The sequence below is a fragment of the Pempheris klunzingeri genome, chromosome 1 (genome assembly GCF_042242105.1).
Source record: "Pempheris klunzingeri isolate RE-2024b chromosome 1, fPemKlu1.hap1, whole genome shotgun sequence".
NCBI lineage: Eukaryota > Metazoa > Chordata > Actinopteri > Acropomatiformes > Pempheridae > Pempheris > Pempheris klunzingeri.
The window spans coordinates 35,157,982-35,230,070 of record NC_092012.1 but is presented as its reverse complement, the minus strand read 5'-3'; the positions used below and the strand labels follow the sequence as shown (position 1 = coordinate 35,230,070).

At 45.9% G+C, this 72,089-nt stretch overlaps 1 protein-coding gene across 1 annotated transcript; it reads left to right on the top strand.

Annotated features, from left to right (window-relative positions):
* The first annotated feature begins 38,303 nt into the window (after positions 1-38,303).
* sall1a (spalt-like transcription factor 1a) lies at positions 38,304-49,888 on the top strand. Its single transcript, XM_070835066.1, has 3 exons — positions 38,304-38,404; positions 43,699-47,111; positions 48,218-49,888. Exons 1-3 carry the CDS (start codon positions 38,332-38,334, stop codon positions 48,656-48,658), a joined length of 3,927 nt encoding a protein of 1,308 aa, XP_070691167.1. The 5' UTR covers positions 38,304-38,331; the 3' UTR covers positions 48,659-49,888.
* The last annotated feature ends 22,201 nt before the right edge of the window (positions 49,889-72,089 follow it).

The following is a 72,089-nucleotide window of genomic DNA, read 5'->3' as shown; positions in this document are numbered from 1 at the left end:
AAGTGAACGCTCTAACCCACGTGTGAATTCAGCTGCACCAGTGCTTCAGAGGACGTCTGTGTTATGTGGACACGGTTCCATAATGAGAATTAGATTAGATTTTATGCAAGCTCACTGAGACAAAAGTGGGGTATCAAAATGCCTCTTGGCGATCCACTTACAAAGGCACACATTGTGCTTGTGAGAGGAGAACATACAGTAAGGCCATTTCCTCTTATTGACGCTCTTGGCAAGTCTAATATTTACAGAAATGTTATGGCTTGACAACCCTCAATTAAACTTGTCATAACAGAGCCCATCCAAGAGAGAGACAGGAAGGAGGGGATGCTGGGGATGATGTCAGCCTGGCTGGGAGGAAAGGCAGCGCGGAGGCATGTAAACAGCTGTTCTCGGACTGTCTGCGGTTCAGCGGGACGTCGAGCACGCCGCGTGTTTGTCGTGTTATCAGGATCACAACGTGACTGAGTACACAAGAAATGTGACCTGGTTAATTGGTGCCTCTCATGTCAAAAGACAATTACACAGCACAGGATTGACACAATTAAAAGTGCCCTCACTTACAGAAGAGACACCGTCTGAGAAAAAGCTCTCTGTGCTTGAAATGGACTTATTTGGTGCCACTGGAACGTCTCGCTGTTGCAAAAAGGCATCTGAGTGATCCTATCCGAAACTCAATCTCTTATGAAATACCATTTGTCTTCAACTATCAATCTGCCCGTTTCAATGCTTTGAAGTTGATCCGTGTTTGAAACAAAGCAGAGCTCACTGAAACAGAACGCGGGGGAGAGTGGGGAGAGAAAGAAATCTCTTTGCAATACATGTCTGAATTATTGCAGGGATGTAAGTATGTAACCCGAGCCAAAGATGTGGAGTGCTTTTGGAGTCTGTGTAAATGGATCCAGTCAGAGGTGAAGAGAAAACAAGTCTGACCCCGTGCACCGAGCACCGGGGAGGTCAGCCCGTCTGTTTGGCTTTCTGAGTCTGGACCATGTGCTCTATTTGAAAAGGGGACGGGCCATGCTGACGCTGTAAATTACAAGGCAGGCATGGCCCAAGGAGCCTGCCAGGATGTGTGCGTCTGTGTTTGCTCCTCAGTTTGTGCCTGCATGTGTAACTTTGTCTGTGCGAGTGTATCTGGTCCCCGTGTGGACCTGGTATCCGCAGGCTCGGTCTCGTCTCAGACTACTGGCTCAGCGGAGCTCCTCTGACCTCTCGGCCTTCGGCAAACAGAACGGAGTCCAACTCTAACGCTGTGTGATTCACAAATATGATTCAACATGGAGATGACGGGGCCCCTTAAATGCCATTTACCGGGCCCTGGCATGGTGATAATTGAAAATGTCAGTAAAAGTGCTTAGGAGAAATTCCAGCAGGATTATCGCCCCAGTAACATGGACAGACAGAGGGGTTGTCTCTGGAGAGCACAAAAGAACTTGTCTCCATATCATAAAACCTGCACTGTTCCCCTGCTTTTTAATGAAACTGCTGCTATGCCAGTCCTGGGAGGGGAGTTAGAGTAACATCTTGTTTTTTTGGTGGGAGTTGGTAAAGTGTGTGTGTGTGTGTGTGTGTGTTGGAGATGATGTGGTGGTGGGGGTGGGGGGCTGTGGCAGTTCCCCTCCTCTCTCTTTTTCGAAAGCCAGTGTTGTCGGTGCATCATATAAAAGAAGATATACAAGCAATTCACATGCAAATGTTGAGGGTGATTTAGAAAAGAGGGGGAGAAAGGGGAAATGTGCTATTGAAAGCCAGTGGAGGGATGGGGGAAGGGGGGCGAGGAGGGAGGGGGGGGTCGCATTAAGCGTTGGCGAGGGAGGTGTGAGGTGGCAGCACTGTGAAACAGAGAGACATTTGTGTAATCTGGCTTTATGTATCACCACTTCTGAATAATAACATGAAAAAAGAGACTTACCTCATCTGCCTGGTAGAGCCAAGGCATAAATAAAGGGGCAGAACAATGGAATTACTATTACCCGAGCCTCTGCGCCGAAGCTACATCACCAGTATTCTTTGGAGCCACTGGCAAGAAGATTAATGTTTTGTTAAATATCAGTGTGGGAGCATGTGAAGAGGGGCGAGAGGAGGAGGAGGAGGAGGAGGAGGGGGGGGTGTTGCTTACTGGGTCTTCTAAACTTAGTCAGCCCTGGCTCTCTTTGTAATTATGGTGTGTTGCTACGGATGCGTCCCACACTCTCCCTTCCTAAGTGTTAGTGGAGCGTTGTTATGGTACCAGATGCATGTATTTGTCGAGAGGATTATGGGTAATGTTCCGTGGCGTCTGATTGGACATGTGTGGCTTGCTGCGCTCTGTTTTCATGATGCATTCCTTGGCTTGAAGCCCTCGTGGCAAAATGTTGTGTGTTGCTGACTAAATGCAGTGAGACTGGCTCCTCTCTGTCAGGGCTTCCACAGAGCTTTGGACCACTTCTGGTTTTAGAACTGATGAGTTACTGCGGACTGAGAAAACCTGCGTGGAGAGAAGGATTAAATCCTGCATGTCAGCTTTTCAAACTGCACGGCCCTCCCCATCATTGTTAACATTTATCTGATCCCTGGTCTTAGATGTAATAAGTTGGTACAACTCGCTCAACCACTAATAATCAAACAAGAATTTCGGTCCAAACCTTGTTATATTTATGGAATAATCATTATTAGCCACCAATGTGTACGTTGGAGGTGGAATTACATTTATGGCAAACTTTACACGAGGCTGAACTTAATAAAGGCCGACTATGACAGATTAGTTTTTTCTAAAAACTTTTGTGTTGATTCAGAGGAAAGTGAAGACGTTTGGAGAGCAAACATTTAGTGGAACAGAGACGTCTCTGTGCACCATCGTTTGATTCCTTTGTCACTAATTATTATAAAGTTGGGGTGTTAAAAACAGAAAGCTCACACTACCCTCCTCTCACATAAATGAGCCTCCCCCTTTTCTGACCCTCCCCCCCATCCTGCCGAATCATTTGTGGACGGTACCTCGGTGCAGAATTATTATTATCACCTTTTTTCTGACCACTGTGTATATAAATAGCCGGTCCTGAAGCTCTCCCTGTCCGTGAGTCACTGTATGCTACATGCTTCACAGTCCAGCCACAGACCTGCTCTGTTGACCTTGGAGCTGCACCTCAGCGGTTTGGACCTCAGTTCTGTGTTCGGTGCCACTTCAACGGCATTGGAACAAACAGTTTTCCAACCATTTGCACTCCTCTCTAACCTCTGAGCTACTGTGGTCCCACATGCATTAACTATCGTAAGAACACAAACCACAGAACCCGGCCGTCACCGGGAGAGGCTGGAGGTCCCAGGTAGCAGGACGTATCCCAGCTGTCATAATCAGGAAGTGGTCTTTAACGCAGCGCTGTTTCCTGTCACTTAAGCTTCTCCATCCAAATCACCACCAGCACCAGCCACAAAACCTTTTTTTTCAGTTTTCTTAACGTTTCTGAGTCACATTTAGGCATGAAACTAAAACAGCCTACTCACACACACACAGAAAAAGGCCTCTGATTTCAATTTTAAAGCTGCGTTTGTGTGTGTGAGTGTGTGTGAGACCGGACCAGACATCCTAGCCCTGTGTTAGTAACAGGACTGGGGGGGAGAGTACCCACAATATTACACAGCCTCATAAATCTATGGCCCCTGCAGCATTTATGTCGGTGGCCTGTGATCTAGGGTGATAGGCATGTCCGGACACAACTGCCCTCCCTCCCGCGCCTCGGCTCTTTTCTCTGTAGCGTGTATGAAAGAAACAAAAGGTCAGGGGTGAACCTGGTCGCATGACAACGGGCTGACAGGCTCAGTTGCTAAGGGGATAGGTGACAGGGTGGCACGGACGCGGGGTGACAAGGTGATGGCATGAGGTGACAGAAAGTTACCAGGTGAGGATGGAGGTGAGTGATGGCCTCTGACCGACTCTCCCGAATCGCTCTTTCTCCCTCTTCTTCTTTGTCTGTCTTTCTTACTGTCATCCTTTCTCGATCCGTCCACCTCTCACGTCTCGGTCTCACCAGCAATCACACTCCGTCACACCTTTGAACTCCCTCTACCTGACTTTGACAGCTAATGTGTGTGTGCGGAGGTTTTTTGTTGGAGTGAGTGCGTGTGTGCACATGTGCATGAGCTTGTGTGCAAACATGGAAGTGCTTGTGTACTTACATGTGTCATGTGCTCAGTCCTATGTATCCGTGGCTGCTTTTGCTCCACTCAGACTTTTGTTATCAAACTGCTTTTCCTCCTCCGTGCACTCTTTTGGGCTCCTTTGAGCTACTTTCTCTGTGTGTGTGTGTGTGTGTGTGTTCCACAGCAGTTAACATCCTTCCTGTTTGCTCTCTTAGCTCTGAGTCACAGTCATGACGTGCTGAAACAGCCGAGGGGGAGGCATACACACTCCTGTTGGCAGTTGAGGAGAACCAGGGGGAGGAAATGAAAGGTACTCCCCTCATTTCATAGACCAGCAACCTCACACACTGACTCAGCAACCAACCATGGAGAGTGTGTGTGTGTGTGTGTGTGTGTGTGTGCTCATGGCAAGCGAGTGCTTACATGTGTGTGTCTATGCATTGATCTGCATATTATGCCTTCTAAGAATAACTTTACATGGTTGCACAAATTGTTTGAGATCAGCGGTCATATTTGCACAGCCTGCAGCGGGAGCAGAGTGTTCTCAGAGTATCAGGGAGACGTTATTCGGCCGAGTACGGGAAAGGATTTGACCTGTTTGGCCCTTCACACACCCAACGACTTGTTCAGTGCAGCTCCTCCTCGGTGGGGAGGTGAGGGGAGACACAATAGCAGCACTCATTGACCGGGTTAATAAGTATTCAGTCTTGGTCCCAGTCAGATGCTCTTTACCTTCTAATACACTGTCTGTGTGTTTCAGTCTTCAAAGCGCTACAGTGACCTCATGTCTGCCTCACACAGCTTTTGTAAACTAATGAATGACAGGGGCCAGGCATTCTGCAGCCTCGTCCAAGCAGTGTATGTGTGGGAGGGGGGGGTGGAGTGTGTGTCTGTCTGTGAATTTGCACATATATAACTTCTTCCCCCTCGAACACTCAAATCTCATCAACCCTGTTTTTGTGTGTGTGTGTGTGTGTAGAGGGAGCAGTTTGTATGAGTGGATAACTGCTGTGGAACAGTGTGTGTGTGTGTGTGTGTGTGTGTGTGTGTGTGTGGCAGGTGTGTGTTGGTGATGCTGCTCTCCTTCTTCTCCGGGCCGTGTGGGTCATGTCACTCCACACTGCATGAGCTGTTTTGGCAAAAACAGACTTTGGTAATGAGAGTAATGTCACTGAGGAGCTTCGCTGAATCAGAGCACAATGGAAAGAGTTTAATAGTTAAAACACAACATACATTTGTTTTGACTTGATCAAGTCGACTGAATATAAATGTGTTTATTTGAAAATTGTATTGAAATAATGCTCTGAGACTAATGAGAAATGATATCTACCAATATGTTCCAGTAATAACTATAATATGATATAATAGTTGACAGCTGATGAGTTTATTGCTTTGTAACATACCTGCCCTGCTCCATTGGCTCTCTCAGCCTTTGATCCGAGGAGGATCAAGAGGAATCCGACCTCGCCAGGGATGAACTCATCACCCAGATGTTCACATCCCACATCGTTGCTTTCCCTTCACTTGCGTTTATTTTGTATACAAACTCTCTTTCCAAAGTTTTCAAAGTGCAGTTGAGCCTAGTTTGTGTGAGGGGGTAAACACAGTCAGCTGGAGGAGGACGACACCAGCACCAGCACCACCGGTGTCATCACCGCCACATATTCACACTATACCGCTCCAGTCTGGCATCACAACATTGATATTTTGTTCATGTGTTGTACCCTGATCTCCTCAGCTGATCGTCTGTCATCTCTTTCATTAACCCGAGGTATCAGGAGTGAATGCCAGCCGTTAGCATGCGATTAAAAAGAGCTTCTGCTGTCTTTAAATATACATCATGCTTTCCAGTTATCCACCAAGCTGCCCCAAAGCTAATCCCGGGAGCTTATTTCTATGTTTACCTCCAGCCAATCAGTTGAAAAGATGTATGTAAAAGATCATTTCATAGGCTTTAATAGGCCGATGTGTATGTTTTAGCCGCTACTGATGTTTAATACGGAGGAGGCTGGTGCAAAGGCTGCATGACCTCTGGTCAGACTGGCCTCCGTTCTCAGAGTTAGACCCAGGTGCAAAAGTAGTGGAATTTCCCTTTATCTCTAACAGCTGGTAAACAGTGGCGCACACCGTATCTTTAGGCAAATCATCAGACTAATCTTTAATTATTCAATATTTGAGGTTTGAAAGTCCCGTTTCTTTACTACAGTAAACCCTGACTCATTACAACAATTATTACTTTAGGCTGTTTAATGATGTTTGACTGTTTTTCAAATGGTATATAAATAAAAAGACATTTTATTAAAGTTCAAAGTTCAAAGGCTACCTTATTCAGCTGATGTGTATAATATGATATTACCCTTGCTTACATCATCTGCTAAACATCAACCATTGCTCCAGTAATTGTGATGAAAAACAAAAGGGAAAGTAGCTGCGTGCTCTGCTTGCATAACAGAGGAGCCATATCAGAGAAGTTAGTAATCAAAAGGTCTGTTTATTCATTTTGCTGTGATTGAATTTGCCATAGTGAATAATAGAGCAGCCGGTCACATGTTTTCCATCGTTCAGATCAGATACTCACTTCATATAATTTGTGCCTTACACCAAAGCTCTTGTGTCAGACTGGGTCCTGTGTGTGGCTGTGTTACCGCCTACTGTAGTACCTGCTCTTAATAGCCTGCAGCGACGCTCATCTCTCCTGCCGCTGAAAGGTGTTCCTTCAGGTCCTGGCAGCCTCCAACCTGGCAGCCATCAGGTGACCTGGCTTGCCCCGCTGGTTTGCTCTCAGAGCCAGAGGAGAGTACTAATGCATGAGGGACATAAGCCATCAGTGTCAGGGGAGGCGGAGAGGAGCCGCTGCCATGTCCTGCTGCCGCGTGTTGTTTGTTTACAGGAAGGTGCCACTTGGCTGTGTGTGTGTGTGTGTGTGTGTGTGTGTGTGTGTGTGTGTGTGTGTGTGTGTGTGTTGCTAAGGGCCATGGGCCTGGATGGAGAGATAGGGCCTCCTTCATCCCTAATGACTATTGAGTGTGTCTCACAAGATGACAGCCTGCTGAGAGCACCTGGCTGGCTGCTCCTCACAGCAGCTCCTCACGTTGTAGGAAGCCAACAGGAACGGTCACGTCTGGTTATGTATGTATGTGCGGCTCCCACTGAATAGCCATGAATCAAGAGGTCATGTGATCCGCTCTCTAATTGTCATGTTTAAGTCTCTTCGAGAGACGAGATGGAAAATTCCAAACCTCGGAGGTCATGCGCTCAGGCCACCAGACCTTTTTGTTTGCTCATGCAAGACTGAAAAAGGTAACAGTCTATGTTTATATAATTTTATAGCTTTTTATGTCGGGCACGGAGAAGAAAAACAACATTTGCCTGCAAGTCAGTCAGAGATTTATGTCATGTTTGGACAAGTATGACCAATCCATCTTTTTACAGGGGCTTAATTTCCTTAAAAATATCAGAATTATTCCTCGGAGAGGAGCGTGTGTCTAAATCAGAAATGTAATGTGTTGATTTAGCGCATGGTGATGTAACATTCCCCCTTAAGAATGCAGTGTCTAATATATTTGTTTCAAATTTATGATGATAGCTGGGTTGTTTTTATCGAGCCGTACAGTGGCGACTGTTAAGAAAAACACGAGCGGGTAACCTGTGGTTTGCTTTTAATTTCATACAGCAGCCGACAGCGAGGATGGCTACGGGCTTATTCCAGTAATCATACATGTCAGAGCCAAAGTATGGCTGAGACACCTCGCAATTACTTATCTGCATTTTGTTGAGACGTTTATAATTCCCACAACCTAATACAGGAGCATCGACTCAAATTACAGGCTTTGAGTTACACGGTGAGAACTTATTTATTGTGGCACCTTCTCTTTCTTCGCTGGTGTCAGTCGACTACAAAACCTAATTAGTGCTTTCAGCCCGACACCCATTAGCTGAAACCCGATCCCCGGCCTGCTGGAGAAAAATAATTATGACATTCCTCTTATAAATCATTGGTTATGTCCTGAGCCCTTTCAATGGAAATATGATTTCCCACTACAAATTGTCTGACCTGTTTTATGTTCTCCAACACATAATTAAAGCCGTGGTGTGCGAGAGGAAGTAATTTTGTTCAAAGGCTTTTGGCAACAGCGGCGCTATGTCTTTTCTGCTTGTTTAGAGAACAGCTACTGGCAAACCTGGACATGTGAGCTGTGTAATGGATTAGGAACAACAGCAGCAACATGTGTGAATAACCTGTATTTGTCAGTCAGCCAGGAGACATGGGAAATGAAATACATCATCGAGTGGCAGGGGTGATCTGCGGGTCATCAGGTACAGCGAGGGCCGACGGCAAACCGCTTTCTGACTCGCAGAAAATGTGTCCACACATTAGGGCTGCCGGGGCCAAACAAGTCTGCTTTATTCTCCCGGGGGGGGCGGGGGGGGGGGGTTGGCTTCAAACCACAAGTAGCCATGCATGACCTAGTGAGCCCAGCCTCACTGAAGGAGCACCACAGAGGAAGAAATGTCCACGGGTACACGTACTGGACAAGCATTAGGACGGCCTGGAGCTTGTTATAGGTCAGGGGTGATACTGTGATTGTAACGGGGGACACGGGGGTCCGCCCCCTGCCAAAGCCCCCAGTATCCGGTGTTTTTTTTCACGTAAAATGCAGCTCCTGAGCGTCACAGCTCCTGATGTTTGCACTGAGAGGCAGCGTCTACGTTAAACCAGATTCAAGCAAACATAAAAGATGTTTAAAATTGAATTTGCTTCTGTCTATCAATCCCTAATGCGTCCATATGGCCAAAGATAAGTGCATAGAGTTGGCACTTGAGGATACTTAGGTTTAACCCTGCTTATTGTTGTAGTAGATAGGCTAATCTCCTTCATACTTGTAATCCTCTTGAAGGAACATTAAGTTATAGTGTCCTTTCTATCTATGCCATTCCAGGCATGGAAAGGTTAGACGGTTACCCCGCCTGTGTGTGTGTGTGTGTGTGTGTGTGTGTGTGTGTGTGTGTGTGTGTGTGTGTGTGTGTGTGTACTGTATATGTGTGGCAGGAAGTGACAGCCTGTACCAACGTCAGTCGGCCAAATACATGGCTGTCTGAGTGCCTTCTGGGGTCAAAGGGCAAATCTTGAGGTAATCTGCTAATCCAATTGGCTCGCCGTATTCACATGATCTGCCAGGGTGCAGGACAGCCATCTTCTGTTCAGACACACACACACACACACACACACACACACACACAGACACACACTGTATATGTTGGCAAACACACACACACACAGGCACGCATGCCTGCTGTCCGCTCCCTTCTCTCTCGGCAGTCTTTGACTCCCTGACACCGACCTGTTTGATTCCACTTAGGTTTGAAGCAGATTAGTGAAGGTGACTCCTGAGGGGGAATGCCGCTGCATAATTGGCAGAATTTATAAACCAATTAAAAGCACATTTTAAAGAGCGCTACTCTGCGACTATTATTAACTCTGTGTGATGGGATAAGCAGGGGCCCACTGGATACATGCATCCACACTTCCTATCATACATGCAACTGTACAAGTGTGGCTGTGTGCTACTGGACGTTAATATGATCCCGATCCTGTGGTCATCCACAAAGGCTTGCTGTGTAGGTAAACTCTGGCTGACCCGGGCTCTGCTTCACAGTCATACGTGTAGACAGAACCACAACATATTCTCTGTCCTGCTGATGACCAGCATGTTGGAACGTCAAAGAAAATCACCTGCTTTTTATTTTTCCCATGAAGACATAAACATAATTAACCACATCATAGCAAGCAACATTTTGCATTTCAGGAATTTACACAGAGTTCTGTACCTTGCTTAAGGATACTTTGACGTCACACTTAGCTGGACTTAATCATTGTGGGACAGTGTCTCCAATCCTCAGCCCACCCTGCCACCCCGCCTGTGCTAACTAACATGCCACATATGAAAGGGAAGTACTGGCTACATGTGGTTCCCATGCAAACATAAGATAATAACCACATCATGGCTGGCAGACTGCACCGTGAGCGTGTGACGTGCTCTGCAGCACCAAAGCCGAGGCTTAAGACGGGACTGGATCCCATTTCCCAGGCTGGAGCAGCACCCGAGGGCACAGTGTGGAAACTGAACTAATTGCAGGATATTGGTCCTCGGATGATTAGAGGAGGACATGGAATGCCTGGTCTGTGATGCAAGCAGACCAAGGTGAGACTAATGACGGATGTATTTTTTTACGTCTTCAGATAAGTTTGTATCCTGCAGTGGAGGCCTGCGGCGTTGTGACGAGGAGGGCGGGGCCAGCCAGGCCTCCCGTTTGTCCCATCAGGACAGTGGTGTCTAAGTGCTATTCATGACGTGCACATTCCTAATAGTGAAACTGAGCTATATTAGAGTGTGTATCTCACTATTTTTAAAGCTCGTACCAATATGTGAGAGCCTTATAAATTCATTGACAGTATATCTGCAGATGTTAATCTCTTACTTTAGTGAGGATCTGTTTAATGCTGTTTGAGTACTTGTGGTGAAGGTATGTATGGAGCAGGAGCTTTACAGCTTTAGAGAGGAAACATAAACATGTCAGTGTTCTCTGGTTTCCAGAGCTAATATCAGCCTGGACTCTGAAGAGGACCTGAGGTTGAAACATTTCAACCACACCGATAGGACGTTGGAGAGCGTCACAGTCGGTAGTGATCTAAATCTCTTTGAGTGGAGCGAGTGTCTGCTCTCATGTCTGTCATCTTCAGTATCCAGAGTCCGTCAGGGTTTGAACGTCCCAAACACGTCCAGTAAGTCCAGTTTCACTTCAGCTAGGAACAAGAAATACAGTGTGTCAGAATATCAGCTGAAAAGGAACTAATGACTATTAATAAAACAGTTTAACTGTTAGGGTGTCAGCATCATTAGTGGTGGAATACATAGTGTTGATATGTTCGGTCAGCTACTGACTTTCCTGTCAGTTAATTTTCAAATTCCCCGGCATGATCAGCATGCACACACCAAAGTGCTCCTCTGGACACAACAGCCAAACTTTTGTTTGTCGGATGTACGACAAACACTCCTTTCCAATGAACAGAACCTCTAAGTGCCGTCGTATCTTCTTCAATACTGACGCGACAGACAGAACAAAGCCCCACGGTAACGGTGGCAAATAAAACGTGAACTCGCAGGTTCATCTGGGTCCCACTTTTTTAAACTTCACCGTCAAGCTTCTCCAGAGGTTACGTGGAAAGTGGAAGGTTTGTTCAGTCTCCATTCAGTGTTCAGCTGACACCTGTTCAGTGAAATCATGTGTGAGTGTTGCACAGAATCTTGTCTGTGCTGAACTCTGAAGCGGCAGCAGCAATGACATGTTATTCAGTTAAGAAAACACATATTGTGCTAACCCGTGTCTTTTATTATAGATGTCTCAAAGCACATGCAACAAGTGGTGATTATTTTCCTTTTGTATGATACAGCTGGCCCAGCTATGCTTCACTCCGTTGTTTGTGTCCAGAAATGTTGGCCATAGTGAACAGGAGGCATTTTGGAACGAGTGAAGTGTTGCAGTCTCCCTGTGCAGACACCAACCCTTTGATTCTGTGTCTGCGTTTGGTAGCCCCCTTTGTCTGCAGTGTTTGTTTGATGTTACTTTAGCAGAAAGAGACAGACACCATTGAGTAGTGGGAGTGCTGTTCTGCTGCGTGCCATTCACGCCTGCTGTAGAGCGCACAGAGTCAAACACAACAAGGGTAGGCCATTGTTTACCAGTGGAACTAATCACCCTGATGGCACCTCCATAAATCCCCCTCCCTGTCGACAGTGATTGGAGTGTACCTATGTGTGACCATGGACAATACAAATGTGCCAAAGGCAAATAGAATGGGGGTGCACTGAGGCAATATTTAGCTTGGCCAGATGGCCGGTCGCATGCAGCAGGCTTCTTAGCCCTCCACATCTGCTCCTTAGGATGTGCCAGCAACTGGGTGAGTGTCTCAGCTTCACTTGTTAGGGCTTTCCTCTGCACTCACGTTCGGCCCTCTGCACAATGGTGCCTCCCCCACTTTAACCTGTCCGCTGGAGGATCCCTTTCCGTTCTCAAGCTGTCCTCTGTCCCCCCCCCACTGTGGCAGGTTCTTCGTATTTTGAGGGAGGCATCAGCGCGGGCCCCTGTCAAAACTCCTCTCCTCTTATTTCTTTATTTCCTCGTCCTGAAAGATGATCGGATTCAGACTTGTGGTGTGGTCCTGTTGCGTCACCGGTCCACACACAGAAGCTTGCTTATGCAGCTGTTTAATATAAATTCTCTTCAAATATCTTTGTCCAGATGGTTTATTTTTACAAACAATACACAGGGCCGCATTCCTACCGAGCCCCCGTCCCCTCCCCTTTACTTTCTGTCTAACCAGGCAGCTTCACTTCAGAGGGGCAGAGAGACGGGCGCTATCATGCAGAGTGTGCACAGATGGTCCAGTGACACTGCTGTCATACAAACAGGCTTCAATAAAAAAGATATATACACATGTATCGGTATGGATACATAAGCCATTCATTTCCAAAGGAGGAGACGTGCACGTGGACCCACACAGTGCGAGAGGAGACAGATGTGCAGAGAAGAGAAAAAAATGCATGGATATGGATTTTGGATTCCAGTGTGTTTATTTTTATGAGACACGCACCCATTTGTCATAGATCACTGGCTGTCTAGATGATTTCCAGATGACAAACCAGTGTTGTGTTAATGTCACTGATATTCACTTGTGTGTGTCTGCCCTCTCTTCAGCCAGGCACGCTCAAGATTTATCATCTTCATTTATGAGCACACGTACGTACTGTTTGGGATGTGACCTGCTCAAGTGTCCGTGAGAGAGACACCGAAGCCACATCTAGAAACACTGTTCAGTCACACAGCAAATATATACAGCACATAATGTCTGTTATTTACAACTTGTTAGTTATTTACAGTCAGTTTTACATCGACGTTTGCTTGTCTACATTTTAAATCTTGTGTCAGATGAATAAAAGTGTTTAATCCCTTTAATAATCTATCAAAACAAGTCAAGTATTAAGCAAAAGCACTGAAGATTATCTGGTCCGTTTCCACCGTTGGAAGGCGTTTCTGCTTTTTTATATCAGTTCGAACTGATAAATAATAATAATAATAATCTGAAGACCTTGTGATGGGAATTTTCGGACATTTTATCAAGTGAATGATTAATCGATTGATCAAAATACAGATCAACAGATTAACTGGTGATGAAATAGTGGTTAGTTGCAGTCGTGTGTGCGGCAGCAGCACCAGTCATCTGAAGTGAGTGAAACGATCTCATGACGGTTGAGAGCTTTTCTCTGCCTTTAAGAACCAATATTATGAATTCCACTGCTGGAATGAACAGCTTGTTAGGGTAGATTTTTTTTTTTTTTGCAGTGCAGGTTCTGCCCGGACCCCCACCCTCACCTCTCCCCAGGCCTTACTGCCACATCCACTGCACATCCTCTGCTCCCTTCCGGGCCCCAAGCTCTGGAGCCTCACAAAGGAGCCCTAACAAGAGAGAAGAAAGAGCCAGTGCCACTTGGACGGGATTACATCCCAGTAAGATTCTTCAGTCCTCTTGGCCAGCCGCCCCTTAACCCTCCCCTTCCCTGATTAGAAAGTGAGCAGGGAAAGGCTGGCTGGGTATAGAAAAAGGCTCCACACATGTCCAATGAAGTGTTGCACTGTTGTGTGGAGTAGACTTGCTGAGCGTCGTGTCAGTCTGCTCTTATCAGAAATCCTTCCGCTGAAGTCATTTTAGAGGATGTAGCTTATTTTTTTAGTGCATCTGCAACGTTGAGCGGAACTAGAAATAAATAAGCGTCTAAACTAATAAATCTTAGTGCCAACGATATCAAAGTTCTCCGTTCCAAGTACGTTCACTCAAGTGCTGCGCTGCAGTACAAATTAGAGGTACTTGTATGTATGCTTGAATGTTGAGGGGGAATAGTGTAGTTTTTACTCCACTACATTCATCTGAAAGCTTTAGTTACTTTTCAGATTAATAATACAGAATATAATCAATAATTAAGTTATGTGGTCATATCAATACGGCTTTATAAGTCTCTAGAGGTAATATATATAGAATAAGTTCAAATGAGCTCCATCTTTACCCTCTGCTGCATTACAGTGCATTCATGTTAATCCAATAAATATATAATTAGTATACAATAAGTCAAAGATCTGAGTGCCTCCTCTTACTGGTTAAATACTGGTAATCCCTCAGACAAACCAAAATGTTGGGTGTTTAAACTGTACCTCCCCCCTGTGTAAACTGTAGCTGTAGCTCGTGCTCTGACATGCCCAGACTTCAGTGAGTGAGGAGCAAGGACACCACAGCTCTCTAGTTTTACCTTAATCTCTGTGGATCTTAATACCTGACTCCACCCTTCCTGTCCTCAGATCCCCTCAAATGCTCTGAGCGCTGACCCATCGCACTTCCTACCTCCTTCACCAGCTGTGCTACGTTACATACCTTTTTCTTTTATGGTTGTCTTCATTAAATGATTTAACCTCGAAACTCAAGGTTGTTGTTGTTTTTGAAGTCATGCACCTCAACAAGACTTGATAGAAGCTCATTGATATTTGAAAAAACTACATTTGGACATCTGGAGATTCAACAAAAGATCAAAGTGCTTCTAAAGAGGCAGATTTTTTTTGCAGTGTAGATGTCTGTGATGTACAACCACCGAGGGTGAGTGATGGCCTCCATGTCCCCCTTTTTACGCCACCTGAGCCCCGTGCCCCCTCCAACAGTGGCGGAAGGGGTCAGGTGACAGGTGGACAAAAACCAGTAGCTTCAGAGTAAATGATGCATGCCCCCGGATCAGTAAATAAGAGGCAAGGTGCCATTAAAGACGGGCAGCCTGCATAGCTGCCATTCCTGCTGGGCCGGTGCTGATGTCGGGGGTCACCTGGCTGACTGGGCCCCCCGTGATGACTGCAGCGTAGTGTGTGTGTGTGTGTGTGTGTTTGTAGAGGTACTAAGAATCATGGAGTCATTTAATGTAGTCATATTTTTATTCAGTGTTTCATTTTCCTGATCGCAGTGAAATATAAACAGGAAGATAAACACACTTTTCTGTGTGTGTACATATATGAATGGGTGTGTGTGTGTTATTTGTGCTGAAGTGGGGGATGGGGGGGGGGTGGATTGTGTGGCAACTGCAGAAACACACTGATGTATGTTGTTGAAGTAATGGTCGAGGGCCACAACACATTCACAAAAGCCTGCACCCAAGATAAATGGAAATAGCTTTGGGGCTGATGGCATAGAGCAGATTATAGTTGTTTGTGGATGACGGCAGTAATAGCCGTTATTCTATTGTTGTGTTTCTTGCCTCACTTATCTTGCAGGGAGATGCCTGACATAGTCATTTCAGCTGTGAGGAAGGTTAAGTAATTCCACAAAATAAAACTGATGGGGTAACCACCACGTCCACCTTTGAGCTTCTGTCACCGCCATCTGTGAATCCATTTTTAGTTTTTGCAAAAGATGAGCTGTTGGGCTTCATGTGCAGGCGGTATTGTTTGGATAACCTGCGTCAGAGCAGCTAACCTCGGCTCTGAGAGAGGGAGAGAGAAGCGAAGTGGGGCTGTGGTGCTCTGGCCTCCCTCAGGAGCTCCAGCGCTCACTGGAGCCAGGGAGGCAGCTGCTTGCTCGCCCAGCCAGGGCTCCCCTCAGCCAGGCCCTGCAGCACTTCCCTGCTCTCCTCTGGAGCTGGGCTGGGGACTGATGAGGCCTGGAACTCCTCCGTCTTGCACATCGCAGCCAGGACAGCAGCCGCCAAGCCAGCCAGCGAGCCAGCCAGGCAGGCAAGCCCCCTCCCCAGCCTCAGCTCCCAGCCAGGCCCCTTTGTGGTGCTCCACTGCCCAGTAATTGATGCCTTGCACTGGGGATATATTTAATCACCATAACAAGGAGTTGGTAGGAATAAAATGATCTTGTAAAGGCGCTGCAAAGCTCTCCGAACAAGCTGGATCAGAGTTTGTGGGAAGCAGAGCATGAGATCTGAGAGCATGTGTGTATGGGCACGCATGCACTGCTGCGCTTTTCTTCTCTTGCGCTTCCACATGGCCATTTGGAGTCTCAGACACTCACCTACGTCCTCCGTCTCCCCCGTCTACCTCTCAGCCCCGGCTCCACCCCAAAAACACGACTGCAGGCCAACAAATTTCATTACAACAGCCCTAAACTGCACAGTTTTAGAGCCTTCTAATTATTCCTCTCTCAGATGTGGTCGTGTTCAGAAAGGCCGTAAATCAACAGAAGTAGGAGCGCCAGGCCTGGAGCTGTGAGAAAACTGGAAACAAATGATCTGCCCCTTCCCCTGCTCTTTCCTTCCCCTCACCATCCCTCTCTCCAACACCTTAGCTCTCTCTCCGCCTCCTCTGACTTCCAGGGACAATGAAAGATGAAGCTGAAGGACTGAAACAGGAGGATGTCTGCTGGCTTGACAGACTGTCCTGTAAGATACTAAAGCGGCCGTAACCGGTACACCGGTACCCCCCCCACCCCCCCAAACTGTGTCTGCATCAGCCCAGATGTGGACGTTCTTCCCACTGAGTCATTTGAAGGGTGGAGTGTTTCGCTGACGGCCACTCCTCTGGTAGCTGGGATGCGGTGCGTGGTGGTACGATGGCCGGCAGACAGCCGAGCGGTACCTGGACCAGGTCTGTCTGTGGGCTCCGCCGACCGTCTGTGCCTGCCTGTAATCAGCTTCTTTAAAGGTTCCAGCCAGTAATTGCTCACTATAGCCCCAAGATAGCAATCAAAGAGATGGTGAACTCCATGCTCTCCCTCTCTGTCTCTCTTTCCTTCTGTCTCTATCTTTCTCTCCTCTTTCCTCTCCCTCTCTGTATCTCTTTCTGCTACTTTACATTTGGAGACACTGGGGAGAAAAACATCTCAGCATCTGTTTTTTAGTGTGTGAGGGAGGAAAATCAATTCAAATTGAATTAATGGCAAAACTGATATTGCTTTGAAGAATGCCCTCCCCCGCCCACCCCCACCACCTCCCCCACTCTCCTGTCTCTGTCCTGGTTGCATTTTTCCCCATTCTCTGTTCTCTTATCTTTCAACAATTACAAGAGCAGTCTAATGGCCCTTTTAAGTTGCCTGCCAGCTGTATTTGCAAAAAATAATGTCTTCTTCTTCATCTGCGGGCAAATGTAGCCGTGCTGAGCTTCATTCTCATGTAAGGACTGCTGATGCCTTTCCTCTGAGGTCATGATGAGGGTATTAAAGCTGTTTGTCTGGGCACGAGATGTGAGTCGATTCATGAACAGATCTCATGATGTTATGTCAAATCTGTCAACCATCATAAGTTACCAAGCGCCGTTTGATGTGGTACGAATTCCTGACATCCAGAGCTGTTAATTCTGCGCCGAGCGGAGAGCCAGAACCGTTAGTTGATTAACCATTGAGATGATTGGTGCAAAACTATTTATCAAGTAGAAAAATAAACACTTTCTTGTCATAGTTTCATGGTTGTTGGTGTTGCTCATCATCTTCAAATGAGAACTTTTGGGAGCCTTGTTTTGGGGCTATTTATGGTTTCAAGACATCATTTTGGTTTTCTGGTCATTTATGACATGATTACTTTTGACATGTGTAGACCAAACAGTTTATCAAGTGAGACAATAACTGCAGGCGGATGTATATTTACATCTTCAGACTGATATGTACAGTAATGTTCTGTCATTGGGACTACTGTAACTACATAATGAGCTACAGCATGCCCCGCTGGCTTCATGTCAAAGTTTGATTAGTTACCAAAGATTGACGAGTCTCTCTTGGGATTAATTCTGTGTATTAATAAAATCTGACACACATCTTCCACACAGCACACTTGCTCTGTACTGTTGCTTTAAACAGCATTGTGTCACAGGGTGAAGTCATCCGTTAACTCTCATGAGAGGAGTGAAGTAACAGACACCTGCAGTTCAGCAGATGTCCCATCAATTATCACTGCCTGTTCTTCACCAGCCTCGCCCAGCACCTACTCCTGCTTCCCAGAAGGTGGCCCTGGGGTCTGATGCAGCACTCCCATCATTTCTGTCTGTCATCTTCACACTGATTTTCAGCATTCCTGCCTTTGTTGTTGGACCACTCCCACCTAATCGCATTGCTGTAGTCGCATACAAGCACAACACCAGTCCTTCAGCGTAGCATGCTGCCTGTCACTCACTGCTTGGTTTGATGGACACAGCTCAGCCGGTGTCGCACTGAATTCACGGAGGGGAAAACGAAGCAGTGTGTCCTTTGCGCTTAAGACGCAGAAGTTAGCCTGCTTAAGGATGTGCCTGACGAGGGATATGAGGTGAGGATCATCCAGCAAGGAGGATCAAATCTCATCATCGCTAAGCACGCATGGCCAAAGATGCTCAAGCATAGAGGGAGCACGGGACGGGCGGGGGAGTGACAGTGACCGAGAGAGTGAAACCACAGAGCAGAGACAGCTGAAACAGAAGCAGAGGAAGAGAGAAATAAAATAGCTCACAGATACTGGAGAGAGGAATGAAGGAGTCAAGGAGAAGAGGGTATCAGTCCGTGCAGCTCAGCTGAACTGACTGGGAAAGATACAAAGGAGAGAGAGAGAGCGAGAGAAAGAGGCAGAGCAGGAGAGAGAGAGCAGCACAAGCCAAGTGTTTGAAGTGGATCACTGTAGGCCAAACATCTGAAGAGGACAAGACTGCAAACATGTCACACTGCAGCCTGCTTGCATTTAACAACAGATGTTTGGTCTCTCTATCTGCAGTAATGGTTCCCCATTCAGGATGGTCTGACCTAGTGAATGAATAATATATAATTTTTTCCTTTTTGAACCTTAACCCATAAAGAGGAGGTTTGCTGGCTTGTTCTTAGCGTAGCCCTGCGTGTTCCCACCCTCCAGTCCTCTGCCGCTGTCTGTCTCCTAGCGGGGGTACTCCGCCTCGCCTCGGGGCATTTCAACACTACATGTTGTGGGAAAGCAGAGACACATTACTCATTCACTTATCCCCACCCAGTTTTTCCCAGACAGCCAAAGAAGTCAAAGTGGCAATCTTCAGTCACCAGCCCCCTCCCCATCGATACAGACAACGGAAACCAGAACAAGCCAACTGCAAATCTTTTGTCAGTTTTCCTGCATACGTTCTGTCCACTCCCTTCATGATGCTCAGCCACGCTTCCTCTGTAAGTGTGTAATTACTGCCCAGCTACAGCAGCCCATACATTCTCCCCATGCAGTGGCATCGAGCCTAATTTATGGGAGCAGGAAGTTCAGAGTTTTAATAATATTTGGGTAATATCGTGGCAGGCCTCGCCTCGTCCCCGTGATGGATGAGGACCAGACTGAGACATTGTGATTCTGAGCATGACGAGCTATTGGCACCAAACAGCTTTACACCTCTGCACTCCTTTCTAGGGGCTGGCAGGGGTGTGAGAGCAGAGGACCTTCATGAATTATAGAGATGAGGCTGAATGATTGGGACTGAGGTCTCGTGAGCGATGGACAGACGGGGCAGGATGCGGCTGGCCGATGAGCGGCGGTCCCTGTTGTCCTGCTGGACGCTGGCGTTCACATAGATTAATGATAGGATGCTGAATAAAGCGAGCTCTGTGTCACAGCAGTTCATTGGACGTGAAACGTGAGGCGCTGACTGCTGACGGAGGCTGATGTCGAGTCTGATGTGTTTTTAAGGTACTTTTGACAAACGGATCCATTACAGAGAGTTTTAAAGACGTCGACGGGGAAACCTGCATCAGTTATATTAAAAGTCTGACCGTGTGTGTGTGTGTGTGTGTGTGTGTGTGTGACAGAGGGCTGTTGAGGTCACTGTCATGACGAAATGCAGTTTTTCAGCCATTTGGACAGAAACCATATTGAAGCGTACTGATTAATGTTCCTCGTCATTGTCTTCAAGTAATTATTTTCATTACCAATGATGTGATTTCATGTTGTCTCTCCTCCAGAGCAACTAAAATACATTTCTTCACAGTTATGACCTCAGCTGTCACGCTGATTCAGATATTTCTATTAACACTCATGACAGTAATGGGAATCCATATCCCACTTTGTGCTCCAGTCAGTTTTTGTGCCAGCGCACATTTGTAATACATTGGAATTAAACATTGCCATTCTGTTTTAATGAACCACTTGTTGGAGGAGCATTGATTGTGCAGACATTAAGCCCGTGCTCAGATAAGATAACACTGAACATTCTCTAATCTAGCTCTGTCCTACTTCACACTTGACCAGATGGAGATTTTTTTTTCATCGTTGAAAGAAGAGAGAGAAAAAAATCTCTTTAAAAATTAATACATTATTTACACCCACCAACGGCTTACCGCCCACTGTAGATCAAGTCCACAGCAGGCTCTACTGAGTCCCTCTTAATGACTTCTAAAACATATGCTTTTTTAATCTTTCTCTTCTTTTTTTCATTGCCTCATTGCTGCTCTGGGCTCTTTTTGCCCTTTATCAGAGCACACACACACACACACACACACTCACACACACTCACACACACTCACAGTGAATTGCACAGTGTCATTTCCACTGTGATAAGACGAGAGCAGGTCCTCCGCCGTCCTGATAAAATCTGAGGAAGGAGATGCAGTGAACAACCCAACCCCCACCACCACCACCACCTCCTCCCCACCCCAGACCCAACTCAGCCTGCCCTCCTCCTTCTTCCCTCTCTCTTTCACTCCCTCCTGGAAGGAGCAGAGAAGCAGGAGGGAGGGGGGGGGCAGGTAGTATTAAGCTTGACCTTATGTCCAGCAGGGCAGCTGCCTTCTTTGTCAACACTCGTCAGATAAAGTAAGCCGAACGACGCCATTGTTGTAACAGGTAACTCTTTTCACCTAAAGGTTGTCTGGTGGGCGGCGCTGGGAGATTACCACCTGAGATTTATGAAAATAGTCGGTGATAAAAAGAACAATGGGGCTTAAGCGGGCTGGGTAAGTGGTCCTAATTCACGCCAGGAAGAGGGGCTACACAGCTCCACACCTACAAACACAGAGGGCTGAGGATGAACGCCCCCACCACTTTGCCATCAATTAGCAAACAATCCCAGTGGCCGGATTGTGTCGGAGACAAAAAAGTAGAAAAACAATACGCGTTTGATGTGGGCCAGAGAGGAGCAGGCGAGCTAAGAGATAAGTTTCCAGGCTATTGTCCAGGTGACAGCAGGGAGGAGAGGAGGTGGCTTCCTTTGGGATGAATTCAATCAACTGAATGTTCCAGACGATGCTGTAATTATCCCGTCCTTTGTGTCGTGCAAACTGCAGCAGAAATGAAGTGTAAAAGAGGCCACTTTTAGGAAAATTGCGTCTCACGTGTAGGTTTTCCTCAACACTGTGTGTTTGCAGTTACTGTAAACTGAATGTATCTCATGCATGAGGCTGTCTGCGCATGCTGAGCTCTTCCTTTGCTTAATAAATATTTTGAGATTAAAAGCAGTGATCCTACAGATGTTCGGGCAGACATGCACGGCAAGCGTATGTTTTTCGTGTTAAGAGGATGCGTTTAATTCAACTAGAGAATAATTATTGAAAATTCTAGGCTGCAATCCTAATCTGGGGTCCAATCAAAGCATGAGCCTTAGTCAGATTAAATTTATCCCCCCACATTTCCATCTGCTTCAAGACATCTCCAAAGAAATACACATTTTCTCTGGAGGACAAAACAACAGAATTAGATGTTGGCCTGCAGCGGACTTAACGTCAGTGTTTACCAAATCAGTATGGATTAAAGAGAAGGCCCTCGTCCTGGCGCAAGAGCAAGTCTGCACAAAGGGACGGAGCAGCACAGCATTCCTAAAGTTCCTTGACCCACACACACGCACGCACACACACATGCACATGCTCCAACATTACCAAGCCTATGACTTTACATGCAATCAGCTTGTATATTGCTTGGGTGAATTCTTAAATCCGCAGCACCAAACTGGGGCCTCGAATTGACAGAGGGATTAATCAATGGGATGTTAAAATGAGTGACATCATCTTACGGATTCAGGTTCAGATGGAAAGTTTAGTCAGAGACGGTAGAAGCAGCTACTATCACCTGCTGCTTTTCATCTTCATCACCCTGTTTTTGTTTTTTAGTGGGGCCTTCGTCTTTGTGAACACAGAGGACAGTCCTGTTTGTTTGACCCGTCCCCTCTGGTAAACACTGGGTTAGCTGTGTCAGGATAATCATCATTTATAACAGCAAAATCAAAATCAAGGAGACAAGGAGAGAGGAGGCTGAGTGAGGAAAGGACACGAGTGAGGGAAGCGAGGTGGCATGACGGCATTGTGAAAAGCACCTGTGGTTTGCACATGAGTGGATGTTACAAATAAACTCTGTGAGTGTGCTGTCCCGTTAGTAACCGAGCTAACTGGCTAACTAGCTAACAGTAAACATGCTCGCCGGCTGAACCTGTTCAGAAAGTCTCTATTGAATGAAATGGTGTAAAGTCCTGAAACGGCCCAGAAGAGACCAGCCAGCATGTTAGTGTCATATTTCATATTCATATTTCAGAAAGACGCACATATGAATTTAATTTAAACGAGCAGCAACACAAGAAAATGAGAACAAACTGAACTCTGCTGGTGAACGTCGTAAAGAAGATGTTCTTTACAGTGTAGAAAAGAGATATCTGAAACCACAGTTTGAGCCTCAGACGTTTAAAAAAGCAACAAAGGCCGTGAACAGATGGAACACGTCCCTCTGAGGTATAAGATTAGTGCCCTCCTCTTCAGCGGGTGTGGATGGTTACACTGTACACTGTAAATGATGGTCAGATCTAAAATGTTTGCTGTTTTTAAGTGTTCTCAGCCAAAAGACAGAGCGTGGTGTCCTCTCAGCAGAGCGCCTCTGCTCTGTCACTTCACTGTGTGAGAGTGACAGGAGATGACAGCAGGCTTCCTTTACCTCCTCCTCCCAGACGTGTCCTCGGCCGCCGACGTGTCGGCCTGGGGCATTTGGGGGATTTGATGATACAGTTACACATGTTCACATGTGTCTGAGGGAATTAAGACATACATGACACTCTTGTCTTTCTTGGGCCCGAGTCATATTTGGCCTCTTAGAAATGATGGCCCTGTCCGTCCTCAGCTTGCTGCATTTCACACTCTGGATTATATCATTACTCGCTCTGCGATTCACACTCATACGTCCTAATAAATCAGCCAGTGGCTCCTCCGCTGTCTCCCCCCTCAAATAACTTCGTTTCAGTGTAGCTTGTTTTAGTCTCTCTTTTTTTAATGGCCGTGACCAATTGGATATGTTCTGTTGGCAACTGTCTTGTTCCTCCCGTACACTGGCCCATTGTGAAGAAGAAGCACAAAAAAACTAAGCAGGCCCTCTGGATTTTTCTCTTGTGTGTGTGACAGTCTGTAAATATGTTTCTTGTGACTCTCCTACAACTGTGTGCTGCTACAGACTTCATGCTGTGTGTAATTACCAGCGTCTGTACTGTATGTTTGGCTGCCTACATGTATACTAACAAACTATGACTAAATATGTTTGTCTACAACCTTTTACCATGAATAAGACAAGTCAGTGATGAGAGGATACCGACGTCATGAAACACTAATACAAGACAAGACTAAAACAAAAAAAGGAGACAAAATATAAACCGTTTTTCTTCACAGCAGGACTGCATCAGCAGTCTGAGGCCAGTCCATTAATGGTGCTGGTTCAGGTACATTAACACCATCAGACCACTAGACCAGACATTTTCTGCAAAGCTGCATCAGGTAAAGTTAAGATTAAAGTGATGTAAAATAAGTTTGACTTAAATGAGCTGAATAAACCTGATATAAACATAGAATGAATGAAACGTAGCTGACAAAATGAACTTTAGTGTGCAGGCGTATAGAGATTACCAGGTGAGAGAAGAGTCGGCGATACACAAATATGAACCAAATTCTTCATGAAATAAAAAAAAACAGCTCAGTGTGAGCTCCTCTCTGCTCTCCAGTCACAAACCTGCTTCAGTAAATCCACAACATTTCCCACTGTGGCAGAAGTGTTAAAATATAAATTATGTAAGTGCTTCCTTCCTTCTTTCTTTCTATTTAAGCGGGAAACTGCATCTAGACATGTATGTATCATCTGAGAGCAACACACCCTGTGTGTGTGTGTGTGTGTGTGTGTGTGTGTGTGTGTGTGTGTGTGTGTGTGTGTGTGTGTGTGTGTGTGTGTGTGTGTGTATACATGTTTAAATGTGTGTGTGTGTGTGTAGGTTGAATCTCTAGGAGGGTTTGACAGTAAATACTGATTTAGCACTCACTGTTGTAAACTGGGCAAGGAGTAAAAATTAAAGCCAAAATTTAAACTCACTGCTAAATTCAATTTATATAAAATTCATTGCAGCCTTTTAAAATTCTGTGATCGACTCTGACGGCTCACAGGCAAAAGACTGGAAGGAATTAGTTTGCAAAAAACTCTGTGAATAATTACGCCACACATAAAATGTGCAAAGAAAATCTAATTTAATTGCACATTTTACAGAGTGTCTGTATGTATCAGCAGTCACGCTTAAACGTGCATCATATCAGATGGCCAACAGCCAGCAGAGCTGCGTAATAAATGTAAGGCCATCGGTGGTCTGATGTTGGTTTAACCTGGTACATGGGCACAAACACACACACACACACACACACACAAGTGTGCTGACATGAAGCAAGAGGTGCAGATCATAAACGAGGGAGGAAGTATCATAATCTCTCATTACATCATTCATGGAGGTTATTGCAAAGACATAAACCACTGCTGCAGGAAATGACTTAACAACTGTCATAAAAGTCAGTTAAATACTATCACACACACACACACACACACACAAAAGCACACACACAAGCACACACACACACCACAATCCGCCGCTTCCGATCAATATATGTTGAAATGACAAGAATGTTTTGTTCTCCTTGCAGCAGTGGGTATCCTCTGTTGTATCTGAGGACATTCAGACTTAGTTGGCTGCACTAACGTCCACAGCCGTCATCACTCCATCACTTCTTCTCCGATGCAGATCGGCTGATTTTAACATTAACATTGAAGCCCGGCTCCAGACGGGCTCTCTTTGAAGTTGAAACACCTGTAAATCTGTGGACAGTGGCACAATGTGCGGTCAAGAGTATCAGAGGCTGTTGTGTTTGAGCCTTTTAGCCACATCTTAAGGAGCTCCTGGAGTAACGGTCCATCAGCTACAAGTTTTTAAACCTGATTCTTCCCCCTTCCTGCGCTGACCCTCTCAGTGCTCTCCTGAGGTCATGTTTCTGGTGATGTGCCTTACTTGGAGAGTTACCTAAAGCCATTTTATCAACTAAAACAGACTTGGAGGACCTCCCGCTCAGTTGTGTCCCAATTATCCCAGTGAATCTTCCAGCAGGTATCCAAATGTCAAGCGTCTTCCATGTTATTTCTCCCACAACTCCTCCGTGGAGTAGATTCGGTAATTAGTACCTGTGGGATGTGTCAGTGTGATCAGAGGGTGAGGGCTAAGCATGGCTCCATGCTCAGACGGCCCTTCATAACGGCTCTGCAGTTGCATTGTTCAGACGGGGATTTTTGTTCGACAGAGCCCCTGAATCAGACGCTGCAGCGGTGCCAGCGGTGCGCAGGCCCAGAGGCCGGGGCAGGTGGTGTACCCAGGTGGGTCTTAGTGTTCTCACAGCCCTGAGAGCTGCATTCCCACAACTGAAAACTGAAAAAAGTCTGAGCTTTTACAAGTTAGGGAAGGCACTGTGGTGTGAATCAAAGGCCAATGAATGGGACACAAACATGATGCAGACACCTTCGCTGTTTCTGGAGCTGTTAAGAGCGACTATTGGCAGTTACACCAGCTGAGACACAGTGAGGACCAGGAAGCATCAGGGTCCTGGTCTCTCAGGCCACTGGTCTCTCAGGGTCCTGGTCTCTCCCAGATCAGTTTCTCCAGAGGAGCTTGTATTCATGTTTACACAGTGTTACTGTGAGTGTAAAACGAGCCGTGTAATCATTAAAGGTATTTATGTATCTCAGTATTTTGACCAAACGCTCCGATGTGCTTCCATTCCGCTCTGTTTGTCCCGTAAATAAGAGAGCAGGTAATAAAGCGACACGGGGAAGCTGTGGGGAATCGACTGATGGGGCCGCTCGGCTCACTGTCTCTCTTTGATATAAGAGCTATTCTATGCAAAAGCACTCCCCGCTCGTTTCTTCCCCTCTCCTCCCCCTTTGTCACTTAAAGAATGCTTGGCGCCTGTGGATTAATTAAAGTCTAAACATTAAATATTGATTGATGCATTATCAGCGGCTCACAGTCGCCTCCTCTCAGATTGATTTCCACTGTGATTTATTGTCATATTTGCGGAGTCATTTCACTTGATAACAAAGAGAAATTGCTTGCAACCTTGGTACCCCCACCATTAGCCCCCCACACTGACACGCTCCCTGGTACTTAGCCCTCCTCCCACCCTCCCCCTCTGTCCTCTCTTGTTTTCTGCTGTCTCTTTTTATTCTTTCCCCTCTTTTTTCCTGATTTTCCCTCCTTCATCTTCACTGTCATCCTCGTGCCGTCTCACAATAAGTCTGCGCTGCCGCTCCAGAGATGTTTCCAGCGTGATGCAGGTCCACGTTTGTTACGCTCTGACACCCGACCATCAGAAAGCATATTGTTAAGATTCGTTATAAAAGTGCCCTGTGATTGTTATCACTGTCATTAATGGGGGGTTTTATCCTCCTTATGTTGGAGGTGGGAAGGAGCCAAAATATGGAGGGACAGTTATCTCTGCTTCTGTGAAAAGAAAAAAAAAATCACTAAATGTGTTTTATGCAAAAGGAAAGTATGTAAATGTAGAGAGGGAGAGTTTTCTGTCACAGGTCTGCCCTCCAGTCGTCGTGCCATTTTCACGTGCCAAACATAATTTACGATTTTTCTCCTCAGCCGTCAACTGTGAACTCTATTAATTTGTAAGGGGGGGGGCTCCTGATTTATAGGCTTATGAGCCCATGTATCCACATCGTCATTTGTTAGCCAGATATTTGCTGCCAACTCGCTGGCTGATGGCATCACCCTTCTCCTCTGTAACACACACACACACACACACACACACACACATTCAGTGGTGGAACGTTACCAAGAGCGTTTACTTTTACTTTACCTGTGTATTTTCATTTTGTGCAGAACTTGTGTTTTTTACTTTATTACTTCTTCACAGATTCAGATTATTACTATAGAATATCAATCATTTTAGAAATCATGATGTATTATTATAGATGAATCTACCCAGTAGTGTATAAAGTCATTATGATTAATTCCTCCTTTACCTGCTGCAGCAATAATCCCACGGTATAACCCAATAATCATAATAATATTCTGGAATTGGACAATGTGTACAGTGAGTACTTTGTCTGCCGCTGCAGATGAGCATAAAGCCGACCACGATGTGTGAAATGATGCCTCTAGTGAAGGAGGAATTGTGCTGCTCAAACTTTCCCTCTGTGGCGTTCGGTCTGTGTTTGAGCAGCATCCAGTCATTCCCACCCACACAGTGCAGCTCTTCACCTAACTGCTAGCATCCAGTTAAACTCCCTCCAGCGTAGTCCGGATGCTCTTGTGGCAGCATTAGAGGCTCACACTACTGTGCCATCCCACTGATTAACAATGTCAAAACAGAAAAATGCTTTGTTTTAGCAACACTTCATATTTTTAGAACTTTTACTCAAATCAACTCATTATTTCAGGGGCTTTGCACAAATTGAGTTTTCCTGATTGCAATTGGATTTGTTGACATTGAATTGAATTGATGACAATTGAATTATGAGATATGTCCTAATTTGTGTGTGTGTGCGTGCGGGCACTCGTTTGTGCATCCTAACAACGAAGATCTTGTGGGTCCTAATGCTGAAGCCAGTGTTGATGCATGTCATCCAGGTCTCACACGGTATTGTAGTGCCTTCTAAATTGCATTATCACTCATGAGGAGATGATGTGGGAAACAGCGTGTTTCCAAATCAGGTGCTGAATGAAGAACTGAACACATGTGATGTGAGTATCTGGTTCAAATCAGGCAAAAGCTCAGTCTGAACAATCTGAATCCAAAACTACTCCTGTGTCGCCGAACACATGTCGCATTACGATAGAACAGCTGTAAAAACTCAGCTCCTTTTTTAAGGCGCAGTCGTCTTCATTTACGCTTTTTCGCCTTCTTAAAGGTTCACGTTTTGATTTGGATTTGGTCTGTGGTGGAATTTCAGCTGGCTGCTCATTGGCTCATCAGCTGTTCGTCCTCTATGCAGCATTGTGCTTAATCAAGATAGCCCCTCTGTGTTTGACATCCATAATCAGTGTGCAGTGAGGGAAATTATTCAATTAACCCTAATTAACACTGTAATATTCTACAAAGTGCATGAAGATTAGACTTGTGCTTTGACTGTTCTGAAGCATGTTCGCACACACTCTACAAGCTCATCTATTGTCTGGGAGCGGTTAATTAAGGCTAAATTTGCTAATTGTTCATTTGTATTTTTCCTATTGGCCTGTCATGATAAATCACTGAGCAGTAATTCATCTCGCCCGACGCACTTCATCTCTGTCGTATAGGAGCTTGTGGCGCGGCTGAAGATGAAATGTTCATTGTTAGCATCATCTGTCACACTGTGGGAGGAGAGCGATGACACAGCTGGGATGAGCTGGAGCCGTACAGTACCAAACACCCCCCATACCCGCCCCCCGCCCACACGGCCGGCTCCAACTAAACCGGCTTCACTGGATTCATAATCACAATGAATTCCCTCTTCTTTTCTTCTCCTTTGCACCAGCATCACAGATGGTGTGAGGAAATCTGCACTGGGGTCAACAGTCCTGATCAGCGGCTCCCAAACCAAATGTTTGGTCCAAAGAAAAAGCAGATAGCAGCAGCCTGTGAGCGGCTGTTATAGAAGCGATGTCAAATGTCAGGGAGACTTTTGGAGAAGCTCTTTACAAACAACAAAGATGAAAACAAATGCTGCAGGTGGAGAGCGTTTAGGGTGGAACAGTGGATGCTGCTGCGTTTCTGTAAATGCCATCATAATCTACGAGAGAGAGAGAGAGAGTCTCTAAGACAGAGGGAAACAGGGCGTGTTTCTCCATCCAAACTGTCTGAATGTGTCCGGCTGTGGCTGTATGATGACGTCCTGCCACCAGCAGCTGGAGACAGTCCAACCCTTCTCACCAGACCTCCTGTTAGATAAACAAATCCCAGCAGCACCTTCTCCTTTCTACGGTGGAGCAGCTCAATACGACTCTGCCTCCCTCCCTCTTCTCTGCAGTCCCTCCCTGCTGCATGTATTGGCTTCGGCCTCCACCAATCGTCTTATTGATCCCAAATGAAACACTGAACTCATCAATACGCTCTTAATGCGAGTTTGTTGTTCAATCACTTGCCATTTAAATCACCGGGCTCGAGTCCTGCGAGCCATCCGTTTTCTGTCATACGCTGCACGTCTCACCAATTTGCTTTGTCATTTTGGGAGGAGTATGCAATTATCATAAATATCTCCCAGCAATCACTCTGTCCCCCCCCCCCCCCCCCCCCCTCCAGAGCAGCGTGATCATGCCTGGAAGAATTCTTTTTTATCTCCTTTGTTACCTTTTATCTCCGAGCTGAAAACAGGCCCTTTTCTCCTCGCACCAATACTTACGACGGCCTATTCTTACATCCTAAATGAGGTTTCATGAATGTCACAAATGAAGTCAAAGTGCAAGCCCATTGATTAGCTTGGTAATTAAGATGTAAATGTGGTTGTGGGCTGGTGAGCGATCACACCTGCGATAATAGCAGAGCGCTGTTAACATCACCAGGGGTCTGACTGCCATGCAGCGCGCTGCCTTATCAATGTTTGGAGTGATCTTCTGTTTAAGTATAGGCTCCGCTCCTAATTCATGCCGTTTGCTAGTGCTGCGCTGCCACGGCCAGATAACTGGGCTACAAGGTAACTACAATTTTCTCCAGTGGGTGCGAGTCACTCAGTGAGGAGTGGCTCTTGTGTTCGCCACCTGGTTAAACAAAGGACCACTGCAAGATGTCCACATGAGAACTACCTTAACTGCCAAGTGCGATGAATGTAGAGGAATTTGTCACGGTGACATGTTCACAACTCACCTTGACAGAACATGCTGACACACAAGGCCGCCAGCACCTTGAGTGTGAGGGGACAATGGGAGCACAGGAAGATGATGTGAGGTCCCACGTTTTATTGTGTCAAAGTGATACTTCAGTAAAAAGTAACTCAATATTACCAACGAGCCATAAAGTGAAGCTCCACAGACGACTGTGCATTCACAGCTTTGTTGAGAAATGCAAACATTCAATGATCCGCTCGTATACCGACTCCCCCCTTGTGTGGACAGCATGTGTGTGTGTGTGTGTGTGTGTGTGTGTGTGTGTGTGGTGTGGGCTTAGGTGGTGCAGCCGCTGGCAGTCCTTTAGGGTTTGGGTGCTCACACGTCCCTGTTAACAGTTTAGCTTCAGTGCCAGGTAGAGAATGAATGACACGGGGCAGGGTGGCACATCCTTGGAGATGTTTGTCAGGAGATGTCCCTCCCTTCTGCATGTTTACACTCACTGGGGCCACACTTGGCTGTTAGCAGGGGAGAAAACTGGGAAAACAGACGCCTTGTGAGAGCCAAGACTCTTACTGTGAATATTAAAGAGAGACAGAGAAGGAGAGAGAGAGAGAGAGAGAGAGAGAGAGAGAGAGAGGGAGAGAAAACCAGCTATCTGGACAAAACAAAGCTGGGATTGGAGAGCCCGGAGCACATAATAAGCACGGCTCTTTCACTGCACACCCAGGGCACTCTGGAAAAGTGGGGAGGCCACTGAATGGGAAAGGAAGTAATAAAAAAAGCAAACTTCTTTGAAAAGAGTGCTGTGTGTGTGTGTGTGTGTGTGTGTGTGTGTGTGTGTGTGTGTGTGTGTGTGTGTGTGTGCAGCTGTCTGCCCCAGTGATGAGGACGTGCAGCCTACCTGTAGAGCACTTTATGGACTTTAGATAACCACTCAGACAGAAATATGAAACATGTAACACCATGAAAGATCACACGATCGGGTGGATCACATGGTCGGGTGGATCACATGGTCCCTGCGAAGACGTAAGGAGATCTGCGCCGCGTCCCCTCGCCAGACATTTTGATGGGAGTTTAAAAAGCAGCGACTCACCAGACAGGATGAGCTGAAAGGTGGGAGGCGGAGTAAAAGGGCAGTGGAGTTTGATGAGAGTGTCTGATTGCCATTCTGTCTGCCTAAATGAGCTAAGAGAGAGTCTCACACACACACACACACACACACACACACACACACTTAGGAGCAGGCACTGGAGTGTCTGGCTTTTAAGCACTTCACATACATGCATGGACCATTTTTTCTACTTTTCTTCTTACGCCTGCTTGTTGGACTCTGCAGTAAACCTTCTCTGTCGTTAGATTAAATTAGAGAAATACAAACGTCACTGCAGTTTTTTACAGAAATGATTTTCATACACTTTGCTTTGGCAAAGATGGTGATAACAGAGTTGAATTTGGCGAGGGGGAGATAAAAGGAGGGAGAGAGGGAGGCAGGAGACACACGAGGAAAGAAAGAAGCCAGCTGGGGAAGTGGTGGCAGTGCTGGAACTTCACTGAGTTTACCCCCCCAAGGTAGTCGTTTCGCTAGTCATCAGGGACCTGACTTCTCTGACGTCCCGTATCCAAGCAGACTTCTACAAGTGGGGCAAATAAAGAGTGACATCCCACCCACCCCCCGCCCCCGTCTCCCCCCTTCACCTCCAGGCAGGTTTCACCCCTTTCCTCCTCCCCAGTGCAGGAACAGTGTGCAACAACACAGCGTTTTATCTCCATGGTGTCTTGTTTCCCCTCTATTCTCTTTGCACTGCAGAATTTTGAGCCCTCCATGTTTTATCGTGTGGTCGCCGGGTAGCTAAATAACACAGTTTAGAAAAACAGACAGAGACTCCCTCTGACACACACGCACACAAACATACATTTAGAGCTCCCTCTCGTGTGGTCACGGGCAGCTAAAGAACACACATGCAAACACATGAGAGGACCTCACATTGAGCCTACAACACTGCTCTCTCTCCAACAGATCGCTGATTTTTAACCACGGAAACCTCAGTGCAGCCTAATGTGTGTTTGTGCTTGTTTTAAAGAGCAATTAAGTACAGAAAGGCGTCATATTTAGCGCTGTTGTCTTTATTGGGAATATTGAGCAGCAGAGAGGAAGCAGAGGGCAAAGTGAAGTAGCCATTTGTTGAATTGCATGCTATTGGCTGGGCACGAAAATGGCACTGTGGAAAACACGGCCTGCCGGAGTGAAGCGCTCTGCTCCGCATAATCCAGCAATAGGTCCACAAATAAGGACATTATTTTAGGTAGAAGAGGAAAGGGAGAATGAGAGGAGGAGTTCTGTAAGAAGTTAAAGCTTTACTTGGCTGAAAACAGAGAAATCTGCTCCTGCTGCTGCGGCTGATGGAAAAACTGACGTGAAACTCCTGCAGAGAGACGGCGTCCAAACGCTGACCAGGACTGAATGGACGTATACAAAGCGACGCGCTGGAGGAGAGATGACCTCCCCACCAGCAGCTCCACCAGGTGCCAGACTGGGAGTGTCCCGGAGGCTCCACCCGGCCTCCACTCCCCATCCCTCCCTTTAGCTCCAGGCAGGTCGGGGACAAGCTGGAGATCAATAGCTTGCGTTTGCCCAGAGCAGCCCCATTTCTCAGCCGGGACACTGATGCTAACTATCAATAGTAATAAGGGGCTGTCGGAGACACAGTTAACTGCAGGCCAACCAACACAGCTGTCTGGCGGCACTTGATAAACATCTTGTGCCCAGAGTCACTGCGAATAAACCACTTGATATGTTTCAGCTTTGTGGGTGTATTTACTGTAAGAGAGAGAGAGTGTGTGTGTGTGTGTGTGTGTGTGTGTGTCTGCTCGCTCGGTGGTTACCTGCACGCTGCTTTGTTGTGTGCTCACACTCGTCGCCCGGCTCGCTCAGTGGCTCAGACTCAGACATCACATGTGTATATTCTGTGCGTTCTGTGTTTACGAGCGCGGGAAGTAATGCAGGGATAATTCAATGTGTAATTTTTAGTTTTTCTTCCAGGTTCTTAAAAATACATAAACACTCAGCTTTCGGGGGGTGATGTCTGTAATTTCTTCAAGATGTTTGGAGTGTTTGGTTCCTCTGTAACCTCCAGTCTTAGTGATGTGTGTCAGTGTAATCCGGCTCCATTCTGTGAAACATCTAACGAGCTAAGCATCTCTCTTCGTCCAAATATCATTCGTCAATGTCATATGAAAGCAGAATGTGTTTTTCAAGAATACGAAGGAGCTAAAATGGGAGTCTTGGTGGTCGTCCAGTACCATGGTGTTTCTCGTTAATGCAACTCAAGCGAGCATGTTTAATCAGATACAATCAAGTGAATTTGTATCATAACAATTGGAGGATTTAATGATTGCATCTCTGTGAATGTGAGTATCTATTGAGAGAAGGGACGTAGGGTGCAGGCTAATGGGAAACAGACAGAGAGGCTTGTTAATATAACATACAGAACTAAAATTGTGGACATATTTACTCTGGACTTGTGCGAATAAGCACACACTGAGTTTGCTTGTTTTATATTTGACTATTTCAAATTACTTACATATATTTATGAAAACAATTTTTGCAAATGATGTCTTCTTTCAGATTTGAGTGATGTGGAGTCCGTTATGAATTTTTCTACAATCCGCTGATTGATGCCGTTATTTAAAGGAGCGCTTGTTAGAAGAGTCTGGTTGCCTCATCCAGTGATCTCATCTGTCTTTTACATTATCGTCTTCTCTACCACTGTTATTTGTTACGTGCACACGTTTTTGTGGATGTGGAGGTGTGTGTGCTCACCACCTGTGCTGTCTGCTTCCCAGCTCCACCAGTCAGGACGCCTCTCTCACTAATAACCGGGAGGACGACGCTCCTGGTCGGGGGTCCTTTGGTGCTCCTCTCTGAACACTTGTACACTTGTACCTGGACAGCTACAGCTGATACACAGAGCAGGCAGAGTGTGTGTGTGTGTGTGTGTGTGTGATGGGCCAGTGACCTCTAGCACCTCTGTGACGCTCTCGAATGTTTGCTTGTTTTCCCTCAAACAGGACTGGGATTGGGGGGTGAGGTGGGGGGTGGGATGGGGGGGGGGTCTGTAACTGCAGCCGAGATAATGTAAAAACAAACACGGCCCATTGATATCGGGTGATGCTGCAGGAAGTTGTCAGGGGGCACAATGGGGGAGACGATCTGTGGGACAAGTGGTGGCAGGGCTGCTGGAGGACAATAGAAAGGGTTTGATCTCTTAATTAATGGCGGCCGTTCTCTGCTGCTGCAGGTACTGAATTTTAATGCGGGCCATTTTTCAAAGGGCTGCTTTCTTTAGTCAGGAGTGTAAAGTCATTTCAGCTCATACCGCAAATATTGATTTGAGTTCCTGTTGCACCTGATATGTTTCACAAACTTCAGCTCACTTCATTTGAATGGAGTCTCTATAATATTTAATATTGTAGATCTGAAGACCAACGTTGGAACAAATTATATAGTTGAATTGTAGAATTTGGAAATATTTTTCTGAGATTGTTTTCTATTGAGGTTGTTGCAGCTGCCATTAAGAGCCCTCCAGTGACAGTGTGTGTGTGTGTGTGTGTGTGTGACTTGATAGGAGGAAAATGTGGGCCTATTTCTTTATTTCTTTGAGCATGAGGCCAGCTTACAACAATCCCTTTAATCAAGCTCCTAATCCTTCTGCAAGATGTCAGCATGCCACGAACAAGGCCGTGCACGTCTTCATATAAATACTTCAGCATTTACTGTTAATCCAAAATAAGCCAGAATTCACATTTAGTCTGGCAGAGAAATGATTTCATCTGCGTTTACTAAATGATATGAAATGAAATAAGTGCTGTCTGTGTCTGATGAAGTGAGAGGCCTCTCTTTACTCCACAGCATAACTTACTAAATAATTCACCTCCTTTTTTTATCAAAGGGCCTCAGAAGTTATCTTTACCTGCTGGCATTTAAATCACATCTGTCACATAATTACAGTGTAAAAACGACACACACACCGACAGTCTGAGGAGTTAGAGAATCAGTCACACTGCAGTCTGGAGACCATGTACCCGTAGAAAGCTCGTTTGCTCGTCTTGCCACTTGGGTTCCCATTATCACACACACACACACACACACACACACACACACACACACGTGCAGCTGACCTAGTTGAAGGCCTGATCCAGCTCGTTGTAATTCTTCAGGCATCGCGTGGAGCGCAGAGCAGGACCGTGAATAGGAGCCCACCACGTGTTGAATGCGGTGTCACCCAGAGGAGCAGCAGCAGCAGCAGCAGCTCGGGTTTGGGGAGCTTCACTGTCACCTCCTGCGGACCGGTGTTACTGCTGGGGGACCAGTGAGAGCACCGAATGAATGCTGGGAAATGTTGCGCATGACAGACAGATGCGCACTTTTTATGCGCCACTTCTGTCATTTTCCCCTGAAAAAAAATAAAAAAACGCACTATTTTTCCTCTGACAAATAGCAGCTGGCAGGTTAATGAGACTGTATGTGTCTGTTTAATTATTATTAGATTATATAAAAAAAACAGAATAATTTTATTTATTTAAAAAATATATTTTATAGTTAGATTTTTAAATCTCTATTAATAATATCATGAATACTTTTAATTCAATGGCTGAGAATAATAAGAGAAAAAGCTGCCCAAACGTTTTTAATGAATTCTGAGCTGATATTATTAATAATATTTCAGAAATGGCCAGCTGCACGTGAGGGCCGGAAACAGCCTGTGAAGTTGGGGAGTTGTGCAGCAGCGGACACCGAGTGTCTCCGGGTCCCCAAACTGTGTCAGTGTGCTGCTGCTCGGATCCTCCTCTGTCCCAATCCCATTTAAAACGTCTCGCGCTCGGCTGGGCTGCAAATCACCCTGTTTACAATCTCACACCAACACTCACATCAATTAACTGCACATTGATTTTCCCGCCCGGGACATTACAATATTGCAGACCCCTTTTTCCTCTCCCAGCAATTTCAAGTTTGCTGCACATAATTGCATGGGCTTTTTAACGGCACACACACACACACACACACACACACACACACACACACACACACACACACACACACTCACGCGCGCGCGCGCAGGTTACCCTCATTAATGATCATCTGCTGCTTCAGTTTGTTGGTCACATCCTACATTTCGATGTGGTTCCACCGTCGGGCTTTAAGTCTCTGAGTCAGTGCAACAAAAACACGCGTCAAATGTCAGAATGTGTATAATGTGGAAATATTAGTGTTTGGGCTCTGATGGAGCAGATCACCGGAGCCATCACAGGTATTTGATTTTCCTCCTGCTCTTTCTCCCCTTTTTTTTTCATGAATAAGTAAATAGAAAGGCTAGTCGAAACTAAAAGATAGCTGACACAAGAGAGGACCAGATCCATCTAGCCTGCAGCCGCTCTTTAAATATTCAGTGAAAAATAATGGCATCCGAGGCATCACCTATAGTAACATTATTATCTTCATTTCTCAAAATCAGCTCGACTGAGAGCTTCGTTTATCTTTTTCACCTAATAAATCTGCTCGACTCAGCGCTCACATGGAGCTCCTCAGGGACCTCTTGGCCTCTTAAAACATCCCCACTGAAGGCGCGCTCCTGTTAGCGCGTTATTTAGGGCGATCATCACAATAACAACGATACTAATACTCATAATAATGAGAATAATAACAAAGTGTGTGTGTGTGGAGGGGGGGGGGGGGGGGGGGGTCCACAGTACAGCACAGCTCATTTAATGGGCCGATTGAGACAATGTCCTCTTTGGCTTTTTATATTGCTCCATTATTAAAACTCACATTTAGAGAAATAAAAAGGCACCAAAAGGCCCTAAAAACAGCAGCTTGTGATGAGGACATCAGTCAGTCAGTCAGTCAGTCAGTCAGTCAGCTTTTACTTAACAAACAACTGGATGGCGACGACATGAAGACAAACAGGTTTGTTTTTTTTCTCCAATAATTGAATGTGTGAAATGTAGACGGGTCCATATGAGCTGAGTGTGAGGCAGGCCTTGGCTAAAAAAAAATAAATAATGTTTGGGGGAGAAATGAAAAGCTTTATTTGTCCCTGTTCAGATGAACAGACTTGTCCCCGCTGTCTTCACCACTGATCATCCTGGTGCGCACAAAGCGTTTGGATCTGCTGTGCGCAATCAGCGAGAGAGAGAGAGAGAGAGAGAGAGAGAGAGAGAGAGGGATAGAGGAGGAGGAGGGAGGAGGTGAATGGCACCGTGACTGAATAGCCCGCTGACCAATCAGCTCGTCGATGGGCCGGGCTCCACATTTGTCCCAGCGCTGCACGGGCCCTCAAAGTTTGTTTATTCGCGGAATGCAGCGTGTGATGAAAACGTGTCAGTAAGTGACCCCCTTTCGACTAATAATAATCAAATGAAACTGATTGGGACGCCGGAACACGCAGTGGACTTTTGGGGACGCGCACCGGTGCCATTTGCGCACGGAACATGCTGGCGCGACGCTGCGTCTCAGCGCACCGGGAGCCTCGATTGAAACTCTTGAGAGAGTAGGTGTCGGTGTGCAACACAACAACAGCTGAATCACTGAGATTCTGAATGCAGGAGCGGACGGCGGAGCTGCACTCAGAAGAAAGTTGGTCTGAGAGCGCGGAGCGTCCAGCCGGCCAGCCCGCACCTACAGGGGAGGAGAACCGAGCTCGCTGCCTCATCCATGTGGAAGATTGAAAGATACTGTGGCAGGCACTGACTCGAGACGCTGACATTCCCCTGTAGTAGTCGAGAGATAAGCTCTGACTTGGCTAACAGAAGGGGTTAAACCGTATCTAAAGGGAGTTTGGAAAAGCCAGCCTTTCTTCCCCGTACGGATCAACTCATTGGGTGGGAGCTGAGAGAGAGACAAGAGTCCCCAGCAAATCAGGAGCTAATTGATTAAAGAGACTTCATTTGAATAGGAGGGGGGCTGGCGAGGTGCCAATCGCCTTTCAAAGAAGCCCCCCGTATGATTAATCGCAGAGCATTATTGATAATCATAACGGGGCACATGCGCGGTGGATGGGCTCGATTTACGTAATTTTTGAGAAGGTTTTGTAGTCATTTTTTTATTCTTTGCCTGCTGATGTGCCAGCCAGCATGTCGCGGAGGAAACAAGCGAAGCCGCAACACTTCCAATCCGACCCTCTGCTGCCCTTATCGGAGCACAATGGTGAGTCCGAGCCTCTCTCCTCTGTCCCGCACCGTGGAGCTCCCTCCATCTCACGGTCACAGCGCACACACAGACTCGGGACTTTTCACGAGTGGCTTTTGTTTGTGTCTTTGCAAATTCCAGCGTTTGGTGATTAAAGTGCTGCAGCACTTTTCAGAAAACTCTCTGCTGGGGATTTCCTTAAAATTCACTCTGGTCAACTTCAAATAGGGATTTAGAGCCACTTTGGTGTGTTGTCCTCGGAAAAGGCTCCGTTATCGGAGTTCTGCAAACTTAGGCGGAAAAGATAAATTAGAGAAGAGAAGTGGGAACATTTCTCTTCAGCTTTTCGCTGCGTGCGTCTCTTACAAGTTTCTAAACTTCCCAGTGTTTTGAAGCCGTAGTCTGAAGCCTCCTGCGGGGAGCAGCCGGCTCACTTTTCGCTCTCGGTGTCGGTGCGTCGGGATGGACCAGCGCGTCGCTGCTGCTGCCGGGACTCAAACTTTTCCTCCGTCCCGGACACAGAAATCCCCCCCCCCCTCCTCTCCTCTCCTATCCGCGTGTTTCTGTCCCACGCCGTAAAACTGCTCCAATGTTTCCTGAAAATCAGTCCGAGTTTAGGCCACGAGCAGCGCGCCTCAGAGCTGGAAGTCTGATGAACACACATCCTGAAAATCTGCCTTCGCTTTACACTTTTAGTTCAAACAGCAGCTCAGAGGAGTTAGCCTCTCTGACACACACACACACACACACACACACACACTCGATTTCTTGTTTTATTACAAAATAATTCATAATCTCCTCCATCCAAACCGACACGGATAAAAAGCCTCTTCAGGTTTTGCTGTAACTCCTGTAGCGGAGCTCTGGACGTGATCTTTGGCCTGCAGAGAGAAAAAAAAAAAGCAGAACGATGAGAAATCTTTATTGGCAAAGTGAAATACAGTTTTATCGTTTCTACAAATCCAGAAATCAGTCGGAGCCCAGAGCCTCGGAGGAGGCTTCAAATCAACTGAAATTAACTTTGAAATTGTTGAAAATAAAATAAAGGTAAAAAAACAATCAAGCTGCGGCCTGATGAGTTTGGAGATAAAGTCAGAAACGGTTGGGTTTCGTAACAGGACGTTGCGTTGTGTTTGTGCTCTGTTTGTTGACCGACTTTTCTTATTACCAAGAATTATTTATTTTTCTGCAATTTAAAGAAATGATTTAAATTTAAACGGAGCCCATCTTCGGTCTGTGCTGCAGAGGGATCGAATTCTGCTGCGTGGCGTTAATATTTTTCATTATTTTAAATAGTCCAACAACAAAAAAAAAAAAAAAAAGAAGACATGTCGTCAATAAAACACATAAAATGAGGGCAGATTTGTGAGGTGGGCCGCAGCGGTGGGAAGAGGCCTCTACTGAGAATATATGGAAGTGAAATACTCTCAAAGCCACATTGTGTTTAGTGGTGCCTGAAAAGCATGTGCAGGTAATTTGAAAGAAACACTTGCTTCTTTCAGGAGGAAACGGTGTGTAGAAACGGTGTCTGCAGCCGGTTTCACGTGATTATTTTAGGAACTTGATGATTAATGTAAAACCCAGTTCATTCCCAGTTCACTGCTGGTTTTTTTCTGCATTTTCCCTCAAATCTAATAAACTTAAAGAAGAGTTACTTTTGTCTCCAAACCCTGGCATGGACACAAAAAATCCCCAACTGTGTCCAGTACTCTGCTGCATGTGTCCTGTGTGTGTGTGAGTGTGTGTGTGTGATTCTCAGGGTCTGGACATGTTGTCTTTAGGTTTGGGGGGCCACGGTGCTCGTAGCCACTGTGCTGGGAGTGTAGTTGGAGGGCTGTGGAGCCGGAAGTGAAAACAGAAAGTCATTGTGTTTGGAGCAGAGTATCAGTGATGCTGAGGGCTGTAGTTCCTGGGAGGTCGGAGCGAGAGCCGCAGAGGGTGGGACGCTGAGCTGTTTTAACCTTTGCCAGCGTCCCTCTGTGTGGAGGTGATGAGAGTTCAGGGCCCAGTGTGTTCCTCTCTACCTCACCATTGACCCCGCTGGTCGGAGCCGCAGGCGGCCCAGCAAGACCTCGGCTTCTTATTTAAGAGTGTGTGTGTGTGTGTGTGTGTGTGAGAGAGGCCTTATCAGTGTTGTGGCCATCCCCCTTTGCCCTATCACAGTGGCCCCCCTAGAGGGGAGCCTGGCAGGGCAGCCCCCCTTTGCACTGTTGTTCCCTGCACACACAGAGAGTGCAGTCGCCTGTCGTCCTGCCAGTGTTTATGTGGTGTGAGTCTAGGTGTAGCCTTCCTCCCTCCCCTCCGGCTTTAAGCATGTCACCGGGGCAGAGCTTCTTAGATCGGAGTCTTGTCCTGGACCACGGCAGCTTTGGTGGAACCCCATCTAGTGTTCAGTGGGATGAGTCCTGAGGGCTGGAGACGAGCAGAGCAGAAACCCTCCTGAAGTTACAAGTGTCAAGAGGCTCACAGAGAGGCCCCCTGCGAAAAAATAATGTAGGATCTCTCAAAGCTCTCCGTCGACTTTTTCGACTAATCCTCGCTTTCTTGTCTCTCATATTCAGACTCTGGTCACTCTGTCTGAGACTCTCCTCTGCTCTTTGTCTCTCCTGACGCCCTTTAGCCCTGCGCACTGCTTACATTGTGCTTTTGATGGAGATTCTATGGAAGTTTTACAGACTCCATCTTTCTACCAGCTTGACTTTATCTTAATTTTAATTCGAAGTTAATCCTTGCTATTTTGGGAATTAAGCCTAATGCTAGCATCTGCGCTGTTTGCTACACTGGCCTTATGTGGACAGTGGATTTGTAGTCGTGCATTGGTTTAGTTTGAACTTAGGTTTTTCTTTTCGTGTAAAGTGAAACACAGATTCACTCGGTCCAAAGGGCAAATCTGTAGCCGTGGAAGCTCTGAAGTAGACGCTCGTGTGTTTTGCACCTCTAAAGGCATTATTCTTATTTTCCTCTCTCACACTGCAAGCTTCAGACAGAGCTGGTGGAGAGGAGACCATCCACAGCTGCACTGCACTGCTTCCATGAAAATGTTTTTCCCCAGATGCTTGATGCGCAAATTAGAAATGCAAAAATAATTTTTAGATCACATTTAATCTGTTGTTCTTTTTCTCTTACAATTACACATCCCACTGATAGTTTCATTATTGGAACATTTTTGCATTTGTACGTTAAAAATAGTGTTGAGAATATTTTGATAATATTTTTGAAAATGCGCACAAAATAAAATTTTCTCATTTTTAGAAATTATTTAAATTAATTCAACACACTTTGGCCTTTTCTAAAGTGCGTGTGTGTGTGTGAGTGAGTGCAATAGTTAATGTAATTTCATTGTTTCTCAAATAGTGTATGCGTTGTTTAGTGTTGTTTTTTTGTAGACTGGAGCACACACACACACACACACACACACACTCTCATTTTATTATTTAACTTATTAATTTTGCATCTTCCAGAAGTTTGTTTAAAAACTCCTGTTTCTTTTTCTGTTCTGTATTTTCATACCACTCTGTGTCGTATGATGGGATTTTCTTCACACTCGTCTGTGTACAGTCAGCCTTGAGGAAAGAGAAAAGGTGTTTATTTAATCCTCACATTTCTCACACTATGAATCAAACACTTTTTTTTTTTTTCCTCTTTTTTTTTTTTTTCAAAATTAGCGCTCGGGGTGTAGGTAGACGGGTGGGTGGAAGGGGGGATTTAACATGAAAAGTTATCATTAAAGTTGAGTCTTCCCTGTTTGCATGGTTTGGTGGTGTGAGGGCCAGGGTTTACTGTCATGGCAACTTTGCGTTATCTGATGTCTCTGAGCAGAGAAACATTGAGGGAGATAATCCCTGAATTAAACAGGATCTGCTTTGAGTCGACTGAGATGAGCAGGGCCAGGCTGTGCCGACGATCCCCGTCGCTCCCATGCTGCGCGAACAATGGGAAGGCATCCTGTCTCTCTGTGGGGCAGGGCTGCACTTCTCTGGGTTTCATTTGCAAATGAATTCTTGGCCCTGATGAAAGTGTTGAGGGGGCCAGAGCCACAATGAAAGGGATTCATAGAGAAATGCAATTTGTAAATCAACTTGTATGTTAAACAGCAGATTTTAGTGTGACAAAGAGGGAAAAGAATAAGGAAAGTCTGGAGCACAGCAGTGGCTCTGGGGGCAGGGTGTCGTCCTGCCTTTTCACTCCCTGACTCGTCGTGTTTATCAAAATGGAAAATTAAAAAACCTGTTTCTGTGCGCATTTGAAAGGCGGTTGTTCATTTTGAGTATTCGTCTCTGTGACAACAGCAGTCGCTGCGTCTGTGCTGGTAACGATCTGTGAGCTGGTGCGTCCAGTTTCTCAGTTTTGGCAAGTTTGTGGTGCATTCTTATACGAACCGCCCCACTCTCAAGTTTTCAAGTCAAGTCATTTATTTAAACAAATAGTTTTTTCCACTGCCCCCCACCCCCACCCACAGAAGAGTTTACTGATGGGAGACTTTCTATTGTTGCAAATGTTTCTGGGCCAAAGTTTATTCACAAATTCTGGAAAAAAAGTCTGGTGACTTTTAAAAATTCAGCACACATTTTATTTTTCTTTAGCAAATATTTCACATCATATACACGTGTATGAAATTAGCCACCGTTTACTTTTCTGAATATTCATCTAAATCGTCAATCGTTGGTTTTTCCGTCTGCTTTTCTTGTTGCTGTGTGCACACGACAGCCTGGATGCCAAAGGCTCTGCTGTGTGACTGCAGCCTGAGTGGATACAAATTAGTTTAGTGACATAGATAACCTGTCCAAGATGCCCATAGTTGGCTGAAAATGAGCAAAGTTGACAGCAAATTGAAAGTCTAATAAGTCCTTCAAATGCATGATTTGCGCCGAGTGGACAAGCAGACTTTGAAGGGCATGGAATATAGGAAATCAATGGCTTTCTATGAAATTTCATTAAGGCTCAACGTCCTCACCTCACTCTATTCTATATTTTGATGGATTATCTGGAGAAAATGATTACCTGTGGTCGGGCTGATGAAACCCAGATGTACATCTTCAAAGATCACTTTTAAACAATATTTGAGTAGTTCCCATTGATTTTGTATCCCCTCTTATCATGTTTCTGAGGCCACCACTGCATTGAATCGGGCCTTTTTCTCATTTCTGTTGGCTTATTGTTGCCTTTCGATCGTTGTTTTTGTGAACACATCAAGGGGATAAGTGTAAAACTGATTAACTTAAGATTAACAACAATGGAATTTGAGGAGATAAAGCTGCTTCTTCAGCTGCAAAACATTTCTAATCACTAATCCTCTGTTTCCTCTCTTTCAGGGGACACAGAACTTTGCTCAGAGGACCCCCCCTGCAAGGAGTCAGACGCCCACGTCTGTAGCAGATGTTGCGCTGAGTTCTTTGAACTATCAGATCTTGAGGAACACCAGAAGAATTGCACTAAGAATCAGTTAGTTCTGATAGTGAATGAAAATCCTGCCTCCCCCACCGGAACTTTCTCGCCTGGGTCTCCTCCCCATAATCCCGATGACCAGATGAATGACACAGCTAATAACACTGATCAAACGGAGTGCAGCGACCTTTTGGAGCCTAATACTCTGGAAAAAGACGAATCCATGGACGTGGACGTGTCGGGGATGAGCAGTGGTCACGAGGAGGAAGGCAGTCATACGGAGAGTGGGAGCCCCATCAGCAACACGGTCAGCAGCCACGGTGGCAGGGGCAGCTCTGGCCCCGCGGTAGGTACTTCAGCTATCTCTGCCCCCCTACCTCAGCTCAGTAACCTGACTGAACTGGGGAACTTCTCCATGATCAACAGCAATGTCATAATCGAAAACCTGCAGAGCACCAAAGTGGCGGTGGCCCAATTCTCCCAAGAGGCCCGCTCCACTGGGGGTCCCCGGGTGGCGGTGCCGGCCCTCATGGAGCAGCTCCTGGCCCTGCAGCAGCAACAGATCCACCAGTTGCAGCTCATCGAGCAGATTCGCCATCAGATTCTGCTGCTGGCCTCCCAGTCCCCGGAAATGCAGGTGCCCCCGGCGTCTGCTCCAGGCACAATGGGGCCTGCTGCCAGCCCACTGGCCACACTCAGCTCACATCTCTCCCAACAGCTGGCTGCAGCCGCAGGCCTAGCGCAGAACCTGGCTAGTCAGTCAGCCAGTATTAGCAGCCTAAAGCAGCTGGCTGCAGCGGCACAGCTACCTCAGTCCAACCCAAGCAGCAGTGAGACATCTCAGAGCATTAGCACACTGGGGCCGTCAACAGTCAATGCCCAGTCCTCTGACAAGAGGCCGAGTCATATAAGTAGCCTCCACTCTCAGCTCAGCAACTCCTCACTAGCTAAGTCATCCACGCCAGCGTTTGGAATGCGGAGCTTGTTGAGCTCAGCAGTGAATCCCCTTCTACCTCAGCCCCAACCTGGAAACCCCATGTTCTCCACCTCTCTGCCCAGTGTTGGCACCACCGTAGAGGACCTCAACTCTTTAGCAGCTTTGGCCCAGCGGACGAAAGGCAAGCCGCCAAACGTCACTTCATTTGAACACAAGAGCAGCTCCGACGATGCTTTCTTCAAGCATAAGTGCAGGTTTTGTGGCAAGGTGTTTGGGAGTGACAGTGCCTTGCAAATCCACCTGCGTTCTCACACTGGCGAGAGGCCGTACAAGTGCAACATCTGCGGCAACCGCTTCTCCACCCGCGGTAACCTGAAGGTGCATTTCCAGCGTCATAAAGAAAAGTACCCACACATCCACATGAACCCCTACCCTGTTCCCGAGCATTTAGACAACATACCAACGAGCACCGGCATTCCATACGGCATGTCCATGCCCCCCGAGAAACCTGTCACCAGCTGGCTGGACAGCAAACCAGTTCTGCCCACTCTGACTTCCTCGGTCGGCATGCTGCTGCCGCCGACCATGCCGAGCCTGCCGCATTTCATCAAAAAGGAAGACCATTCGGTAGCCATAACTAGCCCTTCTGTTACTGCAAAGAGTGACTCAGGTGCCGCTGAGCCTTCGGCCAAAAGCAACGGTGGAGTGTCTGAAGAGGGCGAAGGTGCAACTCTGCCTACCTCAAATGGGAAAACTGAAGAAGGCAGCCACTCATCGGGCTTTTTGACAAATGTGAGCTCTGCCTCAGAGAGCACTGCCGACTACACAACGTCCAACAGCCCGCCAATGATGACTAACCCACTCATGCCTCTCATGTCTGATCAGTTCAAGGCTAAGTTCCCCTTCGGAAGCATCCTGGACCCCCTCCACGGGTCAGAGACCTCCAAGCTGCAACAGCTCGTGGAGAACATTGATAGGAAGGTGACAGACCCAAACGAATGTGTCATCTGCCACCGGGTGCTGAGCTGCCAAAGTGCCCTGAAAATGCACTATCGCACTCACACTGGGGAGAGGCCGTTTAAGTGTAAAGTCTGTGGCAGGGCGTTTACCACCAAGGGAAATCTAAAGACCCACTACAGCGTCCACAGGGCCATGCCTCCCCTTAGAGTCCAACACTCCTGCCCTATCTGTCAGAAGAAGTTCACAAACGCTGTGGTTCTGCAGCAACACATCCGCATGCACATGGGCGGGCAGATCCCCAACACCCCTCTGCCGGAGAGTTACCCAGAGTCTATGGCCTCTGACACTGGCTCATTTGAGGAGAGAAACTTTGATGATCTGGAAAACTTCTCCGACGATTACGTTGAAGGAATGGAGGAGGGCCCAGACAGCAGTGTGCCAGACACACCCAGGTCGGCCGACGCCTCCCACGACAGTCTGTGTAACTCCCCGGCTCCCCCCGACGTGGCTTTCCAGGAGGGGCAGGAGAGAGACGGCCAAAACAATGCCCACGGCATTGAAGCGGAGGAGCAACAAGTCATCCAAATGAAGGCTATGGCAAATGGCTTGGCTGAGGCGGACTGCCTCACCAATGACTCCTCGTCTCTGGGAGGGGATGTTGAGAGCCAAAGCGCCGGGAGTCCAGCTGTGTCAGAATCTACCTCCTCCATGCAGGCGCCATCCCCAACTAACATGCAGCCACATGCACGCAAATCCCCCAGCCTGGAAGAAAGGCAACAGAGGGCCTCGTCCTTTGAGCAGACCAGTGCGAGCCTCTTGCACGCTCACCCCACTAACATCGGAGCGCTGGACCTGACATCTGTCAATCCCTCAAAAGACCCCCTGGGCATGATATTCGCCTTCCGTGAGCGCAGCACCATGAAGAACACGTCGTGTGACATCTGTGGGAAGACCTTCGCTTGTCAGAGTGCCTTGGACATTCACTATCGAAGCCATACCAAAGAACGACCATTTATTTGCACGGCCTGTAACAGGGGTTTCTCCACCAAGGGCAACCTCAAGCAGCACATGCTAACCCATCAAATGAGAGACCTGCCCTCACAGCTCTTTGAGCCCTCAAACACCAGCCTGTCGTCAAGCCCAACCCCTTCCCTCCTCTCCGTAGGCTCTCTAAACAAACCAGAGGTCAACGGCTTCCTCCACGGCCTCCACCAAGAGAACAAGGACATGCCCCCTGGCTTGGTCACATCATCTGCCTCCACGTCCCCAGTGCTCTCCGCTGCTCCGCCACGCAGGACGCCCAAGCAACACTTCTGCAACGCCTGCGGGAAGTGTTTCTCCTCCTCCAGCGCTCTGCAGATCCACGAGAGAACCCACACAGGAGAGAAACCCTTCGCGTGCAGCATCTGTGGCAGAGCTTTCACCACCAAAGGAAACCTCAAGGTAAATGTTGAAACGTCCAGAAGACTGTCGGCCTTCTGCAAGTTTGTGCGTGAGAACGTTTGTGAAAAATGAGTCTCAGAGCTGCTATTTAGTTTTATACGGCTTGTCGGTGCACTAGGCATCAAGAGGTGGTAATGTTGTATAATTAATTAAAGGAAAGGCTCTCTGAGAAAAAAAATTACCTTAGTGGAAAGGCTGAATCACACAAGTAATATGATTATTGGGTAGAAATTCCGGAACGTAATCAGCTGAGAATGATTCAGTGCACAGAATTAATTATCAGAGGCAATCACTGTGTGCCAGGTCAGTCTGTAGTTTTCCATAACGGACTTTGTGAAAACTCTGCAGGCCTCAGTCATTAAGAAAATGATCCTGCTCAACAATATGTGAACTTAAAAAAATCACATCAAGTATTTTTGAGTGTGTAAATCCTTGATCCTACAGAGGGGAATTTGATTTTTAACGTTTTTCAACGTCGTAGTAAATCAAGCTCTGGCTTTTGTTTAAACTGGTCATCACAGAAGTATCTGCATTTTTAGTTTAAACGCTGCTGTAATGAAGTGAACACAGAAAAGCCTCAGAACTTTGTTGCAGTGAGTCACACATAAAATACCGTGAAACATAATTATTTGAATGTGTCTTTTGAGGATTATATAGCAGCAAAATAAGTTGTCTTTGTCATGGAAAGTGTGTCGGCAGAGGTGAAATGTCACATGCAATAGTGGCCAAAGCAATGAAATTGGACAGTGCAATTTTCCCCCCGAGCCCAGCGGTGCCCTTGTGAGATGAGCAAATTAAGGTTTAGATTAAGCGGCATGTATCAGTCTTGCCAAAATCCGATGTTTACACCATGTTGGTACCTCTCACAGCGAAGGCAACCAGTGTGTCTGCTGCACCCAGGGTGTGAAGCTATTTTAATGTGGAGTCGAGCATTATTATTATTTTTTCCATTGCATCATCTCATGTGCAGCTCTTGTGGCCAACTTTGTAAACATCACTAATTTTCATCCCTCTCGTTGCTCTGTCTCTCTACTCCCTCCCTTTCATTCCCGTTCTCTCTCCCTCCCTCCCTCCCTCCCTCTCTCTCTCTCTCTCTCTCTCTGTAGGTTCACATGGGCACACACATGTGGAACAGCGCTCCCGCCAGACGTGGCCGCAGGCTCTCCGTGGACGGGCCAATGGCCTTCCTGGGTACCAACCCAGTCAAGTTTCCTGAGATCTTCCAGAAGGACATGGCATCACGGGCAAGCAACGGGGACCCGGCCAGTTTCTGGAACCAGTACGCTGCAGCCTTCTCCAACGGCCTGGCGATGAAGACAAACGAAATCTCCGTCATCCAGAATGGAGGCATCCCACCCATGTCAGGTGGCGTGGGAAATGGGGGCAGCTCTCCCATCGGCGGCCTGACCGGCAGCCTGGACAAGCTACACAGCATGGAGCCCAACGCTGCCCTCGCTGGTTTGGAGAAAATGGCCAGCACGGAGAACGGGGCCCACTTCCGGTTCACACGCTTCATGGAGGACAATAAAGAAATCGTCACCAGTTAGAGCGCCTGTCCTCGCAGACACATGAAGACGCCTAAAGGCACATGTACACATATTTAGACACACAGAAGAAGAGAAAGAGAGAAAGACAGAGAACAAGACAGGGACAAAATCAACTGAACTGCTTTGCTCGCCATTGAATCTTTACGAACACGAGTGTGAAGACAAGTTGCTTTTTTTGTACAATGTACATGTTATAGTTTTAAGGAGCTTATTTATTAGTGATTATAACCTTGCTTGAAACCAAGTGGAAGCATTAACAGTTAGGTTTTTGTTTGTTTTAAAGCCAGAATGGGTATGTATGGGTGCTTAAAAATGTGCTTTTGAAACTTAGAGTATCTGGGTAGATAACCTGACCTTGGCATTAAGTTATTTTCTGTCTGTAGTAGCTATAACCGAACTGTCGATGTTCATGTGATGCATTAGCCCTGTAATAAGCAAACAGACTCGCTGTAAATAATGTACACTGATCTTCTGTAGATGGTCTAACATCTGTGTGTTCATGCCCACCCCCCCCCCACCACCACCACCACCCCCATCCACCCTCTTCCCCTCGTCAACACAAAACGACGAAATTCAGGCAAGGGACTAAAAGATGTGGTGGTTCCTTTCTTTCCAACTGCTATTTACCTTTATTTTATTTAAGGAAGACAAAACGCTGAAGTTTGCTTCGTGTCAAGGGGTTTCTTTAGAGTTAACTTGTTTCGTTGTTACCGTCTCTGTGTATTGTACTTTCTACTTTTTGTTTACTTCCATATTTGTCTTTTCCTCAATCTCCTTTTTCGTTGCTCGTGTTTTGGTGTTATTGAAAGCAAGACAGAAGGGAACATTCGGCCTGGCCTATTTCCTGGTTTTTTGGAACTGAGACAGCCAATCAAAAGAGCAGGATTCTCCTTTAGTTTCTCAGCTGGATTTCCACGTTGCTGCTATGTCCCAGCATCCTCACTGACATCAAGTGCAAAGTTGTGTGTTGAAGCTTCTGTAAATACGTTCAGATGTGGAAATACAAACTCCCTCGTATGAAAATGTACATAGAGCTCACACAAGAGAAGTCCATCACGGCCAGGGGACAAAATGATAGTGTTTTTATAAATATAAATATATATTGGGTTTGACAACCTTCGGACTGTTACATGCACTTTCTTGGAAAGTTGGAAGATCTTTATGGGTCCAGTTTCTCTACACTTTAATACCTACTAACAACTAAGATACTGTAATTCTTTACTCTAATAATCAAATACATCAGTTTTCCAAAAGAAACATTGTGTGTTTGTGTGCTTTTATTCCCTCCTTTATTTATCTGCTTTATTCTGACAATTATTCCTCACACCCCGAGCCCTGGCAGTCATGTCAGAGAGGATGAGAAGCGAGGAGAAGGTGACTTTTCCCTTTGAGGAGTGTGTGTTCAGGGCCTCCGTCTGTGCGCACTGACGGCTCCAGTCCCCGACGCCGTGAGCCTCCCTGCTCTTTAATTTCTATCTTGATCGCAGTTTTAACCTCATAATTTCCGTCGCCAATCCTTGAAATCGCCAATGAATCGCTGATCCGCGGAATGAGGCAGGTCCGGGGGTGTTTCCGCGGAGAGCAGAAGCTTCCCTCCCGCCCTGCAGACAGCCTCAGCGGGGAAACGGGCTTTTCCAGCCTGGACACAAAGTGAAGCGGCCACACTTCGGCATCAGCACGGTTCCGCTGCTTGCAGGGTTTTAAGGGAGGTTTCGTTCAGAGAGCGACCATCTAATTATTCTCCACAAAAAGAAGTTGTCAAAACGATCACACGGTCATCCGGATAAAGCCTCTGACGGCTTTGGAGGCTTTTTGCCTTTATCTTTTTTATTCAAACTGAATTTTTCCCCTTTTGTATTTCAACAGCTGCATTTAATTTAACACATCGTTGCACATCCTGCAGCCCAGGATCTGTTCATTTGTGTCCAGCATCCTCGGCGCTCTCCCTCCTCTTCATCGAGCCCAAATCCTCAATATTTACGTTTTATATTTCAGGACGTCGGAGCTAAATGATCCTTGGCCACAGAGCCTGTTTTCTTTTTAACAGTCACATCTGTTCCCCTGAGCTCTGTTTGTGCAGCACTTCGGATCCTGACGGATTCCTTCAGAGGACACAAAGAAAAGTAAAGCTGCTGCTAATTATGACAAATAGTCCGCTCACATTTAACCTTCATTTATTTAGTCCACGAAAAAAATCCGCTGTTTTTCCTGTTCCATTATTATTGTTGTTAATAATAATAATTATTGTTAACAACAATAATAATAATTATTATTGTTGTAGTTGTTAATAATAATAATGATAATAAAAATAACGGCATATTATTATTATTATTATTATTATTATTATTATTAATGTGACTGTTATTATTTTTTTGTTTGTCCTGTTTTATTTAATTCTAAATGTCAATATTTTGAATATGAGAGGAAAATAATTTTTAACTCACTAAATATTACAATAATTGCAGCAGTGTTGCAGGAACAGTTGAAGCCTTTTCTCAGTGAGTTGCATGTAAAAACAGATATGTGGATATGTGGATGGATCTAAAGCGGTTGTTTGGTTGAAAGCATATTTTGTGTGTCTATTAACAGGTGGGGAACAGAAATGCACAGGAGTAAACAGATGCTGTGTCTCTGCGAGAGGTCCCAGCACTAAGCATGGACTGGGCTCTTCCCTCTCTCTTCCTCGCTTTAGGTATCGATTGAGCTGTGCAGTATAACAGAAACACTTGAATCTCAGGTGGCAGGAATGTGTACAATTGATCTCTTCCACTGTGGCTCCCAGCAGTGGCTTTTTGCTCCACAACACAGAGCACCACAGGAAGAGCCGGGCGAACACACTGAAACACAATCGCTCCAGACTAAGAGGGGCTGTCCCAGTCTGCCCTGTTCTCTGTCACTATTTATTGTGGAGCTGTGAGTCTCATCCGCCGCCCTGCAGCCGCTCTTTCAGGGTGCACAGATTATCTGCATCCTGCTGCAAACACACTCACAGGACAGAGGATGCACGAGCTCTGCATCTTCACGGCTTCACGCAGACATTTTGATTTACTCTCAGCATTTTAGCTAATGTGTTTTTATTTTAGTGTAGGTTGTTTTTCCTCCGTCTGAGCTAAATGACTTGATGGCCTTTTGCTGCAGTGTCTGGAGAGGATGGGAACCATCAGCAAAGAAGCATTACTCTCTGTGGCTGTTAGCCACTCCTGTCCACTTACTGTACACTTGAAGGTTCATTAAAAGGTTGGCCTTAAGTAAGGGCTGTATGCACAGCTGCCACACTGCAAAAATAACATCATTTGTTTCCTGTGCAACTCAACTTGTGTTGGGAATTATTTTCTACAGTATACTTGTCCAGGCAGTCTACTTCCATCTGCTTTGTTTGGTCACAAAAAAGGTTTTTCTTTTCTTAATAATTTTGGATCTTTTTAGGACTGAATGAAAATAAAGGGCTTTATGGAAATAAAAGATTGAACAAAAATTATCGAATAATATAATTAGTTTTTCTAAATTAAGTTTAGGTGGATCATGTGGTGTGTGTTTGTGTGTGTGTGTGTGTGTGTGTGTGTATTTTAGCCTGTGTGGAGAAAAAGCACCTAAAAAGAAACAAACCAGTACAGTTCCTCGTCATTGTTCAGGACTAAAATCTGTTTACGATCTCTAGTTTCTGCCCTCCACAGTCCTTCAGCTGCACAGAGGCGATCCTAGGAAGCTGGAGCCCCCCCCCCCACATCCCCTGCCGGCCTTGTGCTGTCAGCCCTCCTGAGTCGATACAAACTGTAGCCTGGGGCCCGGCCTGGACTCCCCGCTGAGGTTCTGGCCCACCGCTGGGAGATCAAAGACCTGCAGAGAACAATGGTGAGCCTCATTTAGCCGGCCGCAGTTCACTTTCCCCCGGATGCACTGCCACACCTGCCCACGCTGTCAATCACGCTCAGGTGACGGAGCAGCGTGAAGGCCCTCCTCTACTCGTCCCTGGTGCTTTTACACATATTTATGACGATATGCTGCATGCTGCTACAACAGCGTGTGCATCCCATCTCCATTTTCCATCCAGGTGAAGGTGGAGTGAAACTAGTTTGGTGGTGTTGTGATTTGTCATTTCAGAGGAAAAGAAAGGAAAGCAGTCGTTTCCTGCCTCTATAATATACTGATCATTCTTTATGTTTGCAGTCTTGTGCTGCCTTTGATTTATTGTCTAAAAAAGTGATTATTGGTTTTATATTTTACACTTCTCACCCTAATTTGCGTTGTCATTTTTCCTCCAGCCATTTCACGCTGGTTTTATCTTCCTGTCGTCCTCATCGTGCTTCCTGTGGAAAATGGAGCCCGTCAGCGGCGTGTACACAGCTGGTTGGAAGGCAAGACCTCCAGATTGTGAGTACAAACACGGAGCAGGGTTTTTCAGGCCTGTACACTCTCACTGTTATCACAGACGAGCAATCAAAGCCTAGGAAATATCCATCCCGCCCAAAACCAGACACTTTTTCCCCTCCTTCATTCTGCTTCTGTTTGTTCTCCATTGAAGTTGTGCTTTGCTCTTATGAGGGTTCGGAGATTGTCTTTGCATGGTTTATTTTTATGGCACAGCAATCTGGAGACTGTCCAAATGTCAAGGTCATTTATCTTGCAGTTCATCCGCTCCTCGGCTTTTGTGTGGTGAGAAAGAGAGGCACAGGCCCATATTGCATTTCATGACCTATTGTGTCAAATGAGTACCCAGACAAACAGGTGGGAGCCCTGATGTGAGCTCCTCGTGGACCAGACTCGCCAAACTTGAGGCTCCATTCTTTAATAAGGCACTCATGCTTGCAGAGCGGCCACAGTGCTCCGTTTCCCCCGTCGTCAGACGGGACCCTTCAGGGATGCTAATGAGCATACAGTGAGGGTTTGTCTCACGCACAGTGCTCCTGCTATCTGCGTCCCCCAGTTTATCATCACCACTGAAATTGCACGGCCGTTTTACTGGGCTTTTACTGCAAGGGGGACATTTAGCCCATTGTGATGCTAATTCTTTAAAATTTGATGTCTAGGGCTTGTTCTTTCAGGTCAGGGTAGGTTTATGAGACTGGCTCTTTTGACAGAGTACAAGCACCTTTTTTGTTATCGCCGAAAAACCTGCAGCGGAGGGGTGCCCTCGGTGCCCCTAAAGGCAAATTTAATTTAATGTGCATTTCCATTTTACGATGAATCACATGTTTCCTTGTTTTGTACAGTAGAATGGAGACAGATCGTCTTTCTTTGGTTTTAAAGAACAGCTTGGAGATTAAGTAGGCTGATTGTGGCCCTTTCACCATCAGAATTACGGTTGGTAACCCAAGCCAGGCCTGTCTGCTCCGCAGCTGAAACACACACAGAGTTGGGGACACTCTCTGTTAATGTCATCTCACAGATTCAATTTCCTCATCACAATCTTACCTCCAGTCCCACAACCTCTGACACATATTCGTATTCTTTCTCACAGCATGCTAGTGAGATGGAAAGATATTCCACGGCCTCAGAGATATTGATATCGAGCGTCAAGATGGGATGTCAGAGCGACTAGGAAGAAGCCCTTCAGCTGCTTGTCAGGTGTGTTTGATTCCATAGGTGCTCCGCAGAGATGTCTTGAGTTTATTGAATTTGTCATTTTCGGCCTGGGAGTGAAAAGGGCACCTGTGTGCTGCCGTAAGCCCCCGCGCCAGGACCGCCACCCGCATCACCGGATGACAGCTGATGTGCAGGGACAACCCTGAAGCTGTTGATTCTTTTTTTTTTTTCAAAGCAGTCCACCGGCCTCTGCGTACATTATTCATCAGGGAAACAGCTGAAAGGATATTTACTTTGTCAATTTTCTCATAAAAGCCTCCTCAGGCACAAAAAAGTCACCCGTGGTTACAGCAAGAAAAACGTAGCTATTTTGGAGGCAGGTTCGGTGCTCTGTCAGACTCAGATTGAAGACTTTTGTAGTTGTGGATTCTGGCCACCCACATCAGTGCTAGATCAAAGCAGAGGCCTGCTACAGTGGCTGAATATTCAGTGACGTTATTGGAGTGTGATAGGTTCTCCTGCTCACTCGCTGACTGTGGGAAAATGAGGAAGGTCCGATGGAGATTTTGCTCATTTCTACTGTCTTTTATGAGCCTTTGGGGCTGTACAGTGTATCTGACAGGTCGAGATCGCAGATCTGCCACCCACTCCTCGAAACACGACTCACCTCCTCAGACGCGGTTGGTTTTCTCATTGGACATCTTGTTGCAGACAAGAGGAAAATGGTTTCCTCTGTGAAATGTGTAATCAAATGTAAGATAAGAAATGCATTAGGTCATGGCAATTCCCACAATGTGCTGTTTGATATGGACATGGTGTGTGTGTGTATGTGTGTGTGTGTGTGTGTGTGTGTGTGTGTGTGTGTATAACTGGATTGCACCACCAGAGTTACATGTTTGACTCCCACTGGGTCCTCCAGCACTAAAACTGCATCACTCATTGGATTAAAGCATCCGCTAAATGGCTTATGTTATGATTACTTGATTTCATGCACATGCAGAGTGTGTGTGTGTGTGTGTGTGTGTGTGGGTGTGTGTGTGTTGTTGCCTGTGTGGCTCTTTTTGTACATGCCCTCCTCATGCTCAGTTAAGTCTGTGCCACCTGTGATTAATAAGAAATATCCCAGATCCAGCAGGTTAATGTTTAATCAATCTACTGGGAGAGAAGCCTCTAAACGGCCGAGTTTATTTTTAACCACTGCACCACATTTAATGCACCGAGGTTTTACGCAGCCAAAACTCATTATTTTTGCTTTCAGCTAATGTTTATCAATCCGTGGTGAGAATATTTTACACGGGGCCTATATGCTCCTCTTCCTACCTGGGAAAAGCAGGGAAGGTTTCAGCCTCCAGGAACATAATGTTGTGGAATTAAAGGAAATTATTTTACAGGCTGTAACAGCAGAGAACAACGTGAAGTGATTTCTTCAGCTCATATCAAAGCGTGTTTTGTGGCGACACTGGTGGTATTTTCTCTCCTTCCCTCCATTCATATGTTAGCAGCGTTCGTAGCCCTGCTGTGCTCTCCTCTCCTCTGTGAGCTGTGCTACCGTGTGACTTGGCGGAAGCGCTATGAAATCAACACCCCACTCAGCAATAATGCTCTCTGAGGCTTGGCCAGTTTACTAAATAATCGATCCAAATAAAAGCAGCAGATAAAATTGACTGACCCTCATATACTTAATTATTGCAGCTATTTGACCAAATAGCATTTTTCAGGATGCTGTGTGTCACAGGCCATCAATATTCCTTTAATCGCTGTTAGTTATTGCCCTACTTTGTTACTGCTGTGGATGGCCAGTCTCCAGTGGTCAGTTTGGCCCAGGGCAGCGAGGGAATGAGATGCTAAATGGTTGCGCAAACAATTTGATTATGCTGTTTAATTCCCGTCATATAGATCTGCCAGGCCTGCTGATGCTCTCATTTCTGTGATACAGCAGAATGCTGACCTGCCCACCTCACACCACCGGCCCTGAAACAGCTGCTTTGTCCTCAGCGGTCTCAGGATCATTGGTGACTTCTCCCCGGGTGTCTCCCAGGTGTCGCCTCTTACCGCTAACCTTTCGGCTCTTGCGTGACGGAGCAAATGCTCAACACCCAGTCTCAGTTCAAACGGCGAAAGCCCTGGCATGTAGCATTTGCGGTCTCGTCCAAAGGGCCTCAGTCCTTACCTAGCTGAATACAAGGTGCTGTAATTCAAGGAGAGTCGAGGGTTAACTCTCCCCATCGAAGCGGACCGCCTCAGCCAAGTGAAAAATGAGAAATGAGCAGGGCAAGCTCTCAGGCCCAGTTGCCCAGTTCCCAAAATTAACATTTCAATTCAAAACCAATAATAACGCATTGTGTCTGGCATGAATGAGTGCTGCTGCAAAGGGAAGGCGATACCTCCTGTTCCTGTGTCAATGAAAAAGCTCCTTCATCTTCTGCTAAAGGGCCCACACAGTCTGAGGTCAGCCAGTCAGCCTTGGTTACACTGCACAGGCATGCCTGGGTGGACGGCTCGAGCTTCCCGGTGCCTTTACAAAAGCCAGGAACTACAAACACACACACACACACACACACACACACACACAGAGGCATACACAGAAACACTCATGTCATGCTCTGCGTGAGGCTGATGGCTCTTAAGTTTTGCCAACGGCTACGTAGCACGTTGAAAGAGAGGTACACTTTGTGTTCTATAAAATGAGTTGCAGTAACTAATTGCAGTATCATGTGACCATTTCAGCCCCTGCAGCAGATTATGATTTGAAACATAATAATTGTATGAGGGTAAATAATCTCTACATGTGCTCCCCACATGCTTCCCCTCCGACTGGTCTGCTCGGGCTGTGACACATCAGCTGCAGGATATTTAGTGTAAAACGTGTCATATCTTGAGCGCACATACTGTAGGTCTGTGTTCATGTCAGCCCCTCGTATATGCACACTGACAGGAGCTCTCAGGCAGTCAGTAGACGAGCACAGTGCGTCGGGGGGGTTTGGGCATCTTGGCTTCAGAGAATGGGACTGTGAGCCAGCCTCTGTGGCTCTGCCAAGAAGGTGTCAGAGCCGACCTCTGCTACAAGCTCCCCTCCATCAGAGTGCAGATTACCAGTCTGGGAGGTGAGAGAGAGGGACACGGGGCAATTTCAAGAGAGCACCGTGGCTATTTCTACTGAGACTGAAGAGGTGCAAGAGCCTATCTGCTAGCTGTCTGCTCCAAGCGATGCCAGCTGTGTTAGAGTGAGTGATTCTTTACATGTACTGCACTGTCCACCAGCAGCAGGCCTGTCTGGGCCAGTTAATCCACAGCTGATGTTTCACTTTTCTATGATGCCGTTCAGGGCGCTCTGCGCTAAACACGTTGTTTGGGACAGTGCACGAATACATGAAATCTCAAGCACGCAAGAAAGACACTTCAGCTCCCGAGAGCTTCATGAAACGTTGAATTAAGTAAAAATCAAATGAACTCACCTGAGTGAGTGTTCAGTGTTTCTCAGTTCTTCTCAACTAATGAACCGTCGAACCAAAGCAGCTATAAGCACTGTTAAAACACCTGCACCTGAGCCATGAGTGCACAGGGCCGTTTAAAGGGGCAGTTCAACATTTTGGGAAAGATCTAGCATCTTAGTCAGTGAGCTTTTGAAGCACAGAGACAGTCCAAGATAACTGGCTGCTGGCTGTGGCTTCATATTCATCATCTAACTCTCGGCAAGAACAGGTGCTTTTCCCAAATTACCAAAACGTTCCTTAAATATTTACTGGAAGTATGATTGATTGTCATACATTTTCTGTAAAATGGTTGTGTGAACATCAGACAAGCCCCACCTGCCTGTTCCCTGCAGAGTTCAGGTGTGAATGTGGTTATGGCAAAATGTCCTGTCATAAAAGAAAAAAGAAATATGGCCCATGTAACATTTCCATGCCACACAACTCCCCGTTATTATGTGTTTTTGTGAAATACCTCCTTCCTGTGGCTGGCAGTGATGACATCAGTGCTCCCAGCGAAGAGGCCAGCTCCACTAATAAGGCGCTGCTGGGATTGCCGCCCGCTTAGGTTGTCAATGAGTCTGTCTTGATCTGAGGATTAGGCCCGTCGTTCCAATTACAGCCTGGTGCCTTGAGGTTTGTCAGGCATTGACACAGACGCCTGTCGATGGCCCCGGTGCATATTCCAGGACCCCGCTGAGTGACAGGCGCCAGTGCACCAAGAGACGTCAACACACTGTGTGTGTGTGTGTGTGTGTGTGTGTGTGTGTGTGTGTACGTGTCTATTCCATATCATTACTTTCTCATCCATGTCAAAGCTCTAAGCTGAAAATGAACCTGTCCCACTGTTTATTCACTGTGAAGCACAGCGAAGACGAGAGTGTGAGAGTGCCTACTGTCTTATTTCCATGGCGAAGATATCAACTCTTCATGACAGTCTATCCTGCAGACATGGAGGGGCACAAACAGCAGCATAAGACCGCTGAGGTATCAGTTAGCTGTCAGCCGTGGATGTGAGGAAGTCCTGTATCCTTGCTGCTCTCAGAATTGATCATTTAATGCAATGCAGAAAAGACAGCAAGAAATAAAAGGGGATCTCCGTGCCACCCATCAGATACTCTTATTATTATTATTATTTTGTGATCAAACACTGTTATTAGTTTTTTCTGTTGTTTCTCTCATATATATTCACGTAGGCCTGTCATTTCCCACACTAGGATGTATAGCATAGAGGCTAGTTGATTTAAATTGTGATCAGAATATGGGAGAAAATGTGTCGCTACATAGAAAAGTGTGAGGGAGGTTTGACAGTCTCCCTGGAGCATAAGGAGGGTGTTTATATCTGTGTCTCTCTATGATGGACTCCATCTTTGTGATTGCAAACATCAGTGCAGATTGCACCGATCATATCGACACCACAACCTGATATTTACCGTTGATGTTTCAGGACTGTAGGGTCGCTCTGTGACTGCAGTGGAAGTGTGGTGTCACATGGTCCACGTCGTACCACTCATCCATACGAACCACAGCAGCTCTTTGGTGTCTTTGTTCAGCAGAACTGGATTAAATTCACATTATTTCCACCAAATTGTGCACAGAGACACTGCAGCAGATATACTGTAGGTATTCACCACAGGATTAAGGAAACTTTAGGAGAAACTAAATTAACCCCCAGGGGTGCCCAGTGATGCCAGCGTGACATGATGTAATTAAAATATTAGTTTTATAGTATTTAAAAACCCTAAGCCCCGGACACTGACCCTAACCCTAGTACAAGACTCCTAGGGGTGATGGTCCGGGGGCAATATTTCACCTCCCAAAGAGCCCCTGCTTGGTGTTTGGACGACAGATTTCTGATTTAGTTTCAGACACCCTATGCAGCCACAAGCAGACTGTGTGCACTCTTCTTTGTTCATTGTACTTTGACATGTAGGCATGTAGGTTCAGAAGAAAGCATTGACAACAAAGTCCAGGCCTTATGGAGCATTTACAGTTATGTGGTGTCAGCGTTGTTGTACGGTTTCCTGCAGGATCGCCACCTACTGGGATCAACAGGAGCAGTGTGTTGTACAGTTGTGCATGAAAATAAAAACGGACTAAAACTTCTGCGTACGTTCGGTGGAAGCTGGGCTGCTGTGTGTATCTACAGCTCGGCTGCTTCGCGCTCCCTCAGAGAAGCTCTCAGTAACTTGACAGGGCTTGGCTGGACTCAGCCACCTCTCATCTGGTCATCGCTGCTAACTAAACCCCCTCCCTTCACACACACACACACACACACACACACACACACACACACACACACACAGAAGCTTGTCGCCTGGGAGGCCAGCAGTGACTTTACACCCACAGAGGTGGGTCATGTGACACAGACTGCTGTGTCCCACGTTTGATACTTAATATTCACCACCTGGTGTTATTTACATGCCATTAAATGAGAGGTGCCCTCGCTGACTCCCTATTTATCTGATTTTCAACAGACTGATCAAAACTCCAACAGATTATAAATCTAAATTGTACCACTCAGAATTAACCTCCTCGCTATGTTTTTAGATTAAATCGCCGTCCTTCCCTCCATTTTTGCCGACTGTAATGTTATCCCCGAGAGATGTTAGCAGGCTGTAATTAAATATGAATGGAGCGCTGTTGGTTGCCCGGCCAGTTTGTTTGGTTGAGTGCTGGCCTGGGGAGGAAAGCTCATCAAATCAGTTGTGTTGGTGTCATTCTACTCCCCTATAACTCTCCATGACAGGGAATCTCGGTGGTCCTGTGTATAACGGGGGCTGGGAATCACCTGTATTTAGAGTTAATGGATTCGAAATAACTCACGAGCTCGCACTTTAATGAACGCTGGATTGATGAAAAAAAGGGGGCCCCCGCTCCCCTTTGTCCCCACATAGCATGAAAAACATTTTCAAATTGCATGCTGGCACAGATGATTCACTTATTCTGTGTAATTGGATGCTGACCAGGGTTAATATGTAGGGTGTCATTAAATGGAAATGTAGAGTTGTAAAGCGGGACTGCATGATACAGGGAGTCTTTTCTATAGCGCTGCCCCTCCGGAGCTGATTGTGAGCTCCTTCTTCGAGCTGGCAGGGACTCTCTTTATCTGGGGCAAGTGAAGCATGAATTCTGCGAGGGAACGATTGGGGACAGTTATATTCACTTCTGTTTGTCGCTCAGTTGAATGAAATGACCTTTAAGATAAAGCGAATCTCTTGAGCAAGTCAGGTGAAGAAAAGGCCGCACAAATAGGGCAGATGTGGTGAAAGGAACTTTTTAAATTTGACAGTGAAGGAGGGCTGCTGGACCATGGTTAGTTAAAAGACAGGGCACTCACTGTGGACGCTCCTTATTTTGATTCAAACAAGCTTGAACTACAGGGAATTACTTTTTTTTTTTTCAATTTTATTTTCAACGTAACTGTTGAGGACAAATCCTGTGATCCTACAGAAAATGATTTCGGTTGGGCGAATGCAGCAGTGGAATAATGCGGGGTAATCTGGAGACCGGTTAATTAAGTTGCTCCTTCAACCTCCATTCATGGGAAAGGCCTGTAATTAGTCTTCGGGAAGCAAAGGTATTTTCTTCGGATGGGTCAATTTGAATTCCTCCTGACTCCACTGGAGAACGCAGAGCTTCTGTGGCTTCAGGAGAGGCCTATAACCTGCATTCTCCCAGCGATAGCAACACTGTAAAACTCAACCAAACGGCTAAACGTGTCCTAAAGAAGAACCATTAAAAGCCAAAGAATGTGGAAGTACAGTCAGTAAGAAAAACAACAAAATTAACCCTTTCGGTCGCAGTCGGCTTTTTGTTTCCTCTTGGCTGTCTGGTGTCGGCCGGCGGTGCCACGACTCACCGGCTTTGCCACCTACAAAGAGGGCAGACTCCGGGCTGCCTGGGTACTTTTGCCGAGGAAGTTAATCATATACCTCAGAGTAGCGCGACACAAGAAAAGCGGTGTTTGTAAACCTGCCCCCACGGCTCTGCCCATAATTGGCTCTACAAGTGACTGCCTCGGCTTCCTGTCAGCATTATATCTGTGTTCACACCAGCCCAGCTGGTAAGACATTTGTTCCTTGGAAACATGGCTGCTGTTTTGATCTTTGGACTGTGAAAGCAAAGTAGCTCTCACAATGGTGGTAATGTGGGGAGGATTTTCCAGGCTGTGGAGGAAGTCAGGCAAAAATGTCCTGCTGCCTCGGCCTCGCAGCGAAGAACAGCACTCAGTGTTGTTGGTGCTCGCTTGGCTCCTTTGTTACATCTGTTTTAGGATGTTTAGTCAGTGATTGCTGTCAAATGAATGTTCAGTGGGAAACACAAAGTGTTTTTATATATTTATATACATATATATATAGATATATATAGATATATATATAGATATATATAGATATAATTGTTCAATACTCCCAGTTTAGTTAAAGCCTGAATACACAGTTTGTTGTTCACTGTGATATATTTGGAAGAGTTTGATCAATAAAGTTGAGAAGATATAAACTTTATTTGTCAAGAATAAATCACATTGTCACAATCATTTCATGAGAAGAGGTAAAAAACATTATGGGCAACAGTGTATATATATATATATATGTATGTATATATGGACTATATTGCACAGAGCAGAAGTATAAAGTAGCATAATTACTATTATTACATTCATTCTTCAAATCAAACATGTGATCACATGGTGCATTAATCAGGCCGTGTGTTTTATAACCAAGTCACTTTGAGAAAGTTTATCATTACATCTCCCAGTGAAACATGCTGCAAGCAGACTTTTGGAAACATATTTTGAACAATTAAAAAATGAGCAGAACAAAGGAAACTGAGTGGCTCCGGGTGTGTTTGTGGCATCAGAGGCACACAGATTGCTATCAGGAGGCAGCGGGGACGCAGGAGCAGAGTTTTATTTTGAAGTTGACACATGGCAGGAATCTGAGATTAAAAGTGGAAACGTTAAAATACTGCTAGTGACACCTCGACGTGTGGAGGGATGTAACTTCCTGTGCAGCTGTCACAAAAACACTTCCCAGCACCTCCCAAGCTGCTGCTGCTGCTGCTGCTGCTGCTGCCGTGCTCGTATCTGCACCTCCACTCTGCTAATAGAGCATGCAGGGAAAATGGGGGAATGGGAAACACTTGGAATATGCTCATAATTTATCATAGTAACCCTAAAATCAGAGGTTAATGATAAATTTGTAATTGTAACCACTTGTATGGTACAAATGGGCTTTTTTTTTTATCTCTTTGATTTCAAAGCTGACTTTAATTCCATTTGTTTTCTTTTGCTTAAAAAAAGACAAACATCATGATATGTTCATGCGAGAGATGATTAATATATTTGCTCTGGTTGTTGATTAATGCAGGATGCACGGACCTTTGAATGTTGCATCATGTGTTTGTTGTTCTTGTGAAGGGTGCATGGGCCTCTGACAGATATCTTAGCCAGGTACCGGGAGGAGCAGCTCAGGTTGCAGCCGCTCGGCCACATGTGTTTGCAGCGGTCGCCGTTGTGTAATGAAGAATCGCTCCTCTTCACTTCTCACCGGATGCATGTATGGCTGAATATGAGTTTCTCCGGCTGCTTCTCCCATTTATAGACGGGCTAGATTTGTTTGGGATTTTTTGGAAAACCACACTCTGATGAACATCCTGCCCAAGACGTTAATTGTGGCTGCTCCGTTTTGTGCGCAGGCACTGCTCTGCCTTTTTAAGACTTGTTTATTCTAAAGCGTCCACATGTTGATTGTAATCCTATTTTTTCCTTCCTTTGGCCCAGGCACGTTTTGAGGGAGCTGGCTGGGTAGTGACGGGAAAGAATAAGTAGTCTGCTGGAGGAAATTCATTCATCCTTTATTTCATAAACTGTAACTGATCGTTAATATGTATGGATCATTTTGGCCAGCAAGGTAGCTGCTTGTTTTTTTCTTCATTTGCTTCTAAATTTGATCTAAAGTGTCAGCAGACATGTGACCACCATCCGTATTTGCAGTAGGTTTACCAGGCCTCCCCTTGATCGTCTCGTTATTTTCCCACTTCTCTCACCTTCGCCTCTCTCGGCAGGTCGTAACAAAGAGAAGTGAGCACAAACAATACTTTGAATGCATGAAGAGAAACCTCAGTCATAAATAGCAGTGCGGGGTGAAGCTAAATATTGACCGTGTGACTCCACACTGATGTCTCCTGTGACCGTAGGCCTTTGTCTTTCCTCTCGCCAGCGTGTGGTCGTAATTGAATTGTAAACAACACCCACCATGTTATTATTTACTGCGCTATGCTGCCCAAACCATTCGACCAGCCAGCGCCTCTGCCACCGGAGCAGAGCTCTGACTCGCTCTGACGTGTTACCTAAAAGGCAGTGAAAACAATATATGGCCAGCTCATCCATAAGTCATGGCATTTGGCGCAGCACCGGTGCATCCAACAGAAAGGGGCTTTATGAATGGCACAAAGTCTGTGAATGATAACGGCCATTAATATGTCCATTGAGGGTCACCACATTCATGCCACATATCAAATCCCCTTTGAATGAGATCAGTTCCCTCCTGTCAGAGCCCATTAGATCCGTCCCACAGCCCCAGTGGCCAGCTGACAGGGGAGAAACCCTAGCCCCAGCCTAGCACCATTAGCATTAGAAAATGAGCAATCAGCTGGAATGAAGCGCAAGAGGAGGAGGGGGGGGGGGGGTCGTCCAAACTTTAGTAATGATACCCTGCAGATACAACGCAAAATGTAACACCGTGTCAGAGCGGCTTTGTGCTCCACGAGCAACCAAAGCAGTCCGGAGCGCTGACACTTTCACCACCATTTTTCTGGCAGAGCATTTTTAATTCAAATGCTGGAGCTGAAAACAGCTTCAGTCCGAGTCTTCTGCTCGGCCGTGTCTCTTTCAGAGGCTGCAGAATCCAACTACTTCCCCACGTTGCTGCTGCTCATAGAAAATTGTGTTGAACCTCTTTGACTTTGCGAAATAATTGAGTTAAAACACTCGATAAAACATTAATTAGCTTAGCAGTCTGGAGCAGATAACATAGATAAAACCCTATGTAATTCATATTGATTAGAATATGCACATTGAGCGTAACCTCTTAAGACAAGTTTTCCTTATTAAATGGACACAAAGCCGAGGTCATTATTCGTACAAAGAAAGATCGCTTTAGATTTTATCTTTTCACATAAAAAGGTTTGATTGGATTTCTTTCTCAGGATGCTGCACAATCTATTTTATTCTGGTTTGATTGTATTACCTCTTAATTAGTTTGTATATTGAGTAGAACAGGCCTTATTGATTTGAGGTGCATTCATTTGCATTGCAAAAATCCCCTTTAATCCAATATAATCTCATCCTTACTCAAACACAGCAGACTGCATCTTTGAGTCACTCTTTTCCTGCTTGTTTTCCAGCTCCTGCTTCTGGCTCGTCTCAGGGTTCAGAGAAATACAGATTGTTCTCTCTCTCTGTGTGTGTGTGTGTGTGCAAAATCATTTTCCTAAATGTGGCTGTTTATTTAAAGGTAGTTACACTCAATTTCTGCGCATTTCATGTGGAGAATTGCATGTTGTGTGTGTAATTTCTGCGTCGAGCGTAATAACAAGCTGCAGTGTTTTCATGTGGCTGTGTTGTGGGGTTTAATTTCGAGCTGTTTCAGTGAATGATTGGCGCTTGTAGGTGTTGTGTGTAAATCTGCTGCTGAACACCCGTGGAGCCGGCGGAGCCATGTCACACAGAAATCAGCAATGGAGGCGTCAAATCCCTCCCACCCGTCCAGCACACAGCAGCAGGCTTAACAATTCTCTGTAATTAACCTCACCTGAACTTTAATGGCCCACCTCCGGGACCGAGGGCCCCGGCTGTGTAAAATTACTGTCACACGTGGAGCCGAGGGGGAGCCCCCTGCCGCAGCGGGTGTGTTCTGCTCAGACAACTGAGAGGGAAATGCACCCCTGTGTAACACCTAATACCACCAACACCATGTCAGAGCGCTCACAGACACGCTGGGGGTGGAGAGGTGGGGGCTGGTGGTTTGGAGATGTACGAGCACAGAAATGCCACACGAGCATCTGAAAATATTTGCAACATGGTGTTTTATTTTATTTTTGTGCTCTTGCTTTAGTCCTCGCTGCACTGTTTCTGCCTCCTCTTTGCCACAGTGGTGCTTCATGCTAATGCTAACTCTGAGGCTAACTGCCCACATCGTCTTCTGGCTGTGGAACAAATGCAGCTGCTGCAGAAATACAACACAAATCACTTCTAAAGACACTTTTAGATTCACAATCATGTCAGACAAGATGCTTTTTTGTTTCTCTTTATATTTTATCTTTTCATAAATAACCAACCAGTCTGGTTTTCTGATCAACCACCTCTGATCGTACTCGATCAGCTGTGTCAGTACTGACAACAGAACACACTCTGTGTCCTCACCAGGCCAGATGAAAATCCTGCCGTCTTCGTCACCTTTGAGCCACTTCAGTAGTCCTCACACAACAGCTGCACGCAGCTACCGAGACATGTGGCAGTGTGAACATGTGCATGTTGAACGCCGGTCTGAATCCTGTGTGTGGCACGTCTGAGCCCTGGGCTTTGGGGGAGCAGACGGGCGGGGCGCAGGGGAGATTTCTGATGGATACAGAGAGTCTGAAGTCATCAACTCTCCCTGTGGTACACTGAAGGCAGGTTTCCGGCAGGGATGTTCTCACCATGTGTGTGTCGGGTGTGTGTGTGTGTGTGTGTGTGTGTGTGTGTTCACATGCCCAGTGGCTGAAACACACACAAAGGGGTGAGTCACAGCCGCTATCCCAGGATCAAACACTTGAAGTGGGCTCACAGTTTATCGAGGTTTTATCAGACGGAGGTTCGGACGGCGAGAAGGCCCCAAAACTTCTTCCTCACTGAGTCATCTGAACTTTTAATCACTGTCATGTCTCCAATGTTCGAGTGAACGTTTTCTAGAAGTGTGTTTAGCGTGCTGGTGTCCTGTTTTACAACATAATACTATAATTCAACAAGCATCAGTGGCCCCCGACCTTTTCTCTGAGGCACACCCCCACAGCCCTGTTTTCGTCGACAGCACCACATATTCATCAGAGTTTATCATAAACAGGATGTTATTTATCACTATTAATTTTTTTGTTGTTGTACAATTAAAGCCAGATGGTTACAGCACAAACCACACAACTGCTGCGAGGCTGGATTAAACATTTATTTATAGTTTTTGTGTTGGTTTGGTCAAATTCTAACGGGAAGAGCTCAACAATCGAGACGTTTATTCAGTACTTCAGTGTTGCTTTTGCCAAACCATTTGAACTATATATTTATTATTTATAGATGCTTCTCAACCGTTTACACTGAACTTGACCTTTCATGCACTCGGGCTGCAGCTGATTCAATATATCCATGTTCTTTCTTATCAAATTGTCATTTCAGTTTTTTCAAATTACAAAAGAGCTACAAGATATAATATTCCCATGTAGCCTCCAGTAACTGCACCCCTGGTTAGGAATCACTGGATTGTACAATAATCTGGTGGGATTATAATAAAAGATGATGAAAGAAAATTAGTCGGACCACAAAATGTTAAAATCTGTAATTCACAACAATTCACCGTTTCCAGTTTTATTTCACTTGACTGTTGTGGCAGAGAGCGGCTTCATGTGGGCTTCGTGCATTTTGTTCTTTAACTTCCATTAAGTTTGAAAGAAAACAGCTGTGTGTATTAATTTGTTTTCGTGTCATTCACTGTGGTTTTTTAAAGTTCGTAAAGCCTGCAGATTAACATAAATTGATTAGCTGGTGGGCAGCAGCAGAGACAGCTCCGTCATACACATCAGCAGTATATACAAAGTGACAGGCTGACAGGTCTGCACACACACACACACACACACACACACACTGAGCCCCCCTCACCCACTGGCTGCTGCAATATCCCCCGAGCCGCTATCTGTCTGCCACTTGTATGAAGGATAAAGAGACAGGATGTGGAGTGGGGGGGCTCGGGCCTATGACTGAATGCACCATCAATGGGCTTATTTTCATTACAGCCAAACAAATGTGTCACCCCAATCATCACACGGCTGATTTTATCCTTCTGTTACTGTAGCTCCACAAGCATTTCCTTTTGTGAGCGCTCGCTCCTGATAATCCCGCTCTGACAAAGGGGCCATGTGCCGCCACTGAGTTCCATGACCAAAAATGTAAAACTGGTCGTTTCCACTTACATACTTTCTCAGTGATATCATACATAATGAAAGAGTGTTTGTAAGCACTTTTGCTCGTTAAGTAATTCCTGTAATCCCATATGTTGCAATAACAGGTATTTAGGGGCAAACACTTACTGGAGTTCAACTTGTTTTTACACATTGTTTGAGTTAGAATAAAGAAGTTATTTTAAAAGCATTTATTTATTCCCAAAGGATTCTTAAATGTCTTAAATAAATAGATATTTGCAGCCAGAGGTAAAGGATCTGTTTTCACTGCAGATGAAACAGTTGTGAGTTATCACATATTTTACACATTAATTGAAGAGTGTGAGTGTAGTTTAGAGGGGCACAGCCCTCAGTGGGACGGGGCCTCACTGCTCTCAGCTGGGCCTCCTAAACCTGAGAAACTCCTTTATTCCACCCTTCACTGGCAGACTGACTCCAGCTTTACTGGGCCGGCCCGTCGTAAATGGGACTGGGTATCTTTTTTCCCGGCCCTGCCAGACTCGGTGTGGGCTTCAGGGTGACCTTACCAGGTGAGGAGTGTGTAAAACACACACACACACACACACACACACACACACTGCGGCAGGCCCGCTGCACGCTGCTTTCTGTTGTTAATTTCTGCAGTCTGGAGGTTTCCAGGGTGAGATATTCATTACAGGAGTAAAACATCACCAAGGATCTCTGTTAGAGGAATTAACACTTCTATAAATATTTTTTAGACATATCAAGTGATAAATGTGACACTGATGACGATATATAGTAGTTACACTGGATCAGATGCAGGAATAAATATTACTTGTGTTGTTATTATGGCTGCCAGTGCGGCTCCTCTTATCGTTTTGGTCAATAACTTCTGCTGTTCAGTGAGTGACATCATCATCATCGTCACCATCATCATCATTATTATTATTAATCATTATCATTATTATGCTCTCTGTATATATTCTATGTGATTTATTGGGTAGTCTGAGATCAACAGAGCAACAAAACACAGCCGGTCACACACACGAATACATCAGAACACACAAAACTAATTTACTGACTTTAAGTTCATCCTCTGGGATGAAATGTTTAAAGCCGTTTCCAGTGACATGGTGTAAAATACTGGCAGCATCCTCAGAGTCAGTCTGTCCTGAGGTAGTTTTTAATGTGATGCAGTGAGGAAGTGTTGGTACTGTAGGAGACACTGCTTCATGTAGGACACACTCAGCTTTATCTCCTGTAATCAAACACACACATTTGAAGCTGTTTTAAGGTGGAATGAGCAGCATGACAGTCCAGGACATCTTCACCAGTTAAGGCGTCGCCACAAAGAAAAGAAATCAAAGCGTTTTTTCTCTCACAGGCCTTTCAGCTGAGAGCCTCACTGACTTCTTCTGCACAGAACAGTCTGCTGCTTGTTGCCTCCACACTGACTTTCAGGGGAGGTTGGGTCATCGATCCAAGGTGGGGTTAGTGAAGGTGACTGAGGGAATGCCTGGAGAGACTAATTGACCCTGGACACCCCCCCGAGCTGAGAAATTCAGTGTCACGACCCCAGTGGCTTCTGCCACAGCAAGTGCTTTTCCTCAGAGGTGTAACTGAGCCACGGCGTGAGGACACGCAGAGATATGATACTGCTGTGCATCAATAACTGGACACGAGTGTGTTTGTGTCACTGACAGTTTCATATGCACTTACTCCAGCGGTGCATAATGCACTCTGTCACCTGACAATCATGGCAAAAGATATACTGTAGATCAGATTCAGTTCGCTCTCTCCTTGTTGAAATGCTCGGGATCATCCATCACCTCCATGCGTGACGCGTGGCGCAGGTCTGCCGTGCTGTGCTTTTGAAGAGGGTATCAAGTGAACACTTACTTGCAGCAGGGAGGAATGTGGCGCGGTGGTGTCCGGCGGGCTGCGGCGGCTGGAGGAATGTGCCACAACATAATCTGTTCTCTCCCTTAGCAGGAAAAATCCCCCTCTAGAGGAACCTGTTTGGCCTCTCCAGCAGCTTGTAAACACACCTCAGTCTGTCTGGGAGCACACATCTCTTCACCCTGTGTCTGAGGCCCCACACTGTCTGACTCAGATTGTGTCTTAAGTTGCAGTAATGGAAAATATTAACACCAAATGACAAATGAAGTTGTGTCGTTCAAAGCGGAGGTGAGCGGCTGAGGTGCGGTGAGAAGGAACAGTGTGCAACGCTGCAGTGATGCTGCAATAAGAGCTGCAGGAAGGAGCTTCTGTTACCAGGGAGAAAACACACGAGTTACACAGAGAGCAAACGCTGCACTGTGCTCCTGCAGCATCTAAACAAACTAAACCGTAGCATGTGTACAGCCAGATGCTCATTTGTCACTGCTGATGCTCATAAATGAAAATGTACTTTGAGCTGCAAATCTGTATTTGTTGTATTCATGTGTTGATGTGGTTATTTATTGAGTTTACACTCGGAGCTTGATTTGGAGTTACGTGTTTCATGTCGGACACATTGGGACCATATTGGAATTGAGTGCTGTCACTTGTTGTCCACAGTCCACACGTCTCGTCTACAGACAAGAAGATTTTCTTTGTGGAAATTTCACACTTTGCAGCGTTTATAACACTTGTTGAAGTTTAATGTGTTTTTATATTGATTCATCTGTGACTTGAATCGTGACATCAGCGCGTTAAAGCAAAGTTACAGACAAGCAGCATGACGGTTACAGACGGTAAAAGATATCAGATCAAAGTGTGAGTTTACCAAAATAAGAATCAGGTCATCATTTCCAGGATCACAGTTTGGTCAAAACATCATTTCCAGGATCACAGTTTGGTCAAAACATCATTTCCCTTCCTCTGACTCCCTCAGTCTATTTCTAGAAGCACCTAAAGTGACCACCTCCACGCCGGTGTAACCACGCTGGTGTATTTTCATGCCCAACACCTCGCAGCCATTTCCTCTGTGCCCAAACACGAGCCTGAGTTTGAATGTAATTATTTGAACGGATAATTTCTATTTGTTGTCTCTGACGTAAAGTATCCAGGCTTCTAGGTGCAGCTAAGCCTCCTGTCACTACTTGTCGCTTGAGGGACGCCGTGATTTATCGACAAGGTAAACAGCTTATGAATGAGGCCTAAGCTTTAGTTACACAGTTTACAACATTTGAGTAACCACAGGAGGTTTATGTACACACACTTTCTCAAGGCTACTGTTAGGGCAGAGAATGAGGTTGCCAGCCTCATCTCATGTCGAGGGAAATTCCTCAATGTCTTAATTGTGAGCCCGTAAGATTAATTCTGTGTGCACAATTGCTTGTGTAAACGTTTCAGGGTGACGCTGAGACATTTTTAAACAAGTTTCAAGCAGCGTGAAGAGTGACGGGGATTGTTTACACCAGTACCTGCAGCTTTTTTGGCGTCACAGTCTCGTCTGTGGAGCTGGACGTCCCGAGGCTAGCACAGCTCATTTAGGAAAGAAATATAAAATGAAGTACGGAAGGAAAATTGTCACATTTTTCTGACTATTTAGCAGCTATTTGATTGAAACTCTTTTTGCCACCTTAGACATGCCTTCATTAAGTTGTACAACAAATCTAATGTTATCCTACAGCTGAATAATTAACACATCACTCGGTAACGCTCATATTCTATGCATATCTAAAGACAGGATTTGGTGTGAAGGTAAACTCCAGTATTTCATGGTTCCTTCTTCCTCCATATGTGCAGAAAGGGGAGCAAAGTGCCTGCGGTGAGGCAGAGGCTGCTATTGGCTAATGATTGACCAGTTAGTGCTCTTTCCATGTCCGCATGGGAGGAGGACTCACAGGGAGAAAAAGGACAAAAGCATCATTTCAAAGTGTCGCTTCTGTGGGAGTCTGTTCGACGAAAATGATTAAATCAAAACGTCCAAATGAGGTGAAGTTCAGGGGGGGCAGCTGAATTCATGTTCCATCAGTTATTAAGAAAATGTGTTTTTGTGGTTTGTTAACAGTTGGAGGTTGAAAAAGAAAAAACAAGTGATAGACAGACGTAGGTTTAGAGTTGATATTTCTCCCGCTGTCTGCTAATGTGTTAATAAGCTACTACAGCAGTCCCTGCTGACAGAGTATCTATCCGCTCACAGGCGTCACCGAATACTTGCACATATTTAAACACAGCTATTGTAAAAATGGCCCTCTTCCTGTTGTTGTTTTGTGGAGACTTGATTTTATTCAAGCCTCAGGAAGTGGAATAATTTCAATGCAGATGTTTTTCACTGTAAACAG

What these genes read in the sequence shown, in the direction of transcription:
- sall1a (XM_070835066.1), top strand. Translation starts at nt 38,332, where the DNA reads ATGTCGCGGAGGAAACAAGCGAAGCCGCAACACTTCCAATCCGACCCT. An exon ending in GCCCTTATCGGAGCACAATG is followed by an intron (nt 38,405 to 43,698) that starts GTGAGTCCGAGC and finishes CCTCTCTTTCAG; the next exon opens with GGGACACAGAACTTTGCTCA. An exon ending in CCACCAAAGGAAACCTCAAG is followed by an intron (nt 47,112 to 48,217) that starts GTAAATGTTGAA and finishes CTCTCTCTGTAG; the next exon opens with GTTCACATGGGCACACACAT.